Source organism: Triticum urartu, chromosome 6A, assembly GCF_056163025.1.
Source record: "Triticum urartu cultivar PI428250 chromosome 6A, HENAU_Tu73, whole genome shotgun sequence".
NCBI classification, from domain to species: Eukaryota; Viridiplantae; Streptophyta; class Magnoliopsida; order Poales; family Poaceae; genus Triticum; species Triticum urartu.
In genome coordinates this window covers 361,007,864-361,078,960 of record NC_141878.1, presented here as the reverse complement: position 1 = coordinate 361,078,960, position 71,097 = coordinate 361,007,864, and the positions used below count along the sequence as shown (strand labels likewise).

Sequence of the window (71,097 nt, the reverse complement as noted above, 5' to 3'; positions counted from 1 at the left end):
GATGCCCATCAATAGATATCAATGTGACTGAGTAGGGATTGCCATGCAACGGATGCACTAGAGCTATAAATGTATGAAAGCTCAAAAATAAACTAAGTGGGTGTGCATCCAACTCGCTTGCTCACGAAGACCTAGGGCATTTTGAGGAAGCCCATCATTGGAATATACAAGACAAGTTCTATAATGAAAAATTCTCACTAGTATACGAAAGTGACAAAATAAGAGACTCTCTATCATGAAGATCATGGTGCTACTTTGAAGCACAAGTGTGGAAAAAGGATAGTAGCATTGTCCCTTCTCTCTTTTTCTCCCATTTTTTGTTTTTTGGGCCCTCTCTTTTTTTATCTTTTTCGTCCGGAGTCTCATCCCGACTTGTGGGGAAATCATAGTCTCCATCATCCTTTCCTCATTGGGACAATGCTATAATAATGATGATCATCACACTTTTATTTACTTATAACTCAAGAATTACAACTCGATACTTAGAACAAAATATGACTCTATGTGAGTGCCTCCGGTGGTGTACCGGGATGTGCAATGAATCAAGAGTAACATGTATGAAAGAATTATGAATGCTGGCTTTTCCACAAATACGATGTCAAGTACATGGTCATGCAAGGTAATATGACAATGATGGAGCGTGTCATAATAAACAGAATGGTAGAAAGTTGCATGGCAATATATCTCGGAATGGCTATGGAAATGCCATAATAGGTAGGTATGGTGGCTGCTTTGAGGAAGGTAAATGGTGGGTTTATGGTACCGGCAAAAGTTGTGCGGTACTAGAGAGACTAGCAATGGTAGAAGTGTAGCGACCAGACCTCAAACAGTCTGATCTCTGTGCTCCAGTGTCATCCCTGGATCAGTAATGCTGACACACACAGTACTCGAAGGATTTATAACAGAGTAGCAATCACACACTTATTACATCGAATGTCTCAAAAGAGAACTTATTACAATAAATATGGCTTAAGGCCATCTAATAACGATAACAGTGGAAGGCTTGGAAGATAAGTGAGTCCATCAACTCCAACGGCATCACTAAGTATCGAACCACGACCTAAAGGCACCTTACTCGTCATCTGAAAAGTCTGCAACATGAACGTTGCAGCCTGAAAATGGGTCAGCACATGGAATATGCTGGCAATGTAACACATAGAGGGTAATGAAAGATTAAGGCTATACTACATGCATATTTGGCTGGTGGAAAGCTCTATGGTTACAGTTTTGCGTAAAGCCAATTTTTCCCTACTGCAAAGGAATAAATTTTATTTAACTATCATGGTGGTTGTTAAACATTGAGAGTGTAGACACCCTCTCAATCCCAATTAAGCATCATCATTAAAACCCAACAATATTAATTAAAGTAACATGATGAGATTCACATGATAATCCATGTACTAGATACTCAAGTTGTCCATAACCGGGGACACGGCTAACCATGATTAGTTTTTACACTCTGCAGAGGTTTGCGCACTTTTCCCCACAAGACTCGATCTCCTCCGTTGGGATTATCGCACTACATGATGTTTGAGAAACGGATGACCGAGACATAGTCTTTCAGAAGCGCTAGCACCTTACGAACGGGTAGACCGTACCAACCTACATCCCCTACATCTGCTAGTCTACCACTGTAAGAGTTCGCACGACTTAGTCAACTATGCTAGAGCCCATAGTAGCTTGTGGCTGCACACGGAAGTTTCTAGTATGAATAATCTCATGATCCCTTCGAGCCTGGGTGGCGGTCCATAAAGAAAAACAGGCAATCGCTGGAATACACAGGTGCCTCAATCCACCCAGATGTGTGTTTAAGTTGCCACCTTAGATAAACCATCAATTTAACAATCTCACATATGTCATGGATACACTCACCCAATCCACGTCTACTAGCATAGCATGGCGATATAAGCAAACGTAGAAGTAACTCTCAAGGCTTTGATAATAAAACAGATAATAGGTACTACCTCATCTACTTCCCAAAACTCGCAATTTAATTAGATCCTATTCATGCAATGTTTGAGGATTGATCTAATGCAATAAAACTGGGTAGTAGGAGGTATGATCTAAGTGTTACTTGCCTTGTTGATGATTCGCGAAACCTAGCGATTCAAAGTAGCAAGCGGCGCACTCCGGGTACTCTATCGCAAACAAACAAGTATACAATAAGTACCCAACTAATGCATAGGTAAAACTCAAATGAGAGATCTAACCAGAAAGTTCAACTTAAGAACTCTGGTTTGCAAAAAGAATCAAAACGAACGAAGCAACGAAAGTTAAACGGTGAAAGAAACAAACTTCGTTTACTAATATGGATCTAGGTCAAATTTTACAAAAGCAAAAACTTGTTTGACTTGGTTAAACGGAAAGAGGGTTTCGAGACGAAACTCCAGGCGCTTGAATCGCCTGATTCCGATAAACGAGTGAAAAATTATACTAGAATGAAAATCGGATCTGAAATCGCGATCAGAAATAATCATGGAAAATCCGAGAAAAAGAAAAATGACGAACAGATTAACGAACGAACGTTCGTTTTCTCTAACTAAACAGTGAACGCGTTCATTAAAATGAACGGACGAGCGAACGCTCGCTAAATAAACTAAACCGGAAATAAACCGATCTAAATAAAAAAACGGATCTAAAAAACCGATGAAAAACCAAACGGAAAAACGAACGGTTTTCCGAGGAAAACCGGCGGCAGCGGGGTCCGGTGGCGGGGCGGCGGCTCTGGCGTGCGGCGGCGTGGGGCGGCGGCGGGGCGGCGCGGCAGCGCGCGACGGCGGCGGCGTGGGGCGGCGGCGGGCTAGGGTTAGGGTTAGGTGGCGCGGCGGCTTGGGGCTTAACGGGCTCGGGGCGGCGCTATATAAAGGCCAGCCTGAAGAGCCCGGGCCGAAACCGGCTCTAAGTCGGTTGCGCATTTTTTTAAATAATTATGCGCAGAAAAACAAATAAAAGAAATACTAAACGGACTCCAAAAATCCCGAAATAAATTGCCCCCGACTTCTAAAATCAAGCCGAACGGGATGAATATTTATTTGGGGTCTAAATGCAATTTTTAAGAACACGCATTTTTCCTAAATTCAAATAAAATAGCAAATAAATCCAGAATAAAATCTTATTTGATTTTATCATTAAATCCTCAATATTTCTTTATTTTGGGAAGTCATTTTATTCCCTCTCTCATATTTTTATAATAGAAATAATTAAAGATAAAATAAATAAAATCAAATGATCCTATTTTCAAAATTTGAGAAAACTCAAATATGAAAATAACGAAATCCCCAACTCTCTCTGAGGGTCCTTGAGTTGTGTAGAATTTCTAGGATCAAACCAAAAGCAAATAAAATATGATATGTCGTGATGTTCTAATGTATAACATTCCAAATTGAAAATTTGGGATGTTACAAACCTACCCCCCTTAAGATGAATCTCGCCCTCGAGATTCGGGTTGGCTAGAAAATAGGTGAGGGTGGTCCTTCAGCAGATCTTCCTCTCGCTCCCAGGTGGCTTCTTCCTCGGTGTGGTGGCTCCACTGAACTTTGCAAAACTTGATAACCTTGCTGCGGGTGACTCGGCTGGCATACTCAAGAATCTTGACTGGTTTCTCCTCATAGGTCAAATCACTGTCCAACTGAATCGCTTCCAGCGGCACTGTATCTCTCGGCAGTATATCAGCCATCTCTGCGTGGCACTTCTTCAACTAGGAAACATGGAATACATTGTGAACTCCTGACAATTCTTCGCGCAATTCCAACTTGTAGGCTACTTCTCCCATACGCTCCAAAACCTTGTATGGTCCTACAAAACATGGCACTAACTTTCCCTTAACTCCAAAATGCTTAACTCCTCGAAGTGGAGATACTCGAAGATAAACTCGGTCTCCGACTTCGTAAACTGTCTCCTTGCGTTTAGAATCTGCGTAGCTCTTCTTCCTGGACTGGGCTACCTTGAGCCTATCGTGAATCAATTTCACCTTCTGTTCAGACTCCTTAATTAAATCTGGTCCAAACAACTGGCGGTCTCCAACTTCATCCCACGACAATGGGGTCTGCACCTCCTTCCGTACAAGGCTTCGAAAGGGGACATCTTTAGACTGGATTGATAACTGTTGTTGTAGGAGAACTCTGCATATGGCAAGTTATCGTCCCAACTAGATCCGTAATCTAGCACGCAAGGTCTTAGCATAACCTCCAAAATCTGATTGACTCTCTCGGTCTGTCCATCTGTCTGCGGATGAAAAGCTGTACTGAACTCTAGCCCGGTACCCAAAGTTTCGTGCAACTGATTCCAGAACTTTGAGGTAAACTGGGTTCCTCTATCTGATACAATGTTCCTCGAAACTCCATGCAGACATACTATCCTGGTCATGTATATCTTTGCCAACTTTGCACTGGTGTAGGTAGTCTTCACTGGGATGAAATGAGCTACCTTTGTCAAACGATCGACTACAACCCAAATCGAGTCATAGCCTGAATGAGTTCTGGGCAATCCCATGATAAAACCATGCCTAGCTTATCCCACTTCCATTCGGGTATCTGCAATGGCTGTAGCAATCCTGCTGGCTTCTGATGCTCTGCCTTTACTCTCTGACATACATCACAAATTGCTACATACTCCGCAATATCCTTCTTCATTCCGGTCCACCAGAAAGTATCCTTCAAATCTAAATACATCTTGGTATTTCCTGGGTGAATCGAATATGGTGAATCATGGGCCTCCTGCAGAATTAACTTCCTGATCTCCAGGTCATTGGGCACAAAAACACGGTCTTCAAACCATAGGGTATCGTGCTCATCCTCACGAAATCCTTTAACTTTTCCTTTGCTCATCTTCTCCTTTATAGAGGCAACCTCCTTGTCTGTCTTCTGAGCTTCTCTGATCTTATCCATCAAAGTATACTGAATCTCCAATGCTGCTACATAGCCTCTCGGAACTATCTCCAAACATAGCTCACGAAGGTCCTCGGCTAACTCCTGTGGTAAATCTCCCGTCATTAGGGTGTTGACATGGCTTTTACGGCTCAGCGCATCGGCTACTACGTTAGCCTTTCCGGGATGATAATGCAATCTCATGTCATAATCCTTGATGAGCTCTAACCATCTTCTTTGCCTGAGATTTAGCTCCTTATGTGTGAAAATGTACTTCAAACTCTTGTGATCCGTGTACACCTCACAAAGATCTATGTGACAAGATCTTGAAGCTGGAGTTGGAGGTCGATGATTTAAAAGAGGAAATTTCTTGCCTCAACTACAATATGAAAAGGGTAAGGCATAGTTATCACTACCACCATCCTCTTCTTCACCACCAAAAGAAAATTGAGTATCGGGTATGGGCACTCCCCTTGGCTTCCGCCAAGCTTGGGGGAGGTGCCCCGGTATGGTATCATCCCACTATCTTTTTGCTTTTACTTATTTTAGTTCGATCCTTTTGCCTTAGATGAATAAAAGTTTAGTTCGATCCTTTCTTCTTTGAGAATTTGCTTAGTGATCTATCCTTGTAATCGTGTGCAAGTTATATAATAAAGTTAGTTTGAGTTTTTACTTTCTATACTTTCATGTTGCAAATAAAGAAAAGAATTAAAGAAAGAAAAAGAGGAAGGACATAAATGAAGAAAGGAAATAAATCAATAAGATTATATACTAATCCTATGGTAGGTGATGGCACCACATAAGGAAAAATATAAGTAGAAAATTTTATTAGAGATTGACAAACATAGCATTAGTCAATGATGCAACTCATGAAAGAATTAATAAGGGAAGAGAAGATTCACATATAGATATACTATCCTAGAAATCTTTTGTGATTGTGAGCCCTCATCAAAATATTATATGCCAAAATTGTTGACGTTGGACAAGGAAGACAACTTAATGGTTTATGTTTGTTTATATTCACATAGAAGTCATATTGTCATAGATCCTTTATCATGTGGTGCTTGCCCCCTATCTTTGCTAGCCAAAAATTCCGTACTAAGTAGAGATACTACTTGTGCATCCAAAAACCCTTAAACCCAAATCTTTTTCAAGTGTCCACCATATCTACCTAGGGATTGAGAGAGATCCCTCAAGTAAGTTGTCATCGATGCAAAAAGGCAATAAAAATTGCTTCTAAAAAGTGTAAGAGGAAATTGAGCATTGTATGAACTTGGATGACAACGAATAAAAGCGACATACTGCATAATAAAGGTTGTCATCTTAAGGGGCAATACAACATGACGTTCTCTTGCACTAAGGGATTGAGCATACAAACAAATAAGCGCGTGACAACCTCTGCTTCCCTCTGTGAAGGGCCTATCTTTTACTTTTATGCAAAGAGTCAAAGTTTTTCTATCTATTCCTTTTATTTTCTCTTTTGGCAAGCATCATGTGGTGAGGAAAGATCTACGCACATATGTACAGTTGAATATAGATAGCATGAGTTATTATTGTTGACATCACCCTTGAGGTGAGTATGTTGGGAGGCGAAACTATCAGCCCCTATCTTTCTATGTGTCTGGTTGAAACGTTTTGTTCATGGGTACGAGGTGAGTGTTAGCAATCATAGAATACTATATGATGGTTGAGTATGTGGACTTTCCTAAAGGCTCTGACACGTGACCCTTCCTGAAAAGATGATGAATTGTAGTTGCAAAGTTGACTGAGAACATAGTTTGTTGGTTTCTAATAGAGTTTTTGCTTTATACTTCGATTGTGTGATGAACTATTACTTATTCATGAGAAGTATATGATAAAAGTACTATGTTTAATTTTGTTGCTGTTATAATAATCAACATGATGCTTCTATGTCCGTATTTTGTTTTTATCGACACCTCTCTCTCAAAGCATTTGACATGTTTTTCGATCTCGGTTTTCGCTTGAGGACAAGCGAGGTCTAAGCTTGGGGGAGTTGATACGTCCATTCTGCATCATGTTTTCTTACTATTATTTATAATGTTTTTACATAATAATGCTTTTTGGAGTAATTCTAATGCCTTTTCTCTCATAATTTGCAAGAAACACACCAAGAGGAGAATTCCGGCAGCTGGAAATCTGGACCTGAAAAAGCTACGTCAAGCCACCTATTCTACACAACTCCAAATGAGCTGAAACTTCACGGAGATTTTTTATGGAATATATAAGAAATACTGGAGCTAATAAACACCAGAGGGGGGCCACCAGGTGGGCACAACCCACCTGGGCGCGCCAGGCCCCCCAGGTGCGCCCTGGTGGGTTGTGGCCTCCTCAGCCCACCTTCGGTGCCCATCTTTTGGTATATAAGTCATTTTGACCTAGAAAAAATAGGAGGAGGACTTTCAGGACGAAGCGCCGCCGCCTCGAGGCGGAACTTGGGCAGGAGCACTTTTGCCCTTCGGGGGAGTGATTCCGCCGGGGGAACTTCCCTCCAGGAGGGGGAAATCATCGCCATCATCATCACCAACAACTCTCCCATCTTGGGGAGGGCAATCTCCAGCAACATCTTTAACAGCATCAACTCCTCTCAAACCCTAGTTCATCTCTTGTGTTCAATCTTGTTACCGGAACTATAGATTGGTACTCGTGGGTGACTAGTAGTGTTGATTACACCTTGTAGTTGATTACTATATGGTTTATTTGGTGGAAGATGATATGTTCAGATCCATTATGCTATTTAATACTCCTCTGATCAAGAACATGTTTATCATTCGTGAGTAGTTACTTTTGTTCTTGAGGTCACGCGAGAAATCATGTTGCAAGTAATCATGTGAACTTGATATGTGTTTGATATTTTGATAGTATGTATGTTGTTATTCCCTTAGTGGTGTCATGTGAACGTCGACTACATGACACTTCACCATATTTGGGCCTAAGGGAATGCATTGTGGAGTAGCAATTAGATGGCGGGTTGCGAGAGTGACAGAAGCTTAAACCCCAGTTTATGCGCTATTTCGTAAGGGGCCGATTGGATCCAAAAGTTTAATGCTATGGTTAGAATTTATTCTTAATACTTTTCTCGTAGTTGCAGATGCTTGCGGGAGGGTTAATCATAAGTAGGAGGTTTGTTCAAGTAACAACAGCACATAAGCACCGGTCCACCCACATATCAAATTATCAAAATAGCGAGCACAAATCAAACCAACATGATGAAAATGACTAGATGAAATTCCCGTGTACCCTCAAGAACGCTTTGCTTATCATAAGAGACCGTTTTGGCCTGTCCTTTGCGTCAAAGGGATTGGGCTACCTTGCTGCACCTTTGTCACTATTATCATTACTTGCCCGTTACAAATTATCTTGCTATCAAACTACTCGTTACTTACAATTTCAGCGCTTGCAGACAATACCTTACCGGAAACTACTTGTCATTTCCTTCTGCTCCTCGTTGGGTTCGACACTCTTACTTATCGAAAAGAGCTACAATTGATCCCCTATACTTGTGGGTCATCAGCATTATAAGATGACCCATTAACAAAATTTTAAGGTATAAGTGTCTCCCCGAGTATGCACCGTTGCGACATTTCATCGTGTTGAGGCACCACGCGATGATCGGGTGTGATAGACTCTACGTTCACATACAACGGGTCAAGATAGTTTTGCACATGCGGAATACTCAGGTTAAACTTGACGAGCCTGGCATGTACAGACATGGCCTCGGAACACTGGAGACCGAAAGGTCGAACGTGAATCATATAGTAGATATGATCAACATAGAGATGTTCACCATTGATGACTACTCCATCTCACGTGATGATCGTACATGGTTTAGTTGATTTGGATCACGTATGGCTTAGATGACTTGAGGGATGTCTATCTAAGTGGGAGTTCTTAAGTAATTTGATTGATTGAACTTAATTTATCATGAACTTAGTCCTGATAGTATTTGCATATCTATGTTGTAGAACAATAGCTCGCTTTGTAGCTCCCCTATGTTTTTGATATGTTCCTAGAGAAAACTAAGTTGAAAGATGATAGTAGCAATGATGCGGACTGGGTCCGTGATATGAGGATTATCCTCGTTGCTGCATAGAAGAATTATGTCCTTGATACACTATTAGGTGAAAAACCTATTGCAGGAGCGGATGCAGACATTATGAACGTTTGGCAAGCTCGATATGATGACTACTTGATAGTTTAGTGCGCCATGCTTTACGGCTTAGAATCAGGGCTGCAAAACGTTTTTGAACGCCACAGAACATATGAGATGTTCCAAGAGCTGAAATTGGTATTTCAGACTCATGCCCGTGTCGAGAGGTGTGAGACCTCTGACAAATACTTTGCCTACAAGATGGAGGAGGATAGCTCAGCTAGTGAGCATGTGCTCATAATGTCTAGGTACTACAATCGCTTGAATCAAGTGGGAGTTAATCTTCCAAATAAGATAGTGATTAACAGAGTTCTCTAGTCACTATCACCAAGTTACTAGAACTTCGTGATGAACTATGATATGCAAGGGATGATGAAAACAATTCTCGAGCTCTTCGCGATGCTGAAATCAATGAAGGTGGAAATCAAGAAAGAGCATCAAATGTTGATGGTCGACAAGACCACTAGTTTCAAAAATAAAGGGCAAGGGAAATAAAGGGAACTTCAAAAAGAATGACAAGCAAGTTGTCACTCCCGTGAAGAAGCCCAAAGCTGGATTAAGCCTGAACTAAGTTCTTATACTACAAAGGGAATGGTCACTGGAAGCGGAACTACCCAGAATACTTGGAGGATAAGAAGGATGGCAAAGTGAAAAAAGGTATATTTGATATACATAATATTGATGTGTACTTTACTAGTGTTCATAGCAACCCGAGGGTATTTGATACCGGTTCAGTTGCTATGATTAGTAACTCAAAACAGGAGTTGCAAAATGAACAGAGACTAGTTAAGGGCGAGGTGACGATATGTGTTGGAAGTGATTCCAAGGTTGATAAGATCACCATCGCACAGTACCTCAACCTTCAGGATTAGTGTTGGACCTAAATCTGGCAAATGGACGTCAAAACCGCATTCCTTAATGGATTTCTTAAAGAAGAGTTGTATATGATGCAACCAGAAGGTTTAGTCGATCCTAAAGGTGCTAACAAAGTCTGCAAGCTCCAGCGATCCATTTATGGACTGGTGCAAGCATCTCGGAGTTGGAATATAAGCTTTGATAAGGTGATCAAAACATATGGTTTTATACAGACTTTCGGTGAAGCCTGTATTTATAAGAAAGTGAGTGGGAGCTCTATAGCATTTCTAATATTATATGTGGATGACATATTGTTGATTGGAAATGGTATAGAATTTCTGGATAGCATAAAAGGATACTTGAATAATACTTGAATAAAAGGATACTTGAATAATAGTTTTTCAATGAAAGACCTCGGTGAAGCTGCTTATATATTGGGCATCAAGATCTATAGAGATAGATCATGACGCTTGATAGGACTTTCACAAAGCACATACCTTGATAAAGTTTTGAAGAAGTTCAAAATGGATCAGTTAAAGAAAGGGTTCTTGCCTGTGTCACAAGGTGTAAAGTTGAGTAAGACTCAAAATCCGACCACGGCAGAATATAGAGAGAGAATGAAAGTCATTCTCTATGCCTCAGTCATAGGTTCTATAAAGTATGTCATGTTGTGTACTAGACCTATTGTATACCTTACCATGAGTTTGGCAAGGGGGTACGGTAGTGATCCAGGAGTGGATCACTAGACATCGGTCAAAGTTATCCTTAGTTACCTAAGAGGACTAAGGAAATATTTCTCAGTTATGGAGGTGATAAAAGAGTTTGTCGTAAAGAGTTACGTCGATGCAAGCTTTTACACCAATCCAGATGACTCTGAGTCTCAACCTGGATACGTATTGAAAGTGGGAGCAATTAGCTGGAGTAGCTCCATATAGAGCATTGTAGACATGGAAATTTGCAAAATACATACGGATCAAAATGTGGCAGACCCGTTGACTAAACTTCTCTCACAAGTAAAACATGATCACACCTTAGTACTCTTTGGGTGTTAATCACATAGCGTTGTGAACTAGATTATTGACTCTAGTAAACCCTTTGGGTGTTGGTCACATGGCGATGTGAACTATGGGTGTTAAACACATGAAGATGTGAATTATTGGTGTTAAATCACATGGCGATGTAAACTAGATTATTGACTCTAATGCAAGTGGGAGACTGGAAGAAATATGCCCTAGAGGCAATAGTAAAGTTGTTATTTTATATTTCCTTATATCATGATAAATTTTTATTTTTCATGTTAGAATTGTATTAACCAAAAAGTACATAGAGAAAACACCGTGTCCCTAGTAAGCCTCTACTAGACTAGCTCGTTAATCAAAGATGGTTAAGTTTCCTAACCATAGACATGTGTTGTCATTTGATGAACGGGATCACATCATTAGGAGAATGATGTGATGGATAAAACCCATCCGTTAGCTTAGCATGTTGATCGTTCAATTTTATTGCTATTGCTTTCTTCATGTCATATACATATTCCTTCGACTATGAGATTATGCAACTCCCGGAAACTGGAGGAATACCTTGTGTGCTATCAAATGTCACAATGTAACTGGGTGATTATAAAGATGCTCTGCAGGTATCTCCGAAGGTGTTTGTTGGGTTGGCATAGATCAAGATTAGGATTTGTCACTCCGAGTATCGAAGAGATATCTCTATACCCTCTCAGTAATACACATCATGATAAGCCTTGCAAGCAATGTGACTAATGAGTTAGTTACAGGATGATGTATTACGGAACGAGTAAAGAGACTTGCCGGTAATGATATTAAACTAGGTATGAAGATACCGACGATCGAATCTCGGGCAAGTAACATACCGATGACAAACGGAATAACGTATGTTGTCATTATGGTATGACCGATAAAGATCTTCGTAGAATATGTGGGAACCAATATGAGCATCCAGGTTCCGCTGTTGGTTATTTACCAGAGAGGTGTCTCGGTCATGTCTACATAGTTCTCAAACCCGTAGGGTCCGCACGCTTAACGTTCGATGACGATGTTGTATTATATGAGTTATGTGATTTGGTGACCGAATATTGTTCGGAGCCCCGGATGTGATCACGGACATGATGAGGAGTCTCAAAATGGTCGAGAGGTAAAGATTCATATATTGGACAATGATATTCGGACACCAGAAGTGTTCCGGGGGTACCGGATACATATCGGGTCACCGGAAAGGGTTCCGGGCACCCCCCGGCAACTACATGGGCCTAATGGGCCAAGAAGGGGACAGATCAGCCCCTGGGCTGGTGCGCCCCATGTAGGCTGAAATAAGGGAGAAGGAAAGAGGGGAAGAGAGAAAGGAAGGGGAGCAATTCGGCCTCCCCCTTCCTTCTCTCCTCCCTCCTCCTTCCTTCCCCCTCCGGATGAATATGGAAGAGGGAGGCCGAATTGGGAGGCGCCCAAGTAGGATTCCTCCTACTTGGGGCGCCCCCTTGTACAACTATTGATGTGTGTTCTAGCGGTGCCCCCTCCCTCATATATATACAGCCCGTCTATTCTGATAATATTATCAGAATAGTTATTCTGATAACACTTCCGCACTGCATGCTCAACGCGAGGGCACTGCACTTTCTTTAGCAAGAGCACTGCATTACACACACTAGTGAACTTCGTGTCGAAAAAACTGCGCGTAGTGTTTTTCCGGTACTGTTTTCGCTCTAATTTTTTAACCGTTTATCGGAACGAGGCATGTAATATACCGTTGGAAAGCTACGGATGAGGCGCAACTTCGTCATGTTGAACACTTTTCGGGATTCCCCACGGTTTAAGAGCAGTTTTAAAAACGGTGCGGCCCACAAAGAGTGGCAGCTAGCGTTTTTTCGCGCTTTTTTCTAAACCGCTCGTCGGAATGAGGCAAATGATACACCATTGGATAGATATCGTCGAGGCGCATCTTTTTCATAACTATTGTTTTCTCTAATTCGTTATGGTTTAAGAGCAGTTTCAAATTTACTAACTCGCGGAATTCTGTTTTTCAAATTTTTGGTACTGTTTTCGCTCCAGTTTTTTTAACCGTTTGTTGAAACGAGATGTGTAATATACCGTTGAAAAGCTATGAACGAGGCGCAACTTTCATATGTTGAAATGTTTTTGATATTCCTTATGGTTTTAAGTTAATTTTGAAAATCGTGCGGCGGACGACGAGTGGCAGCGGCCGTTTTTCGCGAAATTTTTACAAACCACTGGTCGGAATGATTCAAACGATACGCCGTTGGAAAGATATCGACGAGGCGCAACTTTTTCATGTAGAACACTCTCTCTAATTCTTTACGGTTTAAGAGGAATTTCGAATTTACCAAAATTCAAACACTCTGTTTTTCGTGACACCCCAAATCGACGTGCGTACTTCATCCGACTGAAAACCGTACTGCATCCGACGAAAAACCGCACTGCATCAGACGGGTAAGAGAAATGCATGGTTTTCTTTTATTCAAACGTAATTTTTTCAAGGACGAGGAAGTGAACCGCACTTCACATCGGGCGTAAATGAACCGCAACACTATCAAGAGGTGTGCCGCATGAGATTACAAAGTGAGCTTCATATTGGATAGGGTGTAAGTGAATTGCAACACTATCAAGAGGTGACCCGCATGAGATTACAAAGTGAGCTTCACCTCGGGCGTAAGTGGACCGCAAAACTATCGAGAGGTGAGCCACATGACATTACAAAGTGAGCTTCATATTGGATCGGGCGTAAGTGAATCGCAACACTATCAAGAGGTGTGCCGCATGAGATTACACAGCGGGCTTCACCTCGGGCGTAAGTGGACCGCAAAACTATCGAGAGGTTAGCCACATGACATTACAAAGTGAGCTTCAAAAATTTACATACCAGACACTTTTTTGTTTACCAAGTGAACCACATAGGATTTTACACTGAATCGCATCTAAGCATCATTTTTTATGACAAACTTGGCCTTGCAATTCTGTTACACAGGCTGTACACACATTTTCACATAAAACTTAAGTGAGGATAGCACCAAGAGGCCTTCAACGGGACTCTGAAACCGAAACTGCACTGCATTGCACTGCGGTACTGCACTGAACACACAAACTCTGAACTTGTTGGGTTGGATGGATGTGCTGCTCCAAAAATAATCAAAAACTGCACTCAAATTGCACGATGTGGTGCGGACGCGATGTGGACTCGCCGAAAAGAGTTTGCTCGGCGGAGGTGAGCTGCACGGGGAGAGGCAACTGAGCTGCACAGGTAGAATTGCAACACAAACCAGGAGAATTGCAAAACACTGTACACTAACACAAGATTTCATCAGTAAATTCTAGAGAGGATTCCAGAGATCAGTGTACTTAATGTTGATACCTGGTTTCAGTGTCTGAAGACTTAAGGTGATGCATGCTATGTTTTAGAAGCCCTCTTGCTCCAACACATCTGCAACCGCTGTGGAAGAAAAGATGCAAAAGCAAGAGTTAGCTTCTGACGCTGAATCACCCAAATAAAAATGGTATCAAATTGGTTCCTCGCAGAGAGCAACCGGCCTGTGCAAGTCAACTGCATTTGTCCGCAAGCCGAGCTGCATGGCCGCAGCAACTGCACCGCTGCTCTAGAAGGCAGAACGAGGAGCCATGTTGCCGCTATTGCTCTGTAGACTGTAGTGTCGGGGTAGCACGGCGCAACGGCGGCGGCCGAGATGCCCCCTAGTAGCGGGCAGAGGAGGTTAGTGTACCTCATGAGGTTTTCCTAATTTATGGGGTTCTGTAGAAAATCACATTTTTTCTTACAAATGAACTTCACCATTCTTTAATTTTTTTTCTGAATTTTTTTACAAATGCAGTGCGGACGGGGTGGCGTCGACCCAGCCGTGCTTGCAGGAGGCCGTCGGGGCGTGAGGTTGGACGGCCGGGGACCGTAGAGGAAAGGATCTCGCCGGATCTAGCTCGCCTCCATAGCCCGGGTGGACGGGAGGGGCTCACTTGCTGCCCAAGGCCGGACTACGATGAACTGGATATTAGCGTACCGAACGAGGGCGCGTGGCGCACTGCCTGAGGGATCCGACTGTACTGCATATCCAAAATCCAAAAAAGGAAGAAGAAGAATAAGAAAAACGACTGTGTTACTCCAGCGGCGTAGGAGGTGGACAGAGGGGCGGCTAACCGGCGGGGGATGTGGCGCGTGAGCAATGCACGCTCTACCCGGACGGACTGCACTGACGCACCCACCAGACTGCACCGACGCGCCCGCCGTACTCCACACGCACACCCCGCAAACTGGGAGGCGGCTTCACCTCGCGAGTGGCACATGCGCCGGTGATGGAGTTCCTCCTTCTCTCTGAAGTGGATTGCGTGGGAATGGAGAGAGGGCACGGCGATGAGGAGAGGACCGTCTTGAGGCCGTTGCTGCGGTTGGTGGCGCGGGAGTTCGGTTGTTGGCGCAGGAGTCGAGGGCTCGAGGCCGCACCGGCCGGTAGCGGAGGGAGGTTGGAGCTAGAAGGAGGAGACGAAGGGGAGGGGATCCGCACATTGGAGGTAGAAGGAAGGCCAACATCGCGCAAGGATGGGCGGATCTGACGCCAGCCGGCGCGGCGGGCCCTAACCGACGGAGATGGTGTTTACTTGGGCAAATCTCGCCGAATCCTGCGATGGTAGCGTCGCCTGGGCCAGTAGAGCTCGTATCCATCGACGGGGAAGGCAGCCCGGCGTGGGGAGGCGTGGTCGCGCCAGCCGACAGCTGAGGGGGCTGCTGAGTGGCCGGCGTCTCGAGGAGGATGAAAGGAGGAAGGCGAGGCACACCGGGGGGTGCCCAGACTAGGGAGCGGCGCGCGGTGGTAGTTGGCCGGCCTGGGGCGCGGCGCACGGCGGTTGGTTGGTGGATCGAGGGGTGGGGTGGGAGGAAGGAGGTGGACAGGAGAGGAAGTGGGTGGGTGAAACGGTGGGGTGGGTGCCCTTTTTATTTTTTTGGTGCGACGCGGGTTCAGATGCGTTTTTGGTCGATTCGATGGTTAGTATATGTATATAGAGAGAGAGAATGGGTCTATTATAATAATACCTCTTAAAAACTTATTCTGCTACCTAACCATCGAATCGACCAAACACAGGATATAGGAAAATGGGTTGGTATACCTAGGAGTACATACTCTTACCCACGTGTCTCTCTTTCCTCCCACCATGAGGCGTTGGATTTCACAGGATATTATTTATTTATAAAAAAATAATGCATGTAGGTCCCATGGGAGAAATCACGAGCACTTTTGAAAAGTTATTCCTGATTTTAAGGGATAAGAATACGTATTGTTACAAGTCTCCCGTCGTACTAATTAGCCTATACTCCTACACATATTTCAATGTTTCAGAAATTTTGGATCGCCGATGGCAGCGACGACAACAAAGGTAACCTGATTTTCTTGCCATCCAATCCTTGGGTCCATGCCGGGCGGCTGCAGCGATGGCGGACTGGCGGGGACACGGCGAAAGCGATGAGAGGCGACAACAGCATTTGGTCTGGCATCAACTACGACGACAATAGCTGAAGAAAATATTGATGGTCTCATCGGCTACTCATATGGTTAGTGTATCCTCGTGCAACATGGCTGCCGCCGCCGGCAGCGGCTACGACCGGCTACCATCTACGACGAAAACAAGATGGCTTCATGCGGTTACCCCTGCGATTTGCCTGACCGGAGACGGCGACACTTGACGTTCATCATCCCATCCTTTATTTTCTTTCAGAGGTTTCACCATCTCATCGTTGAGGTATACTCTCACGCATGCACTACTTTTATACATGTAGTTCCTCATACTAACTTATCTTCCATTATCCATTAATTTTTTATCTCGCACTGACTATGGCGTATGGCAGTGTAACCAAGATCCATGGACGCCAGCACCACTTACCCACGTTCACAACCCATCGTGCACCGACATCGCCGACGGCCGTAACTTTTACGACGTCCAGAACGCAGCTTGCATAGCTAAGATGGATTGAAGATGAAGATGTCTACCTGGCTAACATATTGACTTGTTAATTGTATAGCTGCTAGAATTATTTTAGGGAATTTTAAAGCTGCTAGATGACAAGCAGTATATGAATTGAACACCGATAAGTAGTTAATTATATAGAATTGAAGTATATATGCTCCTTGGAAGAGTATATACTCTTGGTGTATATTTGTTTTTTTTTCTATTGAGATTTTGCACCATACTTCTATTCGAATACTCCCTTCATGACCACGTACTGTACCAGATTTTAGCATAATCTTTACATGAATGACATCGGATAATAGATACTCCCTTCTTCCATCTATATAGGGCTTAATGCGTTTTTTAAGACCGCTTTTGACTATTGATAAGATTAATAGTACATGACATGCACAATGTGAAAATTATATCATTGAAAGCTCCTTTCACACACGAATTTAACGGTGTGCTTTGTGTAAGTTGCATGTCATATATTATTGCTTTAATATTTGGTCAAAGTTAGCCTCGAAAAACATATTAGGCCCTATATAGATGGAAGGAGGGAGTACTTATCATAACAAAAATGATATATGCTCTTTTGTGGAAAAATACAGTATATATGCACTCCTAACCAAATAATATGTATCACCTCAACGTCTCAGTAAAACATAGTAAATACTCACTTATAAAAAGAAATGAGTATATACCCCATCAGCAATGTGTAGTTTATTCCTCTCATCAAAAGTAGTATATACATGTCAGACTTATTTGTGCCAATTCGTTTCATCAAAAGAATGGTATATACCACATGGTTTGTAAGCAACAGTATATACTCCAAATTTTAATACAACAGCATATACTTCAATCTGGTACTATGTGTACTACTTCCAGTGGTTCACGGATGATGAAAAAATGACATGCTCTATTCCAAGCAGTTAATACAAGTTTGAAGGATGCATGCATGGGTTGTTCCTAATTTCTAGGGTGTAGCTGACGCATCCAAAAAAGGTTGTTAGATTTTTTGACAAATCTACATGTCCGGCTGAGTAGTTGTTATTACTTTTTTTGAGGGAAGAGTTGTTGTTGTTCCTAAGGGTGGGACGTGGGAGTACATACACCTGGGAGTATAAAATATGAATCATATATATATATATATATATATATATATATATATATATATATATAATACTATTCATCATCCAGGATACAGAATAAGTTATTCTTCACCTGAGGTAATCTTACGATCATTTCATAGTTAAATTACGTTTTGAATTCAAATAGTTATATTCCTATCGATTCACTACGTAAAATTTGACATAAAAAATAAAAATATAGGTCATAAGACAAGAAAATTTGTAGTTTATGTGTATTTTAAACTATGTTTTTACGTATGTAATTTTACATAACATAAAATATTATTTACGGTGATTATATATTTTCTTACGGTCTTATTTCCGACGCAAAAAGAGACCGTAAGAAAATATATAATCACCGTAAATAATATTTTATGTTATGTAAAATTACATACGTAAAAACATAGTTTAAAATACACATAAACTACAAATTTTCTTGTCTTATGACCTATATTTTTATTTTTTTATGTCAAATTTTACGTAGTGAATCAATAGAAATATAACTATTTGAATACCAAACGTAATTTAACTATGAAATGATCGTAAGATTACCTCGGGTGAAGAATAACTTATTCTGCACCCACCTTGGGTGATATATATATATATATATATATATATATATGTATGTATATATATATATATGTATGTATGTATATATATGCGGCGTCCCCTCCACAGTTTACGCCTCCGGTCATATTCATGTAGTGCTTAGGCGAAGCCCTGCGCGGATTACTTCACCATCATTGTCACCATGGCGTCATGCTGACGGAACTCTCCCTCGACACTTTGTTGGATCAAGAGTTCGAGGGACGTCATCGAACTGGACGTGTGCAGAACTTGGAGGTGTCGTAAGTTCGTGCTTGATCGATCGGAAAAAGAAGAAATTCGACTACATCAAACATGTTGCCAAACGCTTCCGCTTTCGGTCTATGAGAGTACGTGGACACACTCTCCTCCCTGGTTGCTATGCATCTCCTAGATAGATCTTGCATAATCGTAGGAAAATTTTGAAATTGCATGCTACGTTTCCCAACAAAAAGATCATGCACACCCCTCCATATGTAGGAAACGACTATAAAAGCATGCAAGCAAATTTACTGTACACAAAAACAGTTTGTGCCACTTCCTTACTATGCATGTAAATGAATCAACTTTTTGGGATAACAGGTAACATTTTACGAAATTATCTCTTTGCTTGATAATGATAACCAACTATCAACATGTCCATAATTTCAACATTTTATCATAGGTTATCATACCCTTAGATGCATCAGTTCGAAACATTGATTAATGCAACATCAGAGTAGAGCAGATGCTTATCATGAACATGAGAAATATTTGTGCAGAACGCTCATATCGTAAAGTCAGAACAACATACTCAGTTGTATGTCATCTTACTTGCGAAATCATAAATCTTGCTATTGACCTCCCCCTGCCTACAAAATCAAATGAATTGGACCAATGCTATTTCATGTGAATAGCATGGGAAAATTAATCAGCAAGCTCGATGAATAGTTTCAGGAACATGATGGCCCCCCTTGGTGACCAGTGGGAAGTCGCCTCCCGATGGAACGGCAGTACCAATTGATGGTCTCCTCCAAACTTTCACGCAATCACGCAATGGGGATTAGCGGAAAGATTTTTCTTTTTGCTGATGAGTTGGCGCAGACGGCGGAAAGATTTCAGGTTCAAAAATCCAGTAGCTGCTCAAAGTATGACACTATAAGTAATTATGAGATGGATGAGGGGCGCACCTCTCGTCTCCTTGAAAGTGCGTTATATCGACTAGAGGGGGGGTGAATAGGTGATTTTTATGAAAGTCTTCAAAACGTGAGAGTTATGAAGACAAACAGCGAAGACTATGCCTTTTACTATGCAGCGGAAGTTAGATTAACTAGGCCAGCCATGGTCATGTATTCAATAGAGTGAAAGCACAATGACAAACAACTGTAGTGTAATAAGGATCAGGTAGGAAGAAATTATGAAGCCAAACAGTTCATACATTCACGTTGTGAAGACAAAAGATAAAGCAAGCATGCAATGCCTTCACAATGTGTAACAGTAAGAAAAGGAAGTGAAGATGAAACCAGTGACTCGTTGAAGACAATGATATGTTGGACCAGTTCCATTTGCTGTGACAACTATACGTCTGGTTGAAGCGGCTAGGTATTTAAACCTTAGGACACATAGTCCTGGACACCCAGTCCTGAACACTCAGTCCAGGACACCAAGTCCTCACCGTATTCTCCTTGAGCTAAGGTCACTTAGTCCTCGCCCAATCACTCTGGTAAGTCTTCAAGGTAGACTCCCAAACCTTCACAAACTTCGTTCACTGGCAATCCACAATGTCTCTTGGATGCTCTGAACGCGACGCCTAACCGTCTGGAGGATTCACAGTCCTCAAGTGTAATAAGTCTTCAGATCACAGACAAGAAGACTCAGGTGATGCCCAATTTGCTCTGGCTCTGGGTGGTTAGGGTTTTCTCCTCACTAGGAATTTTCTCTCAAAGGCTTCGAGGTGGGTTGCTCTCAAACGAGAAAAGCCGTGCACTGAAATCTGAGCAGCCAACCGTTTATGGTTGTGGGAGTGGGCTATTTATAGCCACTTGGCAACCCGACCTGATTTGTCCGAAATGACCCTGGGTCACTAAGGAACTGACACGTGTCTCAACGGTCAGATTTCAAACTCTCATGGCAACTTTGCTTGGGCTACAAGCAAAGCTGACTTGTCCGGCTCTGTACAAGATTCGCTCTCATTGTCTTCGCTCGAAGACATAGGTTTTTGATTTAGGCATCACTTCAGTCATTCTGACTGGTTCTCCAGGACCCCACTTAACAGTACGGTGGTTCCTATGACTCAACACAAAAGAAAAAGAACTACGAAAGATCTAAGTCTTCGAGCTCCATAGGCTTCATAACGTGTCTTCTTTTTGTCATAGACTTCAATGTGAATATCTTCATATACCACCTTTGTCTTCAATGTCTTCATACATTTTAGGGGTCATCTCTGGTAGTAAAACCGAATCAATGAGGGACTTCTACCTGTGTTTTCCTGCAATTCTCACAAACACATTAGTCCCTCAACTAGGTTTTTCGTCAATACTCCAAAACCAACTCGGGGTGGCACTAGATGCACTTACAATCTCCCCCTTTTTGGTGATTGATGACAAACTAGTTGAAGTTTTCAACGGGGAATATAATGTGTGAAGTTTGTAAAGGATAGGGAATTGTCTTCATAAGTTGCAAAGGCTCCCCCTGAAGATGTGCATATAAGTTAATTTGCTTTTAGAATGCAAATGCACATGGCAGGTTGTACTTGTGGAGATCCTCTTCAGCTTATGATGACAATCCACTATGCATGTGAAAGTATATGAAGATAATGACATGCATAATGGAAAATGGACGTCTGCAGAATGAGATAAGTGCGGAATTTATCGTCGCAAATAGAGTGGCAAACAAGTAGCAGACGACCATCAAGTTTTAGTGTTTACAACTCAAAGAACCAAATGAAGCAAAACAAGAGTTGTAAACACGAAGCAAAATATGACAAAACATAAGGCACCCGCCCATATTAACCCGCTTGAAGACTATAAACATCATACGCTTCTCCCCCTTTTGTTAGTAATGACCAAAAAGGTTTGAAGACATAGAGTTTGCTATGCGTTCCCAGGCGCAGCAGGGTCGGTGGAGTTGTTTGGCGGTGCGGAGCTGGGGTGTGCTGAAGCAGGTGGTGGTGATGTAGTATCGTCGTCTTCATCAATGATCCTTGCAGTAACTGTGGCAGCAGATGAAGAGAACTCAGAGTCTTCTAGTGATGGTGTGTTGCGCATCACAACCCTTCTAGGAGGTGTGGTGTCAAACTTGAAACGCTTTGTGAAGCCATCCTCTTCAAGTTCGGCTTCAGTACATATCATTGAGAGCCCTTTCCATGTACGACGGCATGTTTCGTGTGTAACGAAGGCATTCTTGGTGGCAAGGTTTCGAAGACGATTGACATCCACCAAGAGGCTCTTCATCTGACGTTTTAGCCAGTCGTGATGCCTATCTTGCTTTTGGTGAAGGGCCACAAGAAGCTCTCGGTCAGTGAGGACACGAGCACGCTTCTTGGGTCTTGGAGCATTTGTGATGTCTGTGGCTTCAGTAGATGCCGGTGCACGTGTAGTGCCAGCCAACGGATATACCCTGGATATGGCTTCAACACCTTCAACATTCTGCGTGAAGCTCTGGTGTTCTGCATTCTGAAGACTTATCGGTTGCTTGGCAGGCTCAGGGTATATTGCTTCAGCAGAGGTATCCACATCTGGCAAGAAAATCCGATGGTTTCGGGCAGAGGGCTGATACGAGATCGCAGAGTGCAGTTTGATTAGCCTCATCACCCAAGGAGCATAGAACTTCAAACCAAATAATTCTGAGCCTGACGCTGCAAGTTGGCGTATGAAGAGATCCTGTGCGTTGAAGCATTTGCCATGCAGGATATAGAATATGAGAGTCTTCATTGCACCCTCAATCTTAGCATGTGGTGAGTGTCCCTTAATGGGCCAGAGAGTCCACCGGATGATGTGATATATGGTCCTGGGCAGGTACTCTAGGTCTTCAATGAAGAACTCAGTTGGATAGGGTGCATCCTGAGGTAATGGCTTCATCATTGAGAGCATCTGACTCATATTGGGTTCAGGCCTCTGGAATATGCTCTCAATAGCTTCAGAATGTAGTTGACAGCCTTCCTCGAAGAATTCGCCTGGAGTGGGCAGGCCGGTGAGCTCAATGATATCAAATGCATTGGCTTCATGATGGACATTGCCGGTCATCCACTCCAGGGTCCAAGTCTTCGGATCTCTGTTGTATCCTTTGATATGGAGAGTGGCATAGAACTGAAGCAGAAACTCTTCATTCCAGTGCTCTTCATCAGTCACAAATGGCAGCAGACCCACTTGCCTGAAGCAATCCAGTGCTTCCTCTAAGCAGGGCAGACCAGCAATGGCTTCAACCTCAAGGCGCTTGTGCGGAAAGATGCGGCCTTGGTTGTATAAGATGCATGAATAATAGCTGCGCTGAGAATAGCTCCAGAACCTGTCTGATACAATCCTTTCCCTTAAATAGGGGTTCTTGGAGCTATTGAAAAATGTATTGTCTGCCTTAAAGCTGTTAATATCAAAGGAGCCAGGTGCTGATGCGGGACCTGAAAACCTTGGAAGCCTTGGGACTGGCTTCTGGACATGAGGCATGTGCTCAATATGATAATCAAACTGTGGACCTGCAGCAGACTCAGGGACTGAAGTGTCTGGCTCAGTAGCTTCGCTGTCCGCTGAAGCATTTGGTGGGGCGGGCTCCATGTTGGCTTCAGTGTTTGTGGTGGCAGCCGCAACATGTTCTTCCTCCGCTTGTGTAGTTGGAGGGACAACCTCAGGCACGTTCTCATGGAGAACTGCATCTTGATGGAGCGGGGAAGTGGGTTATGGTGGTGCTTCTTCATTGTCTTCGGCTGATGCAGCCGGAATTTCTGCAGTATGGACTTGCGGCCGTGGACCTTTGCGAAGCCTACGGAACGCAGACGACGCTTGTGGGGTCTGAGTGGGCTGGACCTCAAGGTCTTCTTCCTCCTGAGGGCGATCCGCCCATGACTCATCTTGTGCCATTGGCGTCAGAGGACGACCGATACTGATGAGTTCGCTTGTTTCAAGCTGAGGAAGGGCTGCATCATCTTGTACATTGTCCTGATGATCAATGTCTTCAACAGCTATTGGGTCGGCTACTGATATGTCTTCAGGTTCAGGAGCCTCTGTGGAAGCAGGCTCATGAACTGTCAGTCGTCTTTCTGCATTAGGGTGAATGACAGAGAGGGGTTCAACTATCAAGGGCTCTGTGGGAGCAGCCCGAAATTTCTTGATCTTGCGTTTCTTTTTGCTGGGGGCAGTAGGAGAGGCTTCAGAGCTTTTCCTTTTCCTGGCTTCAGCCTCTGCATTCCGTGTCTTCTTAAGCTCTGAAGCGGTTGACCGGCTCTTTGGCTTCGAGCCAGTCGTGGCGGTTGGGAAGACAATCGGAATAGCTTCTTGTCTTGGTGCCTCTGGTTCATTCACAGCAGGCTGCTTCTTCTTTTTCGCGGCCATCTTGGGGTCAATGCCAGGATGCCCAAGTGCCTTGCGCTTCTTGGCCTCATTGTAGGCCTGCACACATCGTTCTGCCAGAGACTTCATCCGCTCACGCGAGCCCTGAGCTTCAGCACGCTTCTTTAGGAAATTTTCCTTGAGCTCATGCAACATGGTTTTGAAGCTCTTTACTTCCTGCACGCTGAGTCTGGCCATGTGCTTCTTGAACTGAGCCTTTTCATGATCAATTTTCTGCTTCAGCTCAACTATGCGCTGAGCAATGGCAAGTTCTGAGGCAATTGCGCCTTGGAAGGCGACGCTGAGACCGACAGGCAGCTGCAGATCTTCGAAGCTGATGTCTAGTGAGGCAAACTATTCATCGATGAAGTTGTGGATGATGGCGACATCAAAGAGAGATAAATTGTTGAAGATTTCAGCTTCTTCTTTGCTTTTGATTAGCTGCTCTAGAGCGTCATCTCCCAGATCTTCATCGCTTGATAGATCAATGGCTTCGCTGCGCAGAATGGCAGTAGCAGTGAGCTCTTTGCCTGTTTGTTGCTGGGGCTCCTTTTCCTTCTGGGGCTTGGAGACGCGGGATACGTCTTCAAACTGCACACTGACTTCAGGAGGTGCAGTTTTCAATGGCTTCGCCCTTGAGATTTTTGAGGTAGGGGCCGGCTTTGAAGCTTTTGGTTTCTTCGTCTGCTTTGGCTTCGGCACAGCAGGAGCTTCATCAGACTCAGAGTCAGCTGGAGGGTCATTTACGGCAGTCCCTTGGACTAAGATGTGAGTGATCAGGCCCTCAAGATTGGCAAACGGACCGATGACATTGGGTTCCACGTCGCGTGTGCCATCTGCCCTTGGTGCTGAGGGACCAGGGTTGAAGTCTAACCCAAATTTCTTCTTGTTTAGCTTCGCTGACTGTTGGGCAAACTGATAGTTACGCTTGAACAGATTGTCGTCACGACACCAGAGGAGTGATGAGGGATGCGCATCATCAGGCTGTCGTCCTCTGACCATGCATGGGTAGAAGCCTTGAGCAATGGCTTCATCTCTGGTTCTAGGTAAGAGATTCTTGAAACGGATGTCCCCCCATGGTCTCCTGGTGGCACTTTTCTCAGCATACTCTTCGGTGACGAGGCGGTATTTGAACCACTGTTCTGCCCAATAGCGTCGAATCCATTAGATTCGTGTCTTGCGCTGCCCATAGCTCTCTTCTGGATCTGTTTTGTACATTTCTGCCAAGTCTTCAGGCAGATCCTTGGAAGTTCCCTCACGTCTCTGTCTCCCCCCCTTCCTTGCTGCTGCTTCTGAAGCCATAAACTTTAACTTGAAAGGCTTCAAAGCTTTCAAAGGCTTCAAAGGCTTTCTTTTTCTGGACCAACAAGAACTGGTTTCAGGAGAGTTTATGTGATGCTGTAGGAATTTTGCAAAATCTCTTCTCATCCAAGGGCTTGGTGAAGATATCCGCCAATTGCTCTTCAGTGTTGACGTGTATGATATCAATGTCTTCCTTCACAACATGATCTCTGAGAAAGTGATGACGAATTTCAATGTGCTTTGTCTTCGAGTGCTGAACTGGGTTGTTGGCAATCTTGATGGCGCTTTCGTTGTCGTAGTAAAGTGGCACTTGCTTCAGATGAATGCCATAGTCCTTGAGTGTTTGCTTCATCCACAGAAGCTGAGCGCAGCAAGATCCAGCAGCAGTGTATTCAGATTCAGCAGTGGAGAGAGATACACAGTTCTGCTTCTTTGAAGACCAACATACAAGTGATCGTCCCAGAAAGTGACATGTGCCTGATGTAGACTTGCGATCAACCTTGTCACCAGCATAATCAGCATCCGAAAATCCAACCAAATCAAACTCTGAGCCCTTTGGATACCATAATCCTAGAGTTGGGGTGTGAGCCAAATATCGAAAAATTCGCTTCACAGCTAAGTGATGCGACTCCTTTGGTGCCGCTTGAAATCGAGCACACATGCAAACACTAAGCATAATATCTGGTCTAGATGCACATAAATAAAGCAAAGACCCAATCATGGAGCGGTATACCTTTTGATCGAACTCTTTACCATTGTCGTCAGGACCTAGATAATGTTTGGCTGTCATTGGTGTTGTGAAGCCTTTGCAGTCTTGCATACCGAACTTCTTCAGGCAATCTTTGAGATACTTCTCTTGAGATATGAAGATGCCATTGCGTTGTTGTCGTATTTGAAGACCAAGGAAGAACTTCAGCTCCCCCATCATGGACATCTGATATTGCTCTTGCATCATATATCCAAACTCTTCACTGTACTTCTGATTGGTGCAGCCGAAGATAATGTCATCCACATATATTTGACACACAAACAGTTCACCATCATATGTCTTCGTGAAAAGAGTGGGATCCAGGGAACCAGGTATGAAGCCTTTGCTCTTCAGGAAGTATTTGAGTGTGTCATACCAGGCCCTAGGGGCTTGTTTGAGGCCATACAGTGCCTTGTTGAGATTGTATACCATGTCAGGATGTTTTGGATTTTCAAAGCCAGGTGGCTGTGCAACATACACTTCTTCTTCAATCTTGCCATTGAGAAAAGTACTTTTCACATCCATTTGATATAGAAGTATGTTATGATGATTTGCATAGGCCAGCAGTATGCGTATAGCTTCAAGCCTTGCCACAGGAGCAAATGTTTCATCGAAGTCAATGCCCTCCACTTGAGTATATCCTTGAGCAACGAGACGAGCTTTGTTTCTGACAACTTGACCATGCTCATCTTGCTTGTTGCGGTATATCCATTTGGTGCCTATTATGTTGTGCTCCCGTGGATCAGGACGCTTAACCAGTTCCCATACATTATTCAGCTCAAACTGTTGAAGCTCTTCTTGAATAGCTTGAATCCATTCAGGTTCCATGAAGGCTTCTTCAACTTTCTTGGGTTCTGATATTGAGACGAATGCGAAGTGCCCATAGAAGTTTGCTAGCTGAGTTACCCTTGAACGAGTGAGTGGACCAGGTGCATTGATGCTGTCAATTATTCTGTCAATCTACACTTCATTTGCAACACGAGGATGTACAGGGCAAAGACTTTGCTCTTGCTGATCTGTGTTGTTGTTGGGAGGAATGTCTTCAGACTGCATTGTCTTCATGTTGATCAGGTGCTGAGATGATAAGTTCTTCTTCAGGATGAGCTTCAGAAGGTATAATCTCTCCAGTTCCCATAAGCTTGATTGATTCACTAGCTGGAACTTCATCTAGCACATTTGGCAGTTGCTCTCTTTGTGAACCATTTGTCTCATCAAACCGCACATCCACTGTTTCAACCACTTTGTAATGGAAGAGATTGAAGACTCTGTAGGAGTGTGAATCCTTTCCATATCCTAGCATAAAGCCCTCATGTGCTTTAGGTGCAAATTTTGAAGTGTGATGTGGGTCCTTGATCCAGCACCTTGAGCCAAATACTCTGAAGTAACTGACATTTGGCTTCTTGCCAGTTAGGAGTTCATAAGATGTCTTGTTCAGAAGCTTGTGAAGATAAACACGATTGATTGTATGGCATGCAGTGTCAATGGCTTCAGGCCAGAATTTTCTTGGAGTCTTGTATTCATCTAGCATCGTTCTGGCCATCTCAATGAGTGTTCTATTCTTGCGTTCGACGACGCCATTCTGCTGTGGCGTGTACGGAGCTGAGAATTCATGTGTGATGCCCAAGGTATCAAGATATGTATCAAGGCCAGTGTTCTTGAATTTAGTGCCATTGTCACTTCTGATGTGCTTTCTTGGCGCCAAAATTGTTCATGACTCGATTGGCGAAGCGTCTGAAGACATCCTGCACTTCAGTCTTGTAAAGGATTATGTGCACTCAAGTATATCTAGAGTAATCATCAACAATCATGAAGTCATAGAGGCAAGCAGTGGTAGTAAAAGTTGAGTAGTGAGTGGGACCAAAAAGATCCATGTGGAGCAGTTCGAAGGGTTGAGTAGTAGTCATGATTGTCTTCGAAGGATGCTTTGCCCTTGTCATCTTCCCTGCTTCACAGGCACCGCATAAGTGATCTTTCTTGAACTTGACGCCCTCGATGCCTATGACATGCTTCTTCTTCGCAAGGGTGTGGAGGTTCCTTATGCCAGCATGCCCAAGCCTCCGATGCCAAAGCTAGCATTCTGAAGCTTTTGCAAGAAGACATACTGCAAGTTGTGGTCCTGCTGAGAAATCTACCACGTACAAATCACCTTTCCGATACCCTTAAAACACTAGAGACTTGTCAGATTCCATTAGTACAAGGCAACGATATTTTCCAAACATTACGATCATATTCAAATCGCAAAGCATTAAGACAGACATTAAGTTGAAGCCAAGGGATTCAACAAGCATGACTTTATCCATGTGTTGATCCTTTGAGATTGCAACTCTACCTAGACCCAATACCTTACTTTTACCAGTGTCAGCAAATGTGATGTGGCTCTTGTCGGATGGACGTAATGTTGAGTCCATAAGAAGGCTTCTTTTGCCAGTCATGTGATTTGTACACCCACTGTCAATAATCCATTCTGAAGACTTTGAAGTCGCTGGTGTCGTACCCTACAGTGCAGTTAGGGGGATAGGCTTCACGAAGAGAATTGTGAAGCATAAACATTTGACGAATCAGTGGGTTATGAAAACTTAGATCCAGATTAGGACTAATAGGGAGAGTACCATGCGATTCAGGAACGAAGTACATAATGATGCCATTCGGGCATTTTATCTTGTGCCCTACAAGATTTTTAAGGTCCCCAGCAATAGCATCAGAAGATTTTGTTTTTCTGCTGGAGACCTTTCCCTACAAAAGAGAGTTAAGCTTTCTTAATCACCCACATCTTTAAGGGTGGCTTAGAAGCAATAAGTCTAAGTGCAGCATCTGAGAATTTTGACTTTGAAACCTTAGCAAACAGTCTAGCAGGTGGACAATAGTACTCATAGGAATAGGCAGAATAATTTTTGGTCATATGAACATGACGATTCGAAGAACCACTCTCATATTCATATGCCTGAGTATGGTTTCCCTGCAAAACATTTGCATTAGTATGACTCAGATGAGTCCTCTGTTTGTATGAAGCCTTTGGACCATATGAAGCCTTTGGTCTAAGGTTTGTCTTCTTCAAGTGAGGTGTCATGAAGACATTCACAGGAAGATTTTCCAGACATTTTTTTGGAACCCAGATCTTCTTCATAGGTGGTCCATTCCTGCAGTTAGTACCAATGTACCTGGCAAACACTTCACCATTCTGATTCTTAAAGAGTTTATAGTTTGCATCAAAGGATTCATCAATGATAATGGGGTTAGCACAAGTGAAGCCAGATAAATTGGATGGATCTGCTGAAAGTTTCTTTGCAGCAACCCATGTGGTTTTGGGATACTACTCAGGTTTCCAGTAAGAGCCATCTGCATTTATTTTCCTCACAAACCCAACACCCTCTTTCCTAGGGTTTCGGTTCAGAATCTGTTTCTTGAGGACATCACATAATGTCTGACGTCCTTTAAGACTTTTGTACATCCCTGTTTCAAGCAATGTCTTCAACCTAGCATTCTCATCAGCAATAGCAGTGGTATCCTCAGCAGAGGGGTTAGTTACCACATCAACAGTTGAAGATATTGGAACAGCAGTAGCAGTGGAACATTCAGCAACAGAAGTAGCATTATCACGCTCAATGCATTTAAGACATGGTGGTTCAAATCCTTCGTGAGCGGGACTGATCTGTTCGGCGCGAAGTGACTCGTTTTCCTTTTGAAGATCTTCATGAGCCGCTCTCAATTTCTCAAGTTCTTGCTTCCTTTGAAGATAATCATAGAAAAGCTTTTCATGAGTTGTTGAGAGAGTATCAAGACGATCTTCAAGTTCCTGATACTTAACGTGAAGGTTTTTTATGTCTTCAATTAAGGATTCAGATCGAGTCATTTCAGCACCCAACAGATCATCGCTTCTGTCTAACAGTTTTTGAGTATGTTCCATAGCTTTCTGTTGTTCAGTTGCAATTTTAGCAAGTGTTTTGTAGCTGGGTTTTGAATCACAGTCAGAGTCATCGTCACTAGATGTTTGATAGCGAGTAGTGCGTGTGTTTATCTTGGCACCGCGTGCCATGAAGCAGTAGGTAGGAGTGGAGTCGTTCTTGTCATTTGCGTCGGTGTCGGTGATGCAGTCGTTGTCTTCAGTGTTGAAGATGGACTTGGCGACGTATGCTGTAGCCAGACTCGCAATGCCAGAATCAGACTCCTCCTCAGACTCCACCTCTGCCTCCTCAGATGCGAACTCCTCCTCTGAATCCATCTCCTTGCCAACAAACGCACGTGCCTTGCCAGATGAGCTCTTCTTGTGTGATGAAGACTTTGAGGAAGAGTTGGAAGAAGACTTTGAGTATTTCTTCTTCTTCTTGTCGTCAGAATCATATTCCTTGTTCTTCTTCTTCCTTCTGTTCTCATTGTCCCACTGTGGACACTCGGAGATGAAGTGTCCAGTTTTCTTACACTTGTGACATGTTTTCTTCTTGTAGTCATGAGCAGAAGCTTCATCATTCCTTGAGATTGATCGTGAAGATTTTCTGAAGCTTTCTTCTTGGTGAATTTTTGGAACTTCTTCACTAGCATTGCAAGTTCCCTTCCAATGTCTTCAGGATCATCAGAACTGCTGTCAGATTCTTCTTCAGATGAGGAAACAGCTTTTGCCTTCAAGGCACGAGTTCGCCCATAGTTTGGACCGTAGATATCTCTTTTCTCAGAAAGCTGAAACTCATGTGTGTTGAGCCTCTCAAGTATGTCAGATGGATCGAGTGTCTTGAAATCAGGACGTTCTTGAATCATCAGGGCTAGGATGTCAAACGAACTATCAAGTGATCTCAGCAGCGTCTTGACGATTTCATGTTTGGTGATCTTAGTGGCCCCGAGGGCTTGAAGCTCATTTGTGATGTAAGTGAGCCGATCCAATGTGTGCTGGACATTCTCATTTTCATTTCGCTTGAAGCGGTTGAAGAGCTTGCGAAGGACACTGATTCTTTGATCTCTCTGGGTTGAGACGCCTTCATTGACCTTGGAGAGCCAGTCCCAGACCAGCTTGGATGTCTTCAAGGCACTCACACGGTCATACTGTCCTTTTGTCAAATGGCCACAGATGATATTTTTGGCGGTAGAGTCCAGTTGAGTGAACTTCTTGACATCAACAGCAGTGACACCTTCTCCAGCCTTGGGAACGCTGTTCTCGACGACATACCATAGGTCGACGTCAATGGCTTCAAGATGCATGCGCATCTTATTCTTCCAGTAGGGATATTCAGTTCCATCGAAGACGGGACACGCAGCGGAGACTTTGATTATCCCTGCAGTCGACATAGCTAAAACTCCAGGTGGTTAAACCGAATCACACAGAACAAGGAAGCACCTTGCTCTGATACCAATTGAAAGTGCGTTATATCGACTAGAGGGGGGGTGAATAGGTGATTTTTATGAAAGTCTTCAAAACGTGAGAGTTATGAAGACAAACAGCGAAGACTATGCCTTTTACTATGCAGCGGAAGTTAGATTAACTAGGCCAGCCATGGTCATGTATTCAATAGAGTGAAAGCACAATGACAAACAACTGTAGTGTAATAAGGATCAGGTAGGAAGAAATTATGAAGCCAAACAGTTCATACATTCACGTTGTGAAGACAAAAGATAAAGCAAGCATGCAATGCCTTCACAATGTGTAACAGTAAGAAAAGGAAGTGAAGATGAAACCAGTGACTCGTTGAAGACAATGATATGTTGGACCAGTTCCATTTGCTGTGACAACTGTACGTCTGGTTGAAGCGGCTAGGTATTTAAACCTTAGGACACATAGTCCTGGACACCCAGTCCTGAACACTCAGTCCAGGACACCAAGTCCTCACCGTATTCTCCTTGAGCTAAGGTAACTTAGTCCTCGCCCAATCACTCTGGTAAGTCTTCAAGGTAGACTCCCAAACCTTCACAAACTTCGTTCACTGGCAATCCACAATGTCTCTTGGATGCTCTGAACGCGACGCCTAACCGTCTGGAGGATTCACAGTCCTCAAGTGTAATAAGTCTTCAGATCACAGACAATAAGACTCAAGTGATGCCCAATTTGCTCTGGCTCTGGGTGGTTAGGGGTTTTCTCCTCACTAGGAATTTTCTCTCAAAGGCTTCGAGGTGGGTTGCTCTCAAACGAGAAAAGCCGTGCACTGAAATCTGAGCAGCCAACCGTTTATGGTTGTGGGAGTGGGCTATTTATAGCCACTTGGCAACCCGACCTGATTTGTCTGAAATGACCCTGGGTCACTAAGGAACTGACACGTGTCTCAACGGTCAGATTTCAAACTCTCATGGCAACTTTGCTTGGGCTACAAGCAAAGCTGACTTGTCCGGCTCTGGACAAGATTCGCTCTCATTGTCTTCGCTCGAAGACATAGGTTTTTGATTTAGGCATCACTTCAGTCATTCTGACTGGTTCTCCAGGACCCCACTTAACAGTACGGTGGTTCCTATGACTCAACACAAAAGAAAAAGAACTACGAAAGATCTAAGTCTTCGAGCTCCATAGGCTTCATAACGTGTCTTCTTTTTGTCATAGACTTCAATGTGAATATCTTCATATACCACCTTTGTCTTCAATGTCTTCATACATTTTAGGGGTCATCTCTGGTAGTAAAACCGAATCAATGAGGGACTTCTACCTATGTTTTCCTGCAATTCTCACAAACATATTAGTCCCTCAACTAGGTTTGTCGTCAATACTCCAAAACCAACTCGGGGTGGCACTAGATGCACTTACACTCCTAGGAAAAAACTGAGTAGAAGTTTGCCCATAGAGACATAGCTGAGTCTTTGAGCTATAGGCTAGCGGCGGCGACCGCATGAGGACCCGAGTCGGAGGAGTCGCACATCAATGACGACTGGAGAGGAGTGAGGCAAGGCGGGGAGGCCTCGAGCAGAGGAAGGCGAGGGGTGGGCGGAACGCCAGTGCAAGGGGATGCGACACGACACCGGCAGACAGAGATCAGGTGACATGCACGTTTGCATGTCACCGTGTGCCTTGTGGTCGGAATTCAAATTTAAACATTGCAAAAAAATCTAAAAAATCATGCATGTTCACATCACATATTAAGATAACCATTAAAAAATCTAGATCAAAATTCGAAACATACATCGAGAAATAAAAAAGAGAAATCTGTCATGAATAGTTCGCGAATGGTTCTTTGTAGACTATTGACATCTGAGTTTCTCTTTTTCGTTTCTCGATGTATGTTTCGAATTTTGATCTGAATTTTTTAGGGGCATCTTAATATGTGTTGTGAACATGCATGATTTTTTTCAGATTTTTTCGCAATGTTTAAATTTGAATTCCGACCGCAAAACACATGGTGACATGTAAACGTGCATGTCATCTGATCTCCTTCCGACACCAGCGTGGGGGAGGCGGCTCAGATCCGCAGGGACTGATGCATCCTGGTCCATGGGGTCGAACGTGAGATGAGATTTGTAGGTGCTCCCTTTGGAGATGGAGAAGGATCCATGGGAGGGGGGTTTCGTGCGCGCTGCAATTCGAGTTGGGCTAATTTTTTTTCTTTCCGGTTCGGGGTGACTTGTGAGTATGATTGCGGGTTGAATACCTAAAATAAGAGGGACGTTTTTGCAAAAAAAAAGTCGCTACGGTGAACCCGACATACTCAATCCATGCTTTATTATTAGGAAAAGATATTAGTAATTTAGCATAGTATTATAATAATATTGAACAATTGTGTATAGGGTCAAGTTTAGTATGTACTCCCTCCGTTCTAGATTACTCGTCGCAGAAATGAATGTATGTAGAACTAAAATACATCTAAATACATCAATACCCGTGACAAGTAATTCGGAACGGAGGAAGTATGTGATAGTAGAAGTTAGGCTTCAAATGATGCATTCTGCTTGTTGTGTCAGTGTATGTTGTTTGATAGTTGAACTACAAAGTAGTCATAGCCCTATACTAAAATCGGAACTTTCATATTAACTTTTTGTTTCCACATTTGTTCCATTAGAAAACACTATTATGTTTTTGTTTCCGTTTTTACATAAAAAATTTATTTCCATTTTTGGTTTATAGATTTCCATTTTCATTTTCATATTTTCTCTTCATCTTTATTTTTCCTTTGGAAAAGTAAAAAAAAATCCACTCCATTTTCATCGCTAATTGAGAGGGCCTTACCGTCGATCGGTCAAATCTGCCAGCAACCTGCGCTAATTCCTCGGCACGATCGATGTGTGCTTCTGGTTGTTTTTGCTATTGACTACTCCCTCCATTTCGAATTATTTGTCTTAGATTTATCAAGATACGAAGGTATCTAATACTAAAATAAGTCTAAATACATCCGTATCTAAACAAATCCAAGATAAATAATTCAGAACGAAGGAAGTAATACCCATATATGCAGCTCGATCGAGATTCGAGATGCTAAAAGGGACGCTATGGTCAAATCAACTGTGCTGGGTCAACTCTGTCACCAAAACTTCATTATGTTGAGCTCCAGAAGCAAAACTTGACCGGCGTTAATAAAGTTTGTCAGGCACTACGACCAAGAAAAACCGGATCTGATGAGGACATACGTACATGCATAGCTGCCTCGTTTATTTTGTGCCTTCTCACCAAACTTAGTCGTGGTCGTCGCAGCAGCCAGGCAGGCAGGTACGTAGTACGCGGGAAGCGACAAGTCCACCCCGAACGCCCGAGGCTACGTACATGTGGAGACGGCCCCACCAGCCAGGTCAGTCACGTTCCCGGCGCGTTTTATAAAACCACTCGGCCCAACACAAGCCGTAGAACTGCACAGCGCCAGCGCGAGAGACCGACCAGAAAGTAGAAACCCCCGGCCGGAAGGAGATGAGCTACTACGGCCAGCAGCAGGCGCCCGTCGGCGCCCCGCCGCAGCAAGGTATGACAGCCTCCTTCCATCAACTTCTCCTTCTACCTTTTGCCCGACTGCTGAACAGAATTGACCTTGCGTGGCGCGTGGACCTTCAATTCTCCAGGTTACCCGCCGCAGGGGTACCCTCCGGCCGGCTACCCGCCGCCACAGCAGGGCTACCCGCCGGCCGGATACGGCCAGCAGGGCTACCCGCCCCAGCAGCAGCAGCAGCAGAACAGCGGGCCTTCCTTCATGCAAGGATGGTACGTACGGCACTTCCTCTCTCTTAATTTCGATCCAAACTACATAGTTGTTCAAAGAGTTAGGAACTTAGGTATAGCTGGGCTCAGATCAGCCCGGGTCGCCGCCGGCGAGTTAGCTAGCTAGGCTTCGTTCCGCGCACGTTTCCATGGGTAGGGACGGCGACTTGACGCGCGAGCTACTGTACCGTGGAAACGGCGAGACCTCCAGGACGTGTCAATCGCAAATTAATGGCAAAGGGCGCGCCTATGATTAATCTCGGTCAAACGGGACGTACGAATCCTACCTGTTCGTACCTGATATTCATATATACCCGGAGATTTCATTGATGAGATCAAGAGCAGTAGCTTCCATAACCGAGAAGATATCGGCATAGATATCTTGACGATCGAAGTATATGATCTTCATGATGATGATATCTTCTCCGGCGGCCGGCGGACGGACAAGATGCAAAAGCTGGAAATCGTCCAAATTCATTTGCTGTGAAGTGTTCTAGAGCAGTATAAAATTCAGCATTTCACATGCGACCATGTGCTGGTGTTACGATAATTGGTTCTCTACAGATTGCTTGGAATATGCCCACCTCTCCCCACTTGACCAATATCTGGTGTTTTGTAGACGGCGCCCGGCGCCCGCCAGCACCAATGTCGTCTGTCTTACATACCGATAGTGGGGAGTAACTTAGACTAGTGTCATATGCATGCATGACACTAGTCTAAATTACTATCTTTATAGTGCAAAGTAACATAATACTAGTGTCATATGTGGCCTCATTTAATAGTTTGTAGACTCATGTTGTCTTGAAAAACGCTATGTTACAGTAACATATTATGTTACTACTTCTCATTAACTACTTGCCACATAAGCAAAAAATTCTCGAGATGCGCTATGTTACTACCTAAATTACTCCCACTATAACTAGCCTAATTAGCGGGAACTTGCAATTTGTGGCAATAAATGGCTTTCCTCTATATCTATTTCTGTATTCTATATTGAATTCCAATATAAAGAGCGAGTTACAGAGGTCCAACAGGTTATACGCGCTCAACCGCATCTATCCAATGGTTTAAGTCACTCCGGTGTTCAGTGTTAAACATGTTTAGCACCCTTCAATAATTAATATCATGCCTAATATAAACATCAGTATTAACTGAGGGAGTACTAGTCTTTACAAAAAAAGAACAAGAATGTAAGGTGGAACGAACCCACTTCTCAGTTGTATAACCTTCGTTTTGTACATATCTGTCAACATTTGGATATGTGGTTATAGCAATCCTTTTGATTCGTATTAATTATTGTCGATTTAGTAATTTTCTTCTTCTTCTTTTTTCTTTGTTTAGAAACTCGCCTTGATTATATCTCATGATTCTCTTATGATATTGTTCCAACAGCCTGGCCGCGCTTTGCTGTTGTTGTCTCTTGGACGCCTGCTTCTGAGAACAAAGACCAAAGTTCCATCCTCACGCGTGTTGGAACTGATCAATTGTGCCGTGTTACCGAAATGCTACTAGCCTACATGTTTTGGGCCCTATCGCATTTTTCTACCCCTTGTTTGTAAACTTCACATTGGGATCAATTATTTGGTTGGTTTGGATGTGATGACTACCTTGCTAAATGCTACCAATCCATCTTTTTATTTTCTCCTTGTTCGAAAAGTAAAAGGATGCTAGTAAATTGCACTATTGATATGAGATTTGACGTGTATGCACCTTTTTTGCCTTAGAGCATGGTTGTAAGTCAGTTGTTGCCTATATAATGTTGCCATATCATTTATAGCCAATCTAATATCCAACATGCATAGAAGTTCAAGAAGTACTTCCTCCGTCCTGATTTACTGGTCCCGTCGTATTTTGAATCATATTTCCACCATGATTTTAACTGATATAAAATATAAGTTATATGTATAAAAAATAATATCATTGAAAATTACCTTCAAATTCAAATTCCATAATATTATTTATCTGTGGCATGCATTAATCTTTTGCTAATCAAATATATGGTCAAGCTTTGACCCAAAATACGATGAGGACTAATAAACCTAGAGAGACATAGTACTACTTTGTGAACACATAGCACACCTTGCATTCTCATAAAGTTCCTTGAAATCCCCGTTATAACTGACACTTAATCTATGACCTGCTTATTTTATATCTCTTTCAACTCAACAATAATATGATATTCAAACCCTTATATCCCGCTTACATCACCTTATTATACTCACTCTTAAAACTCAAGCGACTCACTGAGGCACTGAAAGCTATAAAATCTCCACTAAATCTTTGGGAGACAAACCATGTATTTCATGCTCTCCACAATTTTAGTGATCGACGTCTCTAGTCTAGGTTCAATAAACATCACATGTATACTCATTAAACACACTAATCCCTTAATGATTTGTAATTAGTCATCAAAACCCACTAGGAAGGACTAGATGCACTTTCAATAAAAAATCTAAAATCTTATTTCCATGTATTTTTATTTCCAGCTATTATTTATACTTAAAATACAAAATAGATGTTTTATTTCCCACCTGTTAGTGACTCCTTGATTTTATTCAACTAACACATGGTCTGCTCTGTTTTAGCAAAACTATGATTTGTCCCGTGTTACATAATAGCAGTGTGTACATTGGCATTGAAAAAACCTTTTTTTTCCTGTTTAAGTTTTTAGCATGTTTGGGTTGGAAAAGCACTTATATTTTTCATGTTTCTTTAAAAAATGCATATTTTTTGTAAAATATCCGTGAAGCTAAAAAATGGTCAGGCATTTTTTTACAAGCTTTCATATTTCAAAAATATGTGCATCAAGATTTTTTTAAATGTCATGCATTTTACAAAATGTTCATAAAATATTAACAACTCTCAGAAATGCTTGCTGATTAATTGATTGTCCACCATGTTCACAAATTTGGAAAAAATATTCATGAATTAAAAAAAATCTTCACCATGGGTTGAAAAAATTTCTCCGCATGTTTAAGAATTGCTCACCGTGTATTCTAAAGATGTTTATTATGTGTTTGGAAAAAGTTCAATATGTGTTTGGAAAAGGTTCAACATGTGTTTGAAAAATATTCACATTAGTTTTAGAAAAATGTTCTTGCAATTTTTGAGAGAATATTCAACATGTATTTAAAAGAACAAAATGGAATAAAAAACAAACAAAAAAGGAAATAAAAATTAATAAAGAGAAAACAGCAAATGAAAAGTAGCAAAAGCAAAAAAAAACAGAGACAAACGCTATCGCCACAGTCGCTGGCGCGACCGCAAGATGGGCCGGCCGAGCTGCATTCGCTATGTGCATTTGCTCGGCATTCTGCCGCGGCGAGCGGGTACATAGGAGTCCAGACTCGGTGTTTCGAAAAAAAAAGGAGTCCAGAGTCCCGGTGAAGCCCACACCTAGGCCCAACTGAGAGGCAGACGGACGACTGTGGCAGTGTGGCCCGGCCGGTCTCTGCCCGTAGCGCGCAAGGGAGAGAGAGAGAGAGAGAGAGAGAGAGAGAGGAGGAGGAGGAGGAGGAGGAGGAACGAAACCCTCGTCTCGAGGTCGAGCTGCGGTAGGGTTTACTGGTTTAGTGGGGATGGGAGGAGCCTCGCCGGCGATAAAGCCTATCGGCAAAACAGTGGTGCACCGGATTTGCTCCGGCCAAGTCATTTTCGACCTCTCCTCCGCAGTGAAGGAGCTCGTGGAGAACAGCCTCGACGCCGGCGCCACCACCGTCGAGGTCGGCCTCAAGGCCTACGGCGAAGAATGGTTCAAGGTCGCCGATAACGGCAGCGGCATCTCGCCCGGCAATTTCCAGGCACGCACAAACGCAACCCCTCATTTCTAATCTCTGCATCCTCTGTCCTTTTCCGGCCTGCCATTGGTTGCTGACCGTACCATGCTGCTGCCGTCCCGTCACGTCTTAGGCACTCGCTCTGAAGCACCACACGTCCAAGATATCGGATTTCTCCGATCTCAACTCCGTGGTCACCTTCGGGTTCCGGGGGGAGGCGTTGAGCTCCCTCTGTGCATTGGGGAAACTGACGGTCGAGACAAGGACTAAAGATGAGTCGGTCGGCACACATTTGGAGTTTGAGCACTCGGGCGTGGTGATCAGTGAGAGGAAGATTGCACGGCAAGTCGGGACCACCGTAACCATCGAGAAACTCTTCTCCACCTTGCCGGTTCGGGGCAAGGAGTTTAGTAGGAATATCAGGAAGGAGTACGGGAAAGTCATCTCCTTGCTACATGTGAGTTTCACATCTTGTTTTCTGTATTTCTTTGCAAGTGCTACATGCAAATTTATTAATTTTTGCATGTTGAAGCCTAACTGTTCTGCTTAATCATATTTATCTTGATGTTTTGCTTCTCACAGTAGGATGTTTTATTATGATAGATGCTGAAACTTACTCCCTTTGTTCACTATTATAAGACGTTGTAGACATTTCAATCTCAGCTGTTTGAAACGTCTTATAAAAAAGAACGGAGGGAGTACTTCTTTTTTGTTGTTATAATCTTCCATTACTAATTGTCTGGTCTTTCCTGCTTTAGGCTTACGCCTTAATTGCCAAAGGGGTCAGATTACTTTGCACAAATACTGTGGGCAAGAATTCTAAGATGGTGGTGGTTAAAACTCAAGGAAGCAGTTCACTGAAGGACAATATCATTACGGTCTTTGGTTTGAACACTTTCAAATGCCTGGAGCCCTTCAACCTGGCCCTCTCTGAGGGCTGTCAGGTAGAAGGTTTCCTTTCCAAGCCTGGACCGGGCACTGGTCGCAATTCAGGAGATAGACAATTCTTCTATGTAAATGGCAGACCCGTGGACATGCCAAAGGTCACCAAACTTGTTAATGAACTGTACAGGAGTTCCAATTCCAGGCAATACCCTGTGGCTGTCCTAAATTTTTGCATCCCAACCACATCTTATGATGTGAATGTCGCACCTGATAAGAGGAAAATTTTCTTCTCATCCGAGCATACTATTTTGTTTTCTTTACGGGAGGCTATTGAAAATCTGTACAGCCCTCAACAGTGCAGTTTTTCCATCAACCACATTGAAGATCCTGAAAAGGTCAATCACACTGAAGATCCTGTAAAGGAAGATGACCCTATGGTTGATGAACCTATTAAAAGCACATATTTAATGGACAAGGAAAATGTTTCATCGCCTGAAAATGATAACTGCAAGGAAGACACAGATAGTGATGATCAGGACCCACTGAAGGATCAGAAAGTAAGTTCTTCTGCGACAAGGGTAGCCACTGGAGCTGCATCTGGAGACATGAGCCCCTTGCCAAGGAGCCCAGACACTGAGGTTGATAGATCTCCTTGGTTTTCAGCATTGCGGTATGAGCAGCCAAAAAGACCCCGTGCTGATTTTAGAAGTAATCCAGTAAGAGAAAATCATGTTAGAACAGGGCTTGCTGCTCAATCCTCCCCTTCAACTATTGTTCAGTCTTCTCTTATGAACTTTCTATCACTAAACAAGAGGAAGCATGAAGACAGTTGCAATCTTATTACTGAAGCTCCAGTGCTGAGAAGGGGTACATGCTCAGGGCAAGTGAGAAGAACAAGTTTAGAAGCAAATGCACCTGGTATTTCAGATGCCAACTCACTTCAGCAAATTAGCCTGTGGGATCATTCTCCACAACCTTTTGTACCTAAGAGGACAGAAGTTTCATTACAGCATTCTGAACCACCTAATGTTGGGTCTCCTAGTACTGAAGCTCCAGTGCTGAGAAGAGGTACATGCTCAGGGCAAGTGAGAAGAACAAGTTTAGAAGCAAATGCACCTGGTATTTCAGATGCCAACTCACTTCAGCAAATTAGCCTGTGGGATCATTCTCCACAACCTTTTGTACCTAAGAGGACAGAAGTTTCATTACAGCATTCTGAACCACCTAATGTTGCGTCTCCTAGTACTGAAGCGCATCTCCTCAATCCATGTGATGTCCACAGTACAGAATTTGATGTGGTAAGGCTGATTTAATTTTGCAGTGAGACGGTTCTGTCAGTCAGATTTCTGGAGGAGATTAGACTACTGCTGCCAATATTGTTTTATTTTTGTTTCTCTTCTTCCACTTGCCTTTAACTGTTTGTTTTGTAGCACTCTTCTTAAGTATCTCTGCCTTTTAAAATTGTATTATGAAGTTCACAGTGAACTTTTGAACTGTTAGTGAGTTATAGGCATCATTTTTGAAATATATTGCCCGTCTCTCCCCATCAGCTTAAGCTTTTGGGTGAAATGGTTAGGTGCATGCAATTCAATTTGGTAATCAGAGCCAAGAGATATTGAGTTCAAGACCCGGCCAAAATGCTATTAATAAATATAGTTGCAACCCACGTCGATACCATGTCGAGATAGGGAAATATATTGCCCACTTTTCTCCATCAGTTTAAGCTTTTGGGTGAATTGATTTGGTGCATGCAGTTCAATAATCATGAATCTACTTCTGGCATTTTCGACAACTCCTTAGTTTCTCTGATTAGCTAAGCTGTGTTTTGGCGCAAATCAGTTGTTTTTGAGATGTGTTCAGTGGGATAGATTATATAATGAATGCTGCAATGCAGGATGAACAGAATGATCGATGCCTTTCAAATTTTGGTGCTCCCGATCAATGTTTGAAGGATACCGAACCCCCAAATACACCGTCCAATATAACTTTACTTGATGGTCATGATAATGACACTTCGGTGTGCTCTACATCAGTATCTTATTCAGTGCAGTTTACAATTGATGAGCTTAGGAGAAGAAGAAAACGCGGTTTTATTGTATCACATGAAAACAGAGTCCATTGTTCTGAGAAAACTGCAAGGTAACACGTATGCTGTTGTTATAAACAAGTTCTTTTGCCATCAGGAGTTTGGTTTTTGACTACTTTAATTGTCTTCACCTAGGTGTTATAAAGCCGCAACACTGGATAATTATGTACCAAATGACGACGAGGGAAAATCTAATTATTTAGCTGCAGCCACCAATGAGCTGGACAGGTTTTTCAGCAAAGATAATTTTGGAGAAATGAAGGTTCTTGAAATAGCTCCATGTTCTTAATATTCTCATTTTCTTTCAGTGGTTCCATATAACATTATATTTGTTAAACCATTTGCCTGATGAATGAGTCTTAGGTGAACGGTGATGACTGTGCCTAGTTTCCTTGCAAGATTAGTTTTTCTTTTCTGAAATGACATGTTAAAACAGTTCTGATGCACTCAGTAATTGGGAGGAGCCATAATGGATGTTAGCAATCATGATTTGTGAAATTGGATATTATGTCCAATCGGTGCTTTTGGAGTGGCCACATATAGAATTTGCCATACGTTGTATCCAGAGAGAACTTGATCTATTGGAATTGTAGTATGCTGAGTACCATAGGGTCATGTCGCTGTTCCAATTTTACAAGCACCTTGCAGATGTTGGAATTGTAGTATCCAGAGAGAACTTGATTTATTGGAGTTGTATCGAGAGAGAACTTGATCTATTGGAATTGTAGTATGTTCCTGTTCAAGGCAACTGCCAAGTACCATAGGGTCATGTTGCTGTTACAATTTTACAAGCACCTTGCAGATGTGGACTTTACTTTCAAGAAATCTGTTGTTATGGCCTTGTTGTTTATTTGCTCGAATGTGACAGTCATCGTTCTTGTAAAACAAGTGGCAATATTCAAAGCATTGTGTTATATGCAGTTATTTCTTAGGATACTAACTATCTCATCTTCAGGTTGTTGGGCAGTTTAATCTCGGTTTTATCATCGGAAAGCTGGAACAAGACCTATTTATTGTAGATCAGGTACATCTACATATTTTTCAGTGTAACAGTGACACCATTATACAAATCCCAAGATATATGAGTAGCACCCCGCAAGGTACCTCATATCGTTTTTTTTTATGTTCTCAAGCATGCTGCTGATGAGAAGTACAACTTTGAGAGCCTGTCACAGTCAACAACGTTAAACATACAGCCTCTTCTTCAGTGAGTAAACAAGCCCCATTATTTTCATGTGTTATTCTGTACATGGAACTTCTCAACACCAAGGCCTCCTTTGGTTCATAGGATTAAAAAATCATAGGAATAGGAAAGTCATAGGAAATGAGATGACATGCATCTCAAATCCTATGCATAGGAATAGAAAAGGAGATGCCCTTTGATTCACACCATAGGATTTTTTCCATTGAGTCTAGGCTAATGTTTATTTTCCTATGAAATGTGAAGGACAGGAAGAATTCCTCCATAGGAATAGGATTTCATTCCTACAAACCAAAGAGCTCTGAAGGAATTTTTCCTATAAAAATCCTATCCTATGAAAATCCTACAAAATTCCTCCAAACCAAAGGAAATTGGTCCCCCAAGGGGGTACTTGCCTTGGCAAAAATAACATCAACAAGTGAATGGTTATGGTAGGGTAGTTCAAGGAATGACTTTACAATGTCCACGTTTATCCATACCTTCCGTAGCATTTTTTTTCTCTTGCATTGGAGGAGGGTTTCTGATTGTGTTCTAACGCTAGGCCACTGAGACTTGAACTTTCACCGGAGGAAGAAGTTATCGTATCTATGCACATGAACACTATCAGGTACATTTCCTTTTGTCCTACTACTTTGGTTCTGACTGCTCAAAACGTGGATCTAAGTATCTAACAACTTTAATATTGAAATGTGTAGTCTTTAATGCAGTAACCATCAGTTGCCTGTTTGACAGATGTTTGGTTATAGTTAAATTCAGTATATGGTTCTTCAAAGAACATGTGAAGTACTGTTTCTTCCCCAAAAGCTGTTGTTTTGGACATGGGCATGGTCTTCAAACTACAAATTTGACTACTATTTCTATCAAGACCATTGTTATGAAACCCGTTAAAAGTGGTATCCATGATTCAAAATTTCCTTGCCAAGCTACATGAAACAGATTTCCGGACATCCATAGTAAAAATACATTCTGCGAAAGCACTTGCCGAGACTAATATATACATGTGCTTTCAATAATCTGATCCAAATATTTTTGTTTGACTTTACCTAGACAGCTAATACTTAACCGGAGGGAGTAACACATAACCTATGATATCCATACATCTGTTGTTGTTTTGTTCTTCAAGGGGAAGTTTTCTGCTTATGGCGTGATGGCTCCGCTCCTAGCGCCCCTCCCGCTCCCCTAGCTCCCCTCTCCACCAGCCCCGCCGCCGTCGACTCCACGTCGGTAGCCCTCCTCCCTCGCTCTGCCATGGCCCCCCCCCCTCACCCACCCGCTCCCTCTCCGGCGAGCGCGTCTCCTCCGGCGACAGCCGCTGGTCTGATTCCGGGTCGGACAGCGCGGCTCCCTCTCGTTCCTACCGCGACGTCGCTCGCACCCCACCGCCGGCTCCGCCCGTCCGCGACATCGTCCTCGCGCCGGCGCCCAGCGGCCCTGCCCCGGCGGCCCCCAGGCTGCCCGCCTCCGCCCGCCTTGGCCCCCGCTCGGAGGTGCACCGAGTCTCGCGCGGCGCCTCGGTGGACGCCGACGGCTACCAGCAACCGCGCCGCAGGAATCGACGTCGGCCTCGCCGCGAGCTTGCGCGGAGCCCGTCGCCAGCGCAGCCCGTCCCCCGAAGAGCTTGCCGGGCTCTGTTTCCGCTGCCTCGACCCCCGCCACCGCGTCCGCGACTGCACCAATGACATTCGCTGCCGGCGGTGCCTCATCTCCGGCCACGACTCCCGTGGATGTGACAACTTCCACCGCCGCGCTGGGCACGTTCCACCCGCCGCCCCAAGGGCTGCTGAGCACCACGCCGGCCGCGACCCCCCCCGCCGCCCTGCGGACTGCCGCGCCCCAGACACCGGCTCCTGCTCCGGTTGTGCAGGTCGCCCCCCAACCACCGGCCCCAGCTCCGGTCGCGCACGTGAACGCTGCTGCACCAGCGCGTATCATCATGTCGCGCACCGTTGAGATGGAGGAAGCGGAGGAGGTGCTCAGCCGGGCGATGGTGGCCACCAACGCTGGGACTCGTCCCCAGGTGTCCGCCGACGACGTCGCTGAGCTCCTCTACTCCACTTTCGGTTTTGAAGAAGGTGACTTCACCACCCACCTCCACAAGCCGGAAGATTTCCTGATCATCTTCGGCTCCCGCGCCTCCAAGGACCGCATGAACGGCGACCACTACATCCGCTGCCCGCGCTTCTCACTGTCGCTTCGCCCATGGTGCAAACTTGCCCACGCCGGCTCCGGTGGGTTCGAATACCGCGTCGAGCTCGAGCTCCGCGGCATCCCCGCCCATGCCTGGCACTTAGCGACGGCGGAGCACATCCTCGGGACCGATGTCTGGATTGAGCGCCTCCATCCGCAGACGCGCTCCCGCGCCGACCTGGCCACGTTCCGCCTCTCTGGTCGCGCGCACGACCCTGCCGACATCCGCCGCGCTGCGACGCTGGAGATCGTCGAGGTCACTCCGGGACGCACCGCCTCCTCCGCCCCCACGGTCACCACCCTCATGTACCCCATCGCCATCGCCCTTGCCCGATCCGACGTCGACCGAGCTCGCGCCCCCTCCAGTCATGCAGCTCGCCTAGATGGCGCGGGTGACGGCGTGCGGCGGCTGATGGCGATGTCGATGCCGGCCAGGGCCCCGGACGCGGCCGTTCGCGTCGCCGCGGCCGCAAGCGCCGCCGCACTGCCGCTGCTCAGGAGGGACGTGCCGACGGCATGGCTGTCGACACTGCCAGCTGGATGCACCTCCGTGGCCAGCACCGCGCTGACGGCCTCGCCGTCGCCGATCGCTGGTCCGGAGTCTGCACCGCCGTGCGCGCAGACACGCCACCTCCCGTACCGTCGCCGGCCCGATGTATGGACGCCTGGCCCACCGCCTGCACCCAGGGCCACCCCTCTCGTCACAAAGCTAAAAGAGGAAAGAGGGGAGGAAAGAAAAAGCGTGAAAGAAAGGAGACTGCGCTCGCCAAGGCTGCGGCGGCAGCAGATCCCAGGCCGACAAGATCGCCTCAGCGGGAGTCCGTGCATGTCGCTTCCCCTGTTGGCCCCCAACCACTGGTGCCAACTCCCCCGACAAGATCGCCTCAGCAGGGGGACACGCATGTCGCTGCCCCATCTGGCCCCCACCTGCTGGCGCCAACCCCCCCCCCCCCCACCTCTGACGCCGGGCCAGACGCGGCCCCGTCACATGCGTCGCCTAGCGACCTGGTGGGCACGACGACTGTTGTTGAGCCCACCTGCAGCGCGGTCCTGGACCCCCAACCAATGGCGCCGCCCGTCGACACAGTGGATGATGACCCTTTGTCGGGACAAGGTGTCAGTTCATGCACATCAGCGCCTACCGCCGCCGCACCACATGCTGATCTATCCACGCGGGCAGACGCGCGTGATTTCCAACCTGGTGCCGCCCAGCCGCCAACCCATGGCCAGCTGATTGCTCCGACTGCTGATGCGCCTGATGGCCAGCCCGCAAGCCCTGGAGCGGCCCACACACAATTGCAGATCCTTCAAAGGCCCCAAAACTTGGACTCCCCAGGCCACCGCCCTCCGGCCCTCTCGCTGACGACCCATTGGATGAAGATGTAGTCCAGACGCCAACGCCGACCATCGGAAGTGCGACACGCTTCGCGTCCCCCCCTGTCACGCTCCGCCGCAGCCGCCCGCGTGCCACCTCGACAAGCTCTTGGACCCTTGGCGACTTTCTCGTCGCGGCCACCAGGCAGCTCAGCTCGGTCCTCCCCGCTCCGGGCCGTAAACCGAGAAGACAGCCGCTGAGCTTCGCCCAACCTCGGCGCGGGCGCTCAGCCACCGCGGCCAAGACGAAGACCGGGGCACCGCCCACTGCCGCACGCCGCACGCAGGTGCAAATACTGCGCACGCTCGGCGTCGTTGACGTGGATCAGGCGATCACCCCGGAGGCCATGAAAGCTTATGATGACATGTTTGCCGCGCCGATCCCCAAGACTGTCCTTGCGGCCATTGCGGCACTAGTTGGGCGCGAGCTTCCCGCCGACCCCTCTGTCGCACCGGTTACTACGGTCATCGCTGGCAGGCCGATCGAGGCCTAGCTGTGCGCTTGTGCCCCCTGTGTCGATCATGCTTTTATGGATTATGGCCTGAAGATTATTGTCTGGAATGTGCGCGGACTAAACACCCGCGCTAGGCGCACCGCCATTCGCTCGCTGATCGTGTCTACCGACGCGTCAATCGTCTGCTTCCAGGAAACCAAGATGGAGTCATCCACATGTCCACTGTCCTCGAAACGCTTGGTTCGGACTTTGATGACTGTTTACCTGCCGGCGATTGGCACTCGCGGCGGTATCCTGCTGGCCTGGAAGAGCAGGATGGTGATTGTTGACAATCACATGTTCAGCCCCAACACGCTCACTACCCAGGTTTCGACTCCATCGAGCGTTGACGCCCCTTGGTGGCTGACCATTGTATATGGGCCGCAGCAGGACCAGGAGAAGATCGCGTTTCTTCAGGAAATCCGCGACGTCCGTGCTAATTGCGACGGCCCTTGGATGCTTTGCGGAGACTTCAACTTGATCTACCGCGACGAAGACAAGAACAACGGGAATACTAACAGACGCATGATGGGGCGCTTCCGTCGTGTTATCAACGACCTCGCGCTTAAGGAGGTTTACCTCAATGGTCGACGATACACATGGTCAAATGAGCAGACCCCGCCCACGCTGGTTCACCTCGACCGAGTACTATGCACCACGGTGGGAGGAGCGACACGGCGAGTGCCACCTTCGCTGCCTTGCCTCGGTTGTATCTGATCACAGCCCGCTCATGCTGGACTGCTCGCCCTCGCCCCCGGTGCACCGGCGCTTCCAATTCGAGGAATACTGGACGCGCATTGCCGGCTTCCAAGACGTGGTTGCGGCTGCTTGGATTTCGGTGGACGACCCGAGCCCGTTCCGCCGCATAATGCGGCGCATGAAGGCCACCGCGCGCAGACTCACGAGCTAGAGCGCTCGCGCCGTGGGCAACATCCGCGACCAGCTCGCGATCTCGCGCGAGCTGCTCCTGCGTCTTGACTCGGCCCAGGAGCTTCGCCAGCTCACGCCCCACGAGGACTGGCTCCGCCGACAGATCAAGCTGTCATACCTTGGCCTCGCTTCGCTCGAGCGAACTCTGGCTCGACAGCGCGCGCACATCTCTTCTCTCAAAGACGGCGACGCCAACACATCCTTCTTCCATCGCCAATGCACCTATCGCAAGCAGAAGAACAGGATCCACTCCCTATCGGTTGACGGCGTCGTGCTCACCGACCAGACTGACATGGCCGAGATTCTCTGCTCGGGACCGATCGACCTCGAGATTGCGCCCTTGACCTGCAGCATCTCATCGAGCCGGCCGCCCTCGACGACCTGGAGGCCCCATTCACTGAAGATGAGATTTGGCAAGCCATCAAACGCCTGCCGGCGCGCAAGGCGCCCGGCCCTGACGGCTTTACCGCGGAGTTCCTTCGATCCTGCTGGCCCGTCGTCAAGCACGACTTTGTCTGCGCCTTCCAGCAGCTTCATTCGCTCCGTGGACGAGGTTTCAGTTGTCTGAACCAGGCGCTGCTCACACTCATCCCAAAGCGCGCCGACGCTGCCAGCCTGTTTGACTACAGGCCCATCAGCCTCATCCACCTCGTCGCCAAGATCTTCGCGAAGGTGTTATCTCTCCGCCTCGCGCCCAAGCTGAATGACTTGATCAGTCCCATCCAGAACGCCTTCATCCCCGGACGCAGCCTCCACGACAACTTCTTGATTGTGCGACAGTCGGCGCGCCTCCTCCACCAGCTGGGAACTCCGCGCATCCTCCTCAAGCTTGATCTCACCCGCGCCTTCGACTCCGTCTCATGGCCCTTCCTCTTCGAGGCCTTGCGTCGATATGGGTTCGGTGATCGCTTCCTCGACTGGATCGCCATCCTGCTCTCGTCGGCCAGCACCCGAGTCCTCCTAAATGGCGCGCCTGGCCCGGCGATCTGGCATCGATGTGGACTCCGCCAGGGCGACCCGGTGTCACCGCAGCTCTTTGTGCTTGCTGTCGACACGTTGGGGCGCTTGTTTCGCCGGGCTGCCGAGCTCAACATCCTGCAACAGCTGCACCCCCGTCGTGCGATCCCCATCATCTCGCTTTATGCCGACGACGTCATCCTCTTCTGCCACCCCTCGCCTAGCGACACGTTGGCGGTCAGAGAGATCCTGCAGCTTTTTGGCAGAGCTTCAGGCCTGCGGGTAAACTTCCAGAAGAGCACGGCCACGATGATTCGTTGCGCAGACGAGGAGGTCGCTCTGGCCATCGCGACGCTGGGATGCCCCATCGCGCAGTTCCCCATCACCTATCTAGGTATCCCCCTCACCTTGCGACGCCCGACTGCCGCCCAACTACAACCCGTTGTCGACAAGACTGCCGGGAAGCTGCCCACTTGGAAGGCGCACCTCATGAACAAGGCTGGACGCCTCGCTTTTGTCAAATCCGTGCTCTGTGCAATTCCCCTGCATCAACTCCTTGTGCTCGCGCCGCCGAAGAAAGTCCTCAAACTCCTCGAGAAGATCCAGAGAGGCTTCCTCTGGACTGGCCGCACCGAGGCTCAAGGCGGCAACTGCCACGTGAACTGGCGCCGCGTCTGCCGCCCTACACGCCTAGGCGGCCTCGGCATCCATGACCTGGAGCGCACGGGCCTTGCCTTGCGCACCAGATGGCTCTGGTTCGCGCGCATGGACGGAAACAGGGCTTGGGCTGGCCTCGATCTGCAGTTCTCCAGTGAGGAACGTGCATTCTTCTTTGCGTCCACCTCCATGGTCCTTGGCGATGGTCGGCGAGCATTGTTCTGGGAAGACCGATGGATCAACGGGCAAGCCATCTCTGAGATCGCCCCCCAGCTATACGCCCTCATCCCCAAGCGCCGCCGCAAAATAAGAACAATGGCCGATGGCCTTCAGGCGCACACATGGGCTTCAGACATTCATGGCGCCCTTGGCATTCAAGAGATTGGCCAATACTTGCTAACCTGGAGGGCCATTGAGAATATCACTCTCTCTGCTGATCCAGACCAGCTCCATTGGAAGTGGAATGCTGCTGGCACATACACCGCCCAGTCCGCGTACCTCGCCACCTTCCATGGCTCTACTTCCTGCCCGGCATGGAAACTTAACTGGAAAGGCTGGCCCCCCCCCCGCGAGTGAAGTTCTTCCACTGGCTCGCTAGCTTGGGACGCTGTTGGACAGCTGATCGTCTCGCTCGCCGCGGACTGCCGCACCCTCCTCGCTGCCCGCTATGTGATCAGATGCCGGAATCGATGAACCACCTGATCATGAACTGCCCCTTCACCAAGCAGATTTGGCACGACATCCTGTCTTGGCTGCACCTTCCTTGCAGCGCGCCTAATGGTGAAAACTCCCTGTCGACCTGGTGGCACACGGCGCGGCAGACCACGCCCAAGCTGATGCGCAAAGGACTTACATCCGCGACGCTGCTGATCCCTTGGATGACCTGGAAGCATCGCAACGATTGTGTCTTCAATGCGGCCACCCCTTCGACTAGCGTCTTGGTTGCAAAGATCAAAGAAGAAGCTGCGCTCTGGGCGACCGCGGGTGCTCGAGGCCTGCGTGTCATCCTCCCACAGACCTGGGATGTCCACTGAAGTTACTTTGTGTTTCTCACCTGTAATGGTGCCTCCTAGGAGGATGTAACAAACTATCTCTCTCTTTTCAATATAATGAAACGCAAAAGCCTTTTTGCGTTTTCTCGAAAAAAAAAAGTTTTCTGCTTATATCTGGTTCTTGAAAATATCAATTCATGCATGATAAATTATTAATTGCACCAGCTAGGTGTATTTATTTTCGATAAGTGCATACCATCTTGATTCTTGAATCACGCATGGTCCTTCATCCCTCCTGTAGACACGCTGTATCTTTCTAGTTTGAATTAATAGTGTTTGGAGGTGATTAAATCCTAGGTAGCTCACATTCTTCTGTCACCTTGTTTCAGAAAAAATGGTTTTGTTTTAGCAGAAGATTTGCATGCTTCTCCTGGCAGTCATTATCTTTTGAAAGCTGTGCCATTTAGTAAAAATATTACATTTGGTGTTCAAGGTATCACTTATTGTTGTACCATGTCTGATTTTACGCTCGTAAAAAACTCAAAACTGTAGACTTACTTTCATTTCTCTTGATTTAGATGTGAAGGAGCTGATTTGCATGCTTTCTGACAGTCAAGGTGACTGTTCAATAATTAGTAGCTATAAGATGGATAAAACTGATTCTGTTTGCCCTTCGAGGGTTCGTGCTATGTTTGCTTCGAGGGCTTGCCGAATGTCTACTATGATTGGCGATCCACTGACGAAAACTGAAATGAAGAAGGTAATTACAAAAATTCGGCTGCGGTGACCTAGATAGATCCTTCCTCAAAAATACACGTATTAGTTTAGTTTTTATGTGACTTGGGTATTTTCAGAAGCATAATCCAATGCTTGCTTTAGTCCATTTGTGCAGCCACTCACTATCCAGAAAGATGTAATGCTTCAAACGATGAATTAATGTTTGCTTTTGCACTTCAGATACTGAAAAATCTAACAGGACTAAGGTCACCTTGGAATTGCCCGCACGGGAGGCCAACAATGCGGCATCTTGCAGATCTGACTAGTATAAGGTCCAAAGGTAAAGGATTGTGCAGTCCACTGCAGCATTCTTTTCTATTTACATGGTGGTTTATTGCAAGGCCAAGTGGTTAGCCAGTAGTATAAAGCCCGAATGTGTGGTTGTTAGTTCCAAACATTCTGGACTCACATCTTGTACTTGTACATGACTGCAACTGCCCCTATTTACCGCTCTTTTGTTCATATTTGATCTAATATATAAAGGATATCTCATGTTTTCACAGAAGCAAATTGAAGCGGTGCTGAGAAGTTTCATTGCGTAAAAGGAAGAAACATCCATTGACGCTCATGAGGATTTTATCGGCAACTCCTTGACTTCACGGGAATATCGCAGGATCTAGGGTGACGTTTTGACAATTGTTCAAGTGACTGGCCGTCGCGTGGCTTGTTTTCCGCTGCTACGGAGAGCCCGCTTGGAATATCGTTTTCCCTCCTTAAAACATTGGCTGGTTAGAAAACGCCGAGGTGGTTGGTTCATTGTATTAGGCCTGTAATGTTTACGCTTGTATCCTCGTTTAGGCTCGTAATCAGCCGATTTATGGTACACACCTAGGATATCAGTTGTGGCTGCTGTTATACACCTGTGAGCTAAATGCAGTTGTATAAAATTACACCAGTTCCAAGTGGAGCCTGAGGGCGCGCTTGGGAACGGTCAACGGTGTAATCAAATGCGGAGGTGTTTAACTTACGCCTGTATCATACCGGCCACTGAGTAATTTTGAGCTGGAAACAGAATGACGAGGCAAGGCATGCATTTTTTACAGGGGTATTTCAAAGTAAAATGATAATCCAAACAGGGCTTGAATTTGTAGAAGGTTTCCTGCTCCTTGGCGAGCAGTTTGTATTTTTTGAGCCTGCTAAGTTTGCTGCGTATGTTGCCGAACACACGCTCACGCTTTGTGCATGTATGTATCTCAGGCTGACGTAGCCACTTAGTTTAAATTGACTATTAACAGGGAATGTGGTAAATAGCCGGCATGTTAGTGCAGGATCAAGAAACAGAGGAGGCAACAGGTGCACTTCCGCTTAGATCTCTAGCCGCCACCTCCTCCAAAAAAGCTAGGGTTTCTGGCTTCCTGCCTCCTGCCGGTGCTGCTGCAATCCGCCTCCTCTCCGGTGGCCCTAGAGTCATGGGGCACGGTGGATCTCGGCAAGGGTCAGCGGGAGGGCTTCGTTTTTAGTGATTTTTTCTAGTTTTGCTAGGGTTTGTGTCCTGCACAGAAAGACAAGACGGCGGCGGCTTCTTGAAGATGAAATAAAGGTCTCCCCGTTTAACCTTCGTTCCGGCGATGTGTCTAGCACCGTTGGTGGGCGTGTGAAGGTGTGTCTCCGGTGGATCTATCATTGGTGGATTTGCTCGGATCTCGTCGTTGTTCGTCTACGTTCGTGTGTCTTCGCGTTGGATCCTTCTGATCTACGGTATTCTTCATCTGCGGCGGTTGCTATTCTGGTGCGTTGGTCCTACAGGGCTTAGCACGACGACTTTCCGACTGTCTACTACAACAAGTTGGGCCCGACTCCGACGATGGAGGAGCGATGAGAGCGGCGCGCCTTCGGCTTGCTTCAGTGCTTGTAGTCGTCACTACGTGGTCTACGGATCTGAATGTAATTTTTTTAGTATTCATTGTACGATAAATAGATTAGAAATTTTCCAAAATAAATAAATAGCCAGCATGTTTTTTTATTGAGTTGGAAATAGACGACATGTATACTCCCATACTCCCTCCGGTCGGTTCAGATTTACAAGTCTCGCATGTATTTCAATCAAAAAAAACAAGGTCATTCAGGACTAGCCCTTGAAAGCATATATTTATAGAAGAAATCTCTAAGCAGCACGAGCTACTCCGGATTCTCATCCGTAATTTGATCAACAAAATATTAGTTTTTTTCTGCGGAAAAAACTTTCAATCTACTCATCTTCAATCATGGTAGTACAATGAACACTAGAAATAATAAAAATTACATCCAGATCCGTAGACCACCTATCGACAACTACAAACATTGAAGCGAGCCGAAGGCGTTAGTTACATGTTCGAAAAAAAAGTTATTGGATTCACCATTCAAGAGAAGCTTCTATGATGTATTCCCTCTGTAAAGAAATATGAGAGGGATTTGGTCACTAAAATAGTGATCTAAATTATATGCATGTACATCATATTTTGTTAATCAATTAATGGTCAAGGTCTTTCACTAATATGCTCCCATGGCCCCAATTTGAAAAAAGAACAATCAATTTCAAACGGTACAGAAAATCATTTTTTTTGTAAATGTGAACAGTGTAGTTTTTTAATAAATATTTCATATCCAAATTCAAAGTACACATCAAGAAACAAAAAAGACAAATCAAGATGTGAACAGTGTATGGGACAAGACATGTTCAGTCCCCATTAGGAAGTTTTTCCCCCTAGGTTTCGTCCCTAGGGTTCTCCAGTCCTCCGACGGCTACGGCGTAGCTGCCGTGAGTTACCATTGTTTCCCCGACAAATTCCCCACACGCGACCTTCCCCTACCTCTTGTTGTGCGTGCGGCAGTGGCTGGTGAAGCAATCGCCTGTGATCTAAGGTTTGGAGGAATCGGCATGGCGACTGATGGAAATAGCAGCGGATCAGGTAGTCAGCAGATGGAGGATACCAGCAAAATCTTGGAGAGGTTGAATCTAGAGGATGATGAGGCGGATGACCTAGTTTGGGAAGATGAGATCGATATTAATGAGATTAAACCGAAGTGGTTGGCACTTGGCCGGCTCTTGACAGGGAAGAGTTTCAGTCAGAGTGCATTGATAGGGGATATGAAAGCGGCGTGGAACCCTGCCCAGGCCGTTGTATGGAGAAGAATCAATGCGAACCTGTTCTCGATTCAATTCAATTGTCTTGGCGATTGGAACAAGGCCATGCACCAAGGGCCCTGGGACTTCCATGGATTTGCTCTAATCATGGCGGAGTATGATGGGTTTTCAAACCCTGAAAAAGTCAAGCTGGACAGATTGAAAACATGGTGTCAAATTCATAAGTTGCCGGATGGAGTGCTCAAAAGCAAGAGTGCTTTACAGAACCTTGCAAGCCGTATTGGTATGGTTGAGGAGGTTGTAACACCCTCGATGCGGCTATATCTCCCACGTGTCGAAGCACGACTTAGAGGCATAACCGCATTGAAAGCAATGTCGCAAGTGAGGTAATCTTCACACAACCCATGTAATACATAAGGAAAAAGATACATAATTGGCTTACAATCGCCACTTCACACAATACATGAATAAAGCATTACATCATCCCAAATACAATGAAGGTCCGACTACGGAACCAAAATAAAAAAAGGACCCCAAATGCGGCAAGGTCCCCGATCGACCCCAACTGGGCTCCACTACTGATCAACTAGAACGAAACAACACAAAGGACAAGATCTTCATCGAGCTCCTCCTGAGCTTGGTTGCGTCATCTGCACGGTCTCATCGGCACCTGCAAGCTGGTTTGGAAGTATCCGTGAGCCACGGGGACTCAACAATCTCGCACCCTCGCGATCAAGACTATTTAAGCTTATGGGTAAGGTAAAGGTATAAGGTGGAGCTGCAGCAAGCGACTAGAATATATGGTGGTTAACATACGCAAATGAGAGCGAGAAGAGAAGGCAAAGCACGGTCGATAAAAGTATGATCAAGAAGTGATCCTAGAACAACCTACGTCAAGCATAACTCCAACACCGTGTTCACTTCCCGGACTCCGTCGAGAAGAAACCATCACGGTTACACACGCAGTTGATTCATTTTAATTAAGTTAAGGTTCAAGTTATCTACAACCGGACATTAACAAATTCCCATCTGCCCATAACCGCGGGCACGGCTTTCGAAAGTTCAAATCCCTGCATGGGAGTCCCAACTTAGCCCATCACAAGCTCTCACGGTCAACGAAGGAATAGACCTCCTCCCGAGACATTCCGATCAGACTCGGTATCCCGGTACAACAAGACATTTCGACAGGGTAAAACTAAACCATCAACACCGCCCGAATGTGCCGACAAATCCCGATAGGAGCTGCACATATCTCTTTCTCAGGGCACACTCAGATGAGCCAGACGTCGAGTAGGCCAGCCCAGAGTTGCCCCCGGTAGCCCCGGACATCGCTCAGTTGGACCAACACTCAAAGGAGCACTGGCCCGGGGGGGGGGGTAAACAACAATATTAAATGTTGGTTAACATGGCAAGAGGTGAAGCATAACAAAAATACCTATCTAGTCAAGTTTAAAAGAGGCCGGAAGCAACGAACAACAATTTCGGTAAATCCTCATGTGCATATATTAGGTTCGGTATTGTTCTGCCCTAAACACAATTTTAGAGTTATTAAACATGCAAAAAAAGTACACCATGTTAAACTAGGCAAAATTCCACCCCATTTGCATATAAAGTTTGTTAGATTCCGAGTTACGGTTATTTAGTTACGAATTAAAGCATTTTAGCAAGTCATTTAAGCAAAATTAAACAAACAGCATTTTAAACATGTTAAACATGGATGAAAGTTGCATATTATGAAACTAGATGAAATTCTAAGCAAGTTTCATATATAATTTATTTAGATCCGATGCATGGTTGTGGAGTTATTAAATGCATGAAGTCTAGGGGGCTTCTTGTAAAACTGGTTATATCTGGATAAATGGACAAATCGTAGAACGGAAAAAAACATGCCATGGGCCGAAACTAGTAGGCCCAAAAGTGCATAGGGGAGGCGCTGGAGGGGCTGCCCACATCGGGCCAACAGGCCGAAGGGGGAGTAGGGTGGTGGGCCGGCGGATCTGGGCCGCGGAGACGCAGCCCATGCGGACGCGGTCAACGGTGACGGGCGAGCTCCTCCTACTCGAAGCAGAGGCGGGAACAGGCGTGGCGGCGGCGGTGGTCCGGCGAGGACGTCGACGGGACAAGGCGGGGAAGGCCGGGAACGAGCAGATGGCGCGTGGGGAGCTCGGATCCGGCACCAGACGCGGTCAACGGTGACGGGCGAGGCCGAGGAGGCCGGCGACGAGCTCGGCGGTGGCTCCTGCAAAAATGGCGGCAGCGCATGGCTTAGAGTAGAGGAAGAGCAAGGGAGAAAGGAGATGGGGAAGGAGAAGGGCGGCGGGAACGGCCTGCTGGTGCTCGTCGGCGGCGTCTCAGGTGGCCGGCGAAGCGAGGCAAATCGAGACGGCGGCGGGGTTCTGGATCAAGGGGCTCCTCCCCTCGAACCAGATCGGGAGCGAGGAAGCGGGAGGCGCTCAGGCCCTGGATGGGCTCGGGTGGGCCCCGCACGGGCCTGAGCGGGTCGCGGTGGATGGGGGCGCTGGAGGGGTGACGTGGCGCATCATGGATGGCCAGGAGCGGTGGCGCTGGCGGCTTCTACCCTCAGGGACGGCGCCAAGTGGCGTAGAAGGGGCGGCCGGTGCTGAAAACGAGGTGGGAGGTGGCGGCTGAGGGTAGGGGGAGGCTAGGTTGCCTGAAATGGACAAGGGGGTATCCATATATAGCAAAAGAGCTAGGGTTAGGGGATTTAGGGGGGGTTCGGACTCTCCGATCACGATCCGATGGCTCCGGTCGGAGTGGGGTTTGGTGGGCTGTGAAGAGGAGGTTGGGCTGAGATGAGAGGGAAGGAGTGCAGCCCGGCAACTGTTTCCGGAGGCCGAAAATGTCCGACGTTAGACAGGCTATACTGCCGCTATAGTTATCCGTTGGGGCATCAAACGATCTCCGAATGCGATGAAACTTGACAGGCGGTCTATCTACACCATAATAAGACCACACGTCAACTCTCATCCCATACCGAGAACATTTTCCGGCCACTTATAAAATACTATTTCGGACATGCCGCGGGCGCGTGCAAGTGTGTCTGGGCTCAGAACGGACAACGGAGAGAACGAGGAGGCCGGGACGGATACAAGTTTTGAAAACATGATGATGCAATGCACATGGTGACATGACAAGATGCGACACGCAAGCAAATGAGATGGCAACGACTGCGAATAACTAGAGGACACCTGGCACATCAGTCTCGGGGCGTTACAGAGGTACAGGTAACACTACCAAATGGTTTCATCGGGGAGTTTATAAGGGTTAGAGTGAAACTTGATGTAAACAAAAAACTGACTAGAGTTGTTGGTATTACAAAGGGAGGAGAAACAGAAAAGTATCCTGTGAAATTTGAGAAACTGCCGACCTTCTGTCATGCTTGTGGTTTGATGGGACATTGGCATGAAGAATGCGGGACGGGAGAACACGATAAATCAAAGTTTGAATGGGGAAATTTCCTGCTAGCTCCCCGGAGAGGCAGAGGAGGCGGTCGTGGAGGGCGTGGGACAGGTGATCGACAGGGAAGCGGGGATGATTATACTACCCGCGGGCGAGGTTTTGGCCATGGTAATGGTCGAGGAAGAGGAAACAATTCTTATTATCACCCTACTGAACCAAACAATGAAGGGTCTGGCCCTGTAATTTGGCGACACAATTATGTCCATGCTACAGATGTAGTCCCCGGAGGATCAAATGAAGGGGATACCATCACAGATCCTGAAGATCGGGACTTGCGAATGACCACAACATCAGATAACATCTTAGGGAAAAGGATTGCGGTTGACAGTAACTCAAGGGCTCCCCTGGTCGTGACTGGTAACACTGAAACTGATCAAACAACTCTTATCCCGTTTGTAGCTACCAAGGCTGCCAAGGAGCCAGAATGAGTAACAGTAGCGGAAAAAGTAAATCTTTTTGAAGGAGAAATAGATGGGGAGGAAAAAAGTCTCTCACTATCAGTATCAGGTACACCCCAAAAGAACGCGAGCAGAAAGAAGCTTAGGGGAATAGATGGTCAGGCTGTGGACACTAACCCAAATAGTACAGTTAATTTAGGATCGGCGACGCCCCTCGAGGGTGATCGCCGGGATCAATGAAACTACTAGCGTGGAACTGTCGGGGGCTCGGGAATGCCCCGGCAGTTCGTGCTTTGCTGGAGGTCCAGCGAAGTTACAATCCCGATGTGATGTTTTTGTCGGAGACACACCTTGACAGCTATCTGGCAGAGTGTTTAAGGAGAAAATTAAAAATGGATCAAAAGTTTGTATGTCCAAGTGACGGTAGGAAAGGTGGCTTGCTATTGCTTTGGAAGAGAGAGGTTAAAGTAAATAGACTGGACTTAGACCCAATGTTCATTGATGTGACAATAGAGGAAAGTAATAACAGTATTTGGAGATTGACTGGTATGTATGGCGAATTTCGTTGGGAGAACAAATATAAAACTTGGGACCGTATGAGATCATTACATCGGAGTCAGAATCTCCCCTGGTTGTTGATTGGAGACCTGAATGAAATACAAAATCTAAGTGAAAAGGAAGGAGGGAACCCACGGCCTCCACAATATATGCAAGCATTTTAGCAGGCTATAGATGACTGTGATCTCAGAGACATGGGATATGTAGGTGATGGTTACACATGGCAGAGGGGCAGAACTAGAGAAAGACTGGATAGAGGGCTCATTAATGAGTCATGGTCACAGTTATACCCCCATGCAGCACTCAAGAATAAATACTATAATCACTCTGATCATCGGCCTCTTCTAGTGGATACAGAGTTTTATGTGCAGAACATAAACGTAGCAGCGGGGGTGAAAAGATTCGAAGCAAGATGGCTGCATGAAAAAGAATTCAGTGATACGGTACTGGAAGCTTGGAACAAAGTGGGCGCTGACCCTAATGCACAGAATATCCATAGCAAGTTAAGTCAGATGCATAGCCTGTTTCATGACTGGGACCAACGAGTACTTAAGAAACCCAAGAAAAGGTTAAAGAAGGCGCAGAGAGAGTTGGAAAAAATTATGATGGGCCCTATAAATGATGAAACAGAGATCAAGAGGAAAGAATTAGCCGAGTTGGTCGAATACCTACTGGAAATAGAAGAAATCCATCATCTTCAGCGATCAAGGGCTACTTGGTTGAAGAATGGGGACCGAAACACAGGGTTTTTCCAGTCCTTTGCTTCGGCGAGGAGAAAGAAAAATATGATTAAAAAACTTAAAGATGGAAATGGTGATTTAGTGGAAGGTATGGCTGATCTCAACTCACACATACAGAATTATTTTGCTAATCTATTTACCAATGAGGTGCAGCAGGTTAATCATGAGATCATTGATAAGGTGCAAACTAAAGTTTCAGTTCAAATGAATAACATGTTACTTGCTCCATTCACAGCAGATGATGTGAAAAAGGCAGTGTTCAGTATAGGGGACCTAAAGGCACCAGGGCCCGATGGTCTACATGCAATATTTTTTAAGAAGTTCTGGCATATTTTGGGTGATGAGATTACACAAGAGGTTTTATTAGCCATCAACTCAAAACAGATCCCAGCTAAATGGAATGACACCTCAGTCGTTCTTATACCCAAGGTTGACAATCCGGAGATGATAACTTAATATAGACCAATTAGCTTATGCAATGTATTATATAAAATCATATCTAAGATGCTTGCAGGGAGGTTAAAGAGTATTTTGCCAGAAATCATTTCTCCTACACAAAGTGCATTTGTGCCTGGCAGGCTTATTACTGATAATGTTCTTATCGCTTACGAATGTGTGCATAAGATTAAGAATAAGAGAGCTGGACAGACTGGGTTATGTGCTGTGAAGTTGGATATGCATAAGGCTTATGATCGGGTTGAGTGGATTTTTCTTCGAAGTATGATGGAAAAACTTGGGTTCCATGAGCAATGGATTGATATGGTTATGGCATGTGTAAGCTCTGTGAGATATAAGATTCGTTTTAACTCTCAAGAAACAGATATGTTTGTTCCATCTAGAGGCATTAGACAAGGGGATCCCCTATCCCCATATCTTTTCCTCATTTGTGCAGAAGGTCTCTCTAGTATGTTGTAGTTTGAAGAAAAAGTTGGTGGCCTTGATGGGGTTAGAGTGTGCAGAAATGCACCATCAGTCTCACACCTTTTATTTGCTGATGATTATCTAATTCTCATGGAAGCGGATGTCCTAAATGCAACTTCCTTACAGCATGTACTAGACACTTATTGCCAAAGTTCAGGTCAGATGGTGAGCTTATCAAAATCAAGTATTTTCTTTAGCCCAAATACACCTGTGGTAACCAGAACTGAAGTTTGTGAAATTTTACATATTGTAACTGAAGCACTATCAGATAGATATATTGGCCTACCTGCTATTGTGGGTGCAGACATAAGTGATTGCTTCAAACACTTTCGAGAAAGAATCAAAGCTAGATTGATCGGCTGGATGGAGAAACAGTTATCCACTGGAGGTAAAGAGATTCTACTTAAGGCGGTGGCCCAATCTATCCCTGTTTTTGCTATGTCGGTTTTCTGTTTACCTAAGGGTGTTTGCAAGGATATCACAGATGTAATAGCTCAATTCTGGTGGGGAGATGATGAAGAGAATAGAAAGATGCACTGGTATTCATGGTGGAAACTCTGTTTTCCAAAGAGCGAAGGTGGTATGGGTTTTCGGGACCTTTATTCTTTTAACTTAGCCATGTTGGCTAAACAATGTTGGAGATTAATCACAGACCCAGACTCCCTCTGTGCTCGGGTTTTGAAAGCTAAATATTATCCAAATGGGAGTTTGCTACAAGCTACACCGAAACAGGGGGCGTCTTTCACTTGGCAAAGTATCTTGAAAGGTCTAGAAACTTTTAAGAAGGGTTACATCTGGAGAATTGGATCAGGTGAGACTGTAAACATTTGGTGTGATCCATGGATTCCGGCTAGCCCAGGCAGGAAAATAATTACACCCCGTGGCCAAACAGTTTTATCACAGGTTAGTGATCTCATCGACCCAAATACTAGAATCTGGGACGAGGAACTGCTCACTATATCTTCAATCCCGTGGATGTGCGAAGGATCTTACAAATCCCGCTAAACCACCAAGCTTTTGATGATTTTATCGCATGTCATGCAAATAAAACTGAAACTTTTTTTGTCCGAAGTGCGTATAAAATACAGTGGATGTATACCTTCAGAGAACATACAAATATTAATTTAGTCCCGAGTGGCTCTACCCCTTTGGCAATATGGAGTATACTCTGGAAATTAAATATTCCTCGTAAAGTTCAGATCTTTTGCTGGCGTGTATTGCATGGAATAATCCTTCTAAAGTCAATACTAATGAATAGGCATATAGGGACTAATGGAGCATGTCCGATATGCCACCAAGGTGCCGAGGATCTCTGCCACCTGCTTTTCACTTGTCTGCATGCTAAGGAGATGTGGCGATGCTTGAGGATGTCTGAGATAATTGACCATGCCAGTGTTGTTGATAGATCCGGTTCAGCGATCTTGGAATATTTGTTTCTAATGCCGGATAGTCCCCAAATCCTTGAACCAAGTCTGAATTTTAAGCAGGTAATCGCGGTCACATGCTGGTACTTATGGTGGATAAGAAGGCGTATTACACATAATGAATCTGTCCCTCCGATAGTCCGATGGCCGATCTCTGTACTGGCTATTGCAAGCAATTATGAGAAGGCATTTACCAAAACCTTCAGGCCTCAGGAATATAAATGGGTTAAACCCAACCCCAAAATTGTGAAAGTGAATGTAGATGCGGCGTACTATCAGGATGAAGGAATGGGAGCAACATCAGCGATAATATGAGATGAAAAAGGTAATTTTATTGCAGCTACTTGCAAATTTATTCCATTTGCTGCTGATGTAGTCACAACTGAAGCTATGGCCATGAGGGATGGTCTTAAACTAGCTAATTCTCTTGGGTTCAATCGATTGGAAGCTGAGTCTGATTCTATGCAAGTCATCAACTTTTGTACCGGTCAGTTGAGATGGTGGGACGCAGCGGCAACAATTTTCGCGGAGTGTGTGGACACAGCTACATTAATTGGGAAGGTCATCTATAAACATTGTTATCGATCATCGAATCAAGCAGCGCATGTGCTAGCAAACTATAGTTATTGTAATAAGATCTCGTTGGTTTGGATGAACGAGCCCCCTGACGTGTTGGTCAGCAAGCTCGTAGACGATGTATCTATTATTTAATTTCAATAAAGCTAGCCATGATAGCCTTTCCTCAAAAAGATGTGAACAATGTAGTTTTTTTAATACTATCCATGCTTTTGTTTTTATTGACACTGTTGATGCTGAATTTTTCCTTTTCTTTCCTTTATATGTACTTTGAATTTCGTTCTGATCTTTTTAGAAGTTGTAGACACATGTGTTATGAACATTCACAATCTTTTTATGGAACTTTTTGTAGTGTTTATTAAATTTAACCTTTTCAGGTTGTTATCATGGGAGTATGTAACTGGTGGTATCACTTGATATTGACTTATAAACTTGATCATGAGGAGTATATCTCAAAGAGTACTATATGTTTGGTAATGATTTCGTTACCATTTTCTTTTTCTTTTCTAGATCTACTTTTCATTGTCCTGACTTGAACTTATGTTTTTTTTTCTTCAGAAAATGACAACCTGAAAAAAAAAACTTGAATCAACACCCTCTGCACGATCGATCGCAATTCGACGGGTGAAACGGGCTCTATTTCCACACTTTACCTGTCTGCCGACGCACCCTGCTCCCCTTCTACCTCCACGCCCGAACCTCCTCCGAGCTAAGTGAAGAGTTCCAAAACCCTAGCCATGCAGAAGCAGACGGGCAAGACCGGTGGAGGCGGCGGTTCCGCCGCGGCCAAGCGCGGCCGCCCGTTCGGAAGCACCACCGGCAGCGGGGCTGCAGCCGCGGCCGCCGCGGCTGCCGTCGGCGACCCGGCGGCGCCGGCCGCCCTCGTCGGACCTTCCCTCCATGTCCTCACGGCTCTCTCCGGTGAGCGTCTCCTTCGCCTCTTATTAACCTTCAAACCGAGAATCCGGTGGGTTCTAGGACATCAATGGTGGCAAACCACGTGTTGGACCCTCCAATTGGAGTCGACTTGTTGGGGGGAAATCAGGAGCTCTCTATTTCAGCTGCAGCTGCAATACTGTCGAGTAATTACATGCCAACTATTGAAACGAAACACATGTGTTAAGCCTTGGATCTAAGATTTGCGTACCAGAGCCCACGTTATGGGAAAACAGAGGGACGCTTTGACTCTGAGTGCTGGTTCGCCTCGGTTAATTATGTCTTGTGGATGTCTTGTTGGGAATCACCATATCTCGTGATTGTCAAGTGTAATGTTGGAATTATTAAAAAAACTGCCATCAGCTGCATGATAAAGAAGTTAAAGATCAAGGGTTACTGTTGAAACCGAGAGACCTTATCATTCTTCTGCCCCCTTCAGATCCCGGCTCATACCTCACAAACCAGCTTCAGTCGGAAATCATATGCCTTCCCAAGCTGGTAGCAAATTTGATCCTAATAGATAATATTTGAGCACACAAGCATATGCTTTTTGAAGCCGTGTGCTGCTAAAAAACCAAAGCACCTAGCAAGATTACTTTTAGGTTAGATCTTCCCTGTTCCAATTCTTGGACACGTAATTCTGGCTTCAGCGGAACAATGACTAATCTATAGGATACTTACCGAGCTGAGGCTGCTCTAACCATGATAGATACCTAGGCTTTTTTAGATTGATCAAAATCGTACAATAAACGTGAACATGAAACTTGTTTTATTCTTAGGGAAAAGTTGCATATTACGGGAAAATAGTTTGTAGCAAATGCAGAAGTCCATTAGTGATGTTTAATCACATTTATCTCTTCAGCATACAATACTTTGGTGGGGTTTACTGCCAATATTTCATGGCTTCTCTTCGCATTATGTTGGATCATGATAATCCCGTTGGGTTGAGCACGCTTTGCGTAATTGTGTGTTTGAATACCTATTTTTTTTTCTTGGCCAAGTTGGAAACAGACTTTTTGTGCTCTGCACATTTGAGATGAAATGCAAGAGGTCAACCTGTGTTTGGTTTATCTGCATTTAAGATGAAATGTGAAATGTGAAAGATCAATGATTGGATAAGAGGATCTATCTACGTTTATTTTATCCATTGTAATATATGTTTTAATATCTTCTTTTTCCACAACAGCCAAGAAATTAGCAGCACACAGCATATCATAGCAACCACAAACTGAGCCTACATGATGATTAATTTTCATGTTTCCATTTGTGCTTGCACGAGAAAATGTGAATGAACTCGAGCATGGGCTGTGAATGCATGTACATGTGTTGTGGTTTTCCCAGTCATCAAACAAGATATATTTTGGCTGAGTAGTTGAGGAATTGCGTCGCGGTATATATCTTTTATTTTCTCTGTGACCAGCTGTCTGTCTCTCCCTTGTCACAAATGCAGACAGCCCTTGTTGTTCCAGTTTACTCAGACAAGCAGGTTGTTGGCCTGTTAGTAATTTTTTGTCCCATTTGATACAGATGATGCCTCACTTCTGTGACATGAGCTTGAAATGCATGATCTGTCTTTTCTAGTATGCTTAATGGTTACCTGCATGACTATTTGGCAGAAGGCAAGTTAACTTCTTTTTGTTGTGAATTTTTCAGATCAGAACAATAAAAGAATTGTCCTTGCATTGCAAAGTGGGTTGAAGAGTGAGATATTATGGGCATTGAACGCCCTCACAGTACTCTCTTTTAAGGAGAAGGATGACCTCCGACGGGATACAACACCTCTTGCTAAAGTTCCTGGGCTATTGGATGCCCTCCTTCAAGTTGTAGGTGCTTAGTTCCTGTTCTTCCTCTCCAGCTTGATCTAGCTGTTACTGGATCATGCATTGCATGCTTAGTTCTCCAGGTTCCCAATTCCTTTGTCATTCACTGCTTAATTTGTTTGCACTATTGTTCATTTAAAATAATTAACTAATCTAGCATAATCTGTTGAATATAATTAAGTAAGTTATATTTAAAATAATTAATTTAGCTAGTCATCCTTTATCATCAACGTTGGAAAAAAGTGTGATCTTCTCACGCAAAATCTAGGATTTGGCGTCATTGTCGTAGCTGTACAGAAAAATTCTAAAGATATGTTTTGTTATTTACACATACCATTTGTCGATTGGTTGCCAAAGTTTTTATATCTAATTTGACTTCTAAGAGCTTCTCCAACAGATGATGTAAAATACATCACCAAAAAGTGGGTATTACATCACCAAAAAACACCCAACTCCAACAGATGATGTATAATAGATGATGTAAAACTAGTGCAACAACAGATGATGTAAAACTAGTTGAACTACTACATCATGAGGCTATGCGGCTCGGCGGCGGCGGCGGCGATGATGGAGATTTTCTCCAAATCGAGCGACGGTGGCCGAGCGACTTCGATTCGGCCAAAGACGAGGCATGCGGCAGCGGGGCAGCGGCAGAGTCTCAGGGAGACGACCGGAAGATGTTGGCGGAGGCTGTGCAGGTGCTGGCGGGGACGGAGATGCTTCAAATCGGGGGCGGTGCGGCGGAGGCAGAGCTGCTTTGATTCCGGCGATTTCGAGGCGTGGGGCGACGGAAAAGCGGCGGATCCGGCGGCGGCGGGGTGCGGCGGGGCCCGGTGGGTGCTGGGCGGGCGGCGTGGCGGTGTGGTGCAGCGGAAGGCAGAGCGTTCGCGTGGTGGGAAGGGGGAATGAAGGTTCCAGTGTCACTTGGGCTTCGCGTGGCGCGGCTGCGTTTTACATCTAGATGTAAAATCTGCCCCTAAGTGATGTATATTTGCATCCCTTGGTGATGCATTTTACATCAGATGTAATTTTTTGCATCTACATCATCTGTTGGGGGGACCTTTTTGGGTCTTGGTGATGTATATTTTTGTTATTTATACGTCTACATCATCTGTTGGAGATGCTCTAAGGTTTTTGCACAAGACTGAGTTCTAAAGTCTGCTAAGTTATGTGTTCATGTTGATTTCCATTTTTCCACGAAAAGGGGTAGTGCTTTTATCGGGCTGTACTATTGGTTTTTCCTTGCATTCTGTTTGATGCTCTGTCATCTTATACAGATTGATGACTGGCGAGATATTGCAATTCCTAGGGACCATACAAAACCACCAAGAGTAAGAACTTTGGGTGTCAATACAACAATCTCAGGATTTGGTCTTGAAAATGTTGGGAAAGTATACTCGGACAGCACCACGTATGTCATTGTTGATCTCATCAATATCTTGAGTACTCATCTCGTTTTCATGATTCGCGCAACATACTTATATTCTTTGAAATATGGTAATTTCAGTCCTCCAAATGATCAATCAAAGATAGAGGGCTCCACTATCACAAAGAAGAGATCTGCAGGATTTTTGTTTGATGAAGATGGTCTTTTTAATATTGATGATGAAGGACGGACAGAGAGGCAACAGTGTGCTGTTGCGGCTTCCAATATAATCCGCAATTTTTCTTTCATGCCAGAAAATGAGACTATCATGGTCCAGCATAGACATTGCTTGGAGACTATATTTCAGTGCTTAGAAGACCAAAATGCAGGTAAAATTTCATACTAGGTTATTGTCTTTAGTTTTTAATTCCCAGGCATCTATGCTATGTTCCTTTTATTCAGTTCCTCTATTCTACATATACAAATTAATTTGTCCTTGACTGAATATGTGATTTTAAAATATGACTGGATATATCTGTGCCAATTTTCTTGTGTGTTGATTATTTTACTGCAAATGACACCTATGTATGCTTTATTTGAGCTGCAGATGCTTTCATCCAAATATTTATTATTAATGTGACCTATTTGATTTTTGTGTTGGGGTTATAGAGCAAAATAGAAATGTCACGAAATTGCCATTTGTTTCTTCATATAGTAATTTGATTGAATATCTGTAGTGGATCAGATGAGTTGACCTAGGACTATGTATTGCTAAGACAACAGTTCCGTTACTTGCAACAAATATTGTAAGACTTGAAAACTTATCTTTGTGTGCATTTCTACCATCTGACAGAAGACGATGAGCTCATAACAAACATGCTGGAGGCCCTTGTTAATTTAGCCCCTGTTCTGGATCTGAGAATCTTCAGCTCGTCAAAGCCATCATATATTAAAATGACGTGAGATAGAAGTTCATCATGAGTGTTTTTCTCAATCTTCCCTTTTTATGTTGTTCCTTATTATTTTCCTTGGCTTTCTGCAAGACAGTGAGAAAAGCGCAGTTCATGCCATAATGGGCATGCTTTCCTCTTCAATAAAAGCATGGCATTGTGCTGCTGCTGAATTGATTGGGCGGCTGATAATCAATCCAGACAATGAATCGTTCCTTGTTCCTGTGATTTCACAGGTAAATCCTTGGTTTAGCAGACAGAGTCCTCTATTTACTATTTTATGCTATATAGATGGATGATTTTAAATAAAGCTATTTACTTGATATACAGATATACAGGAGATTGGTTGATCTGTTGAGCGTGCCAGCATTTGATGCACAGGCTGCTGCTGTTAGCGCCCTCTACAACGTATCAGAAGTGAACGTGGATTGTAGGCTGAAGCTGGCTAGTGAGCGATGGTAAAATCTGTTTGATTTTGTCAGTGATAGCATACCGTGACGCAAATTTTGATTTGTTGTTTCAATGTCGATTGGAACAGGGCTGTGGATAGGCTTCTAAAGATCGTGAAGGCACCACACCCTGTGTCGGAGGTCTGTAGGAAAGCAGCGGTGATACTGGAGAGCCTCGTCTCGGAGCCTCAAAACAGGATGCACCTCCTGGTTCACGAGAATAACTTTGCGGAGATCCTGACGTCGGAAGGGAAATACTCGGACACGTTCGCTCGGATTCTGTACGAGCTGACTGCGAGGCCGAGCAACAAGGTGACGTCTGGGCAAGCTATCTGGGGAAACATAAACTGATGCATGTGTTGACCCCTTGACGTGTTGTTAAAATCTAGGTGCTTTTATGCTGAGGTATCATTTTAGTTTCTGACTGCATGTGGTAACAACCTACTAGCTGTATTTAGCTCCATTTGATATGTTTGTTTTAGAACTTTGTTGAAGCAAGGTCTTGGTGGCACTGTGTCAGAACGCAGCATGTCTCCTGTGATATATGTATACTGCTAGAATACAGTCCGGCCGGTACTCTTTTTTCTTGAATACGCTAAGGAAGCGTATCATTGCATTGATAGGAGAAAAAAGAGAAGGTACAGGGGTGGGAATCATAGCCTCGTGCGCACGGATGGCGAGCCTATGAAAAGGAAGCGTATCATTGCATTGATAGGAGAAAAAAGAGAAGGTACAGGGGTGGGAATCATAGCCTCGTGCGCACGGATGGCGAGCCTATGAACCCGGGGGAGCAGAGGTAGGGGGTGCTCAGCCCCAACAATTACAATGTCAGGTTACAAAACGGTTCGAACCGAAGCTAGTGCGATCCTGTTCCCGTAAGCAATGGTGCAGTAAACTATGGTAATTATGACTTGAATATTTGTTGCGAAAATTGAATATTTTGAGCATAACTGGATAAGAAGCTATATTTTGTAATGCTTTCCTTAACTTTTTGTACTATTATATTACGAAAAGAGAAGACTTTGTTGATCATTCAGGGGCGGCACTGTAGTCAATAAGTCGGTAACGTTTTATCCTACAAATAATGCAGGGGAAGGAACTTTTTTTTAATGTTTGATTGCCTGGTCCACAAGTTTAAAGTAGGCAGAAGCTGAAACGGAGTACGATCTGCCCCTGACAGGTCAGAACTCTAGAAGATGTGATAAGGCCTTCCACAACGTAGCCAGTGCCAAATACATCAAAAGGCAGCCACCTCATCACCGGTGCCCAAAATTGCTCCAAATACATCAAAAGGCAGCCACCTCATCACCGGTGCCCAAAATTGCTTTTCAGGCATCGATCTCACAGCGTAGGGCTTCGGCAGGAAAAAGATTCTGGGACCCATATGATAAACAAGTACACCACGCTGCTGTGTATTGAGCAAAGAGAGAGAAGACATTTGCTGTTCAAAGTTGAGAGTTAATAGTATTTTATTGGCCGGAGGAATTGGGCATCGGTGCTCCTACTTGCTCCGATGCCATGAAAATTTTGTTGGGGCACCGGCCTCACAACGTGAGGGCACCGGCTATCGGAGCCAGAAGTCAATTTGGCACCTCTTTTGGCCTACATAGTGGAAGGCCTAAGGGCATATACAATGCATAGCCTCAAGGTGATGCCTCGCATACCATGTAGGATCGGATATGACGTAAAGTAGGTTCGGATAGGGAAGCAGGATCCTCTCCAGGAGGCGGGTGCTTGAAGAGAAAAAGTATGGTCCGATGACAAAAGCTGAAAAGGTTGGAATGAAAAGTAGAGATGCATGTGTACTAGAGTCTTTATTTTCTATTTCTTAATGAGGCCCACTAGTGATAGCTTGCATTGGAGAGAAAAAATAAATATAGATGCCTCAAATTACTTTTTGTCATGAGGCATATGGATACATTGTACATGTCCTAAGTGTGAGGTGCATAACTTTCCTCGAGTTGAATATAGACGAAACCTTCACCTGCACACGGCGATGCCTTTCGCGGCTGCTAAAGCCAACTTTGCGACGTCTCTACTAAGTGAAGTCGCTTGATAACAAAGATCGAGGCGGATCTTTCGGGGAGCGACAGATCAGGACCAAGTCTTGATCCGGTCGAGAAAAAGAGCGAAGGAGATAGCTGATTTACTGGCAGGTGAGATTCCGTCGAGGTCAGGGGAGGTGATTAGGAGAGGATCGACCGCGCCCCTCGCGGGATCGGAAGAGTGCATCTCGCAGGGGGTGGACGTGGTTTTCGCCGGTTCTTTAGAGAAAGTTTCAGTAGATAAGGCTAGTTATTTATTCCTTCAGGATTGTAGAATCAGATTGCTGCGGGGATTGAAGGTTGTTTCAATTTTGTTTCCTTCCGTTGGGGATTCATTTGAGGGAAAGGGAGGAATTCTTGGAGCAGTTTTTAGGAAACTGCTCATTGATGGCTTTTTATTCACTTTTAATTACATCAATTTCGTTCCTGAGGTTGTTTGGGAAGGATTTGTTGCTTGCTATATCTGGGGACTCGGGAGAGGTTGTCTTCCTTCTTCTCTTGAGCCCAAGCACACTCATCTTCTCTCTGCACAATCCACCTCTTGCCGTGGCCTAGTCTGCACTATGGCGGGACAGGGAAAGCTTGTGAGCAGTGAGGTGGGGGAGAAACCTGCGACTGTGGTGGGTTCTGGGGGGGGGGGGCGACGGCTGCATCGACGGGTACTTGCTCCCCGTCGGCGCTCGGCCATGCTGGCTCCTCCTCCCACCTAGTGCCGCATGACCAGCCGAGTTCGATGATTCTGGGACGCGGCCGGGGAGAGGGCCGTCCTCTCGTCATTGACTTGGAGGCTGCCCGCAAGGCCGTCAACGGATTCCTA

General features: G+C 45.2%; 3 protein-coding genes, 1 long non-coding RNA gene and 3 pseudogenes across 10 annotated transcripts; 6 read left to right on the top strand and 1 right to left on the bottom strand.

Annotated features, from left to right (window-relative positions):
* Positions 1-13,733: 13,733 nt before the first annotated feature.
* On the bottom strand, positions 13,734-15,895 carry LOC125531681 (uncharacterized). 2 transcript variants are annotated; one of them, XR_007293432.2, is made up of 3 exons: positions 15,067-15,849; positions 14,275-14,972; positions 13,734-14,200 (listed from the first exon to the last, which is right to left on the bottom strand). It is a non-coding gene; the product is annotated as an uncharacterized LOC125531681 (long non-coding RNA). The 2 variants fall into 2 exon arrangements; XR_007293431.2 differs by having other exon boundaries at positions 13,734-14,972; positions 15,067-15,895.
* An 18,954-nt stretch (positions 15,896-34,849) lies between these two features.
* Positions 34,850-36,832, top strand: LOC125517547 (protein CYSTEINE-RICH TRANSMEMBRANE MODULE 13). The gene is made up of 3 exons (XM_048682749.2): positions 34,850-35,004; positions 35,102-35,240; positions 36,630-36,832. Exons 1-3 carry the CDS (start codon positions 34,953-34,955, stop codon positions 36,673-36,675), a joined length of 237 nt encoding a protein of 78 aa, XP_048538706.1. The 5' UTR covers positions 34,850-34,952; the 3' UTR covers positions 36,676-36,832.
* Positions 36,833-38,647: 1,815 nt separating this feature from the next.
* On the top strand, positions 38,648-52,593 carry PMS1 (DNA mismatch repair protein). Of its 5 annotated transcripts, none has more exons than XM_087527991.1 (12): positions 38,648-39,037; positions 39,147-39,470; positions 39,772-41,196; positions 41,802-42,037; positions 42,120-42,246; positions 42,940-43,008; positions 43,118-43,191; positions 43,727-43,792; positions 51,166-51,269; positions 51,355-51,536; positions 51,734-51,833; positions 52,057-52,593. In XM_087527991.1, exons 1-12 carry the CDS (start codon positions 38,816-38,818, stop codon positions 52,065-52,067), a joined length of 2,940 nt encoding a protein of 979 aa, XP_087384117.1. In that variant the 5' UTR covers positions 38,648-38,815; the 3' UTR covers positions 52,068-52,593. The 5 variants fall into 5 exon arrangements, 3 of the variants coding, with proteins under 3 accessions (XP_087384117.1, XP_087384118.1, XP_048534611.2); XM_048678654.2 differs by having other exon boundaries at positions 38,651-39,037; positions 41,793-42,037; XR_015608226.1 differs by lacking the exons at positions 51,166-51,269; positions 51,355-51,536 and having other exon boundaries at positions 38,649-39,037; positions 41,793-42,037.
* Positions 47,146-48,466, top strand: LOC147965256 (uncharacterized; annotated as a pseudogene).
* A 6,138-nt stretch (positions 52,594-58,731) lies between the features above and the next one.
* Positions 58,732-60,249, top strand: LOC147965255 (uncharacterized; annotated as a pseudogene).
* A 3,101-nt stretch (positions 60,250-63,350) lies between these two features.
* LFR (ARM repeat superfamily protein) lies at positions 63,351-68,826 on the top strand. Of its 2 annotated transcripts, none has more exons than XM_048678653.2 (8): positions 63,351-63,635; positions 65,304-65,473; positions 66,748-66,881; positions 66,978-67,225; positions 67,693-67,795; positions 67,884-68,022; positions 68,117-68,244; positions 68,325-68,826. In XM_048678653.2, the coding sequence occupies exons 1-8, from the start codon at positions 63,452-63,454 to the stop codon at positions 68,584-68,586; spliced, it is 1,368 nt and encodes a 455-aa protein (XP_048534610.2). In that variant the 5' UTR covers positions 63,351-63,451; the 3' UTR covers positions 68,587-68,826. The 2 variants fall into 2 exon arrangements, with proteins under 2 accessions (XP_048534610.2, XP_048534609.2); XM_048678652.2 differs by having other exon boundaries at positions 63,352-63,635; positions 67,690-67,795.
* A 2,090-nt stretch (positions 68,827-70,916) lies between these two features.
* Positions 70,917-71,097, top strand: part of LOC147965254 (uncharacterized) — a 1,923-nt pseudogene continuing 1,742 nt past the window's right edge.

Coding starts and splice junctions, on each gene's coding strand:
- LFR (XM_048678652.2), top strand. CDS start 63,452: ATGCAGAAGCAGACGGGCAAGACCGGTGGAGGCGGCGGTTCCGCCGCG. Junction 67,796..67,883: donor CCATCATATATTAAAATGAC/GTGAGATAGAAG, acceptor TCTGCAAGACAG/TGAGAAAAGCGCAGTTCATG. Junction 68,023..68,116: donor TTGTTCCTGTGATTTCACAG/GTAAATCCTTGG, acceptor CTTGATATACAG/ATATACAGGAGATTGGTTGA.
- LOC125517547 (XM_048682749.2), top strand. CDS start 34,953: ATGAGCTACTACGGCCAGCAGCAGGCGCCCGTCGGCGCCCCGCCGCAG. Junction 35,005..35,101: donor CGGCGCCCCGCCGCAGCAAG/GTATGACAGCCT, acceptor TCAATTCTCCAG/GTTACCCGCCGCAGGGGTAC. Junction 35,241..36,629: donor CCTTCCTTCATGCAAGGATG/GTACGTACGGCA, acceptor TTGTTCCAACAG/CCTGGCCGCGCTTTGCTGTT.
- PMS1 (XM_048678654.2), top strand. CDS start 38,816: ATGGGAGGAGCCTCGCCGGCGATAAAGCCTATCGGCAAAACAGTGGTG. Junction 41,197..41,792: donor ACAGTACAGAATTTGATGTG/GTAAGGCTGATT, acceptor GCTGCAATGCAG/GATGAACAGAATGATCGATG. Junction 42,247..42,939: donor ATAATTTTGGAGAAATGAAG/GTTCTTGAAATA, acceptor TCTCATCTTCAG/GTTGTTGGGCAGTTTAATCT.